The sequence below is a fragment of the Plectropomus leopardus genome, chromosome 13 (assembly GCF_026936395.1).
Source record: "Plectropomus leopardus strain MGB_pleo_1.0 chromosome 13, ASM2693639v1, whole genome shotgun sequence".
Lineage (NCBI taxonomy): Eukaryota > Metazoa > Chordata > Actinopteri > Perciformes > Serranidae > Plectropomus > Plectropomus leopardus.
Window position 1 is genome coordinate 26,704,271 of NC_142188.1, and position 60,948 is coordinate 26,765,218.

The following is a 60,948-nucleotide window of genomic DNA, read 5'->3' on the forward strand; positions in this document are numbered from 1 at the left end:
TGTGATGGATCTTTTCCTTTGATGGTTAGGTATCTTTTGACTCAGTGTCTGCTTGTCTCTCATGTTGGAACAAATCTAGGAGACAGCAGACCTGCTCAAGTGCCACATAGAGGACTCCATGAACACAGAGGAGAGCGCAGAGGTGTATGAGTCAATGTCAGCTGCCTCTCAAGATATCATGATGAAATACTCCGGTTGCTCAGAGGACATATATGAGTCAATGCTGGGGATTAATCCTGAATGTGCAGAGGACCTATGTAAGATTAACATGATTGTATTTATTGATCCTTACGATGATGACAATTATAAAACGTATGGTTCAACTGGTGCTTATGCTGACGATGCTGTTTTGTTTTTTTTTTAGACGAGGTGATGACAGCAGTAGACGAGAACCCAGAGGAAGCTATGCTTAGGAAATTCTTCCAAGGTACACATTTGAATAACTAAAGTAATGACCTAAATTGCAACATTTATAATGTAGTATAGTATATATAATAATATCAGTGTAATGTGTTTACATTGTCCTTCAGCTAAACCACAGGCCAGTGTGAACCTGGACAACAACAACAAGCATCTTAAAAGTGAGGAAGAGGAAAAAGACAGTCATAATGACTTAGATCAAATTGAAGAAGAGGAGGATCCATACAACCTCCTCCCAGAGGATATCTATGATACTGTGGATGCAAACGGAACCTATGACACAGGAATCCGGAACCGTCCGCCAGCCCCCATCCCCAGACCGGAGCCCGACCCTGAGGCTGAAAAACCTATGACTTACATCTCTAGAGGTATTAACCTTTGTCCTGCTCTTTTCTCCTAAAATGTTCTTTTTGCAGATAAGATTTCATAAAACTACACAAACTACACACAAATGAATATCTTTTTTATCTTTTTTTCAGTCTTTTCAGATAAAGATACGTCCCAGAGTAAAACGATGAAAACAGGGTATCCTGCAGGTAAAGCAATGTTTAAATGATTTAAGATAACATTGATTTAAATTTTTTAAATTTTCTTCTGTTGTGTCATCATTTATATTTCAAGCTGATAATACCATTGACCAGAATGCTAATAATCTCATTGGTTGCATTCAATCTTAGTATGAAAGGAACTAAACATATGTCTTTTTGGATTTTGGAAAATGGAAGGTTAATGGAACAGGTACGGTTGTTACTTCACAAGCAATTACAGTGCAGCTGATTTACTGTTCAAGGGGGGCAGTAGGTTATGCACCTGTAACAAAAAGCCACATAACTTCTAAATGGACTCAATAAACATGACCAAACTTTATAAAAAACATGCACATACACAGATAGATAGACATAAACCTATAAACACGTTTTGCCACATCCCCTTTCATAACACATGAGCCGGTTGTCGTAGGGAGGCATCATTAAAGAAGTGACAAATGTTTCTTAGGTTGTGCGTGTGAAAGCATGAATGCGTGGAAGCCTGTGCGTACGTGACTGCAGCTATTGCAAATTCATGCTTGTTAATTGCAACTGAATGAAAATAAAGTTTTGCCCTTTGCATTTCTTGTGCAACTACTGTAACAGAAGAGATAGGCAATATGTCACTCTGGGGAATTACCCTTTAGGTTCTAAGTTTAAACCTGTTTCGCAAGCCCCTACATTATAAACATTACTGCAGTTATTTGGTAGGCTACTTAGGAAAGGAATTTCAATATGCCAGTTTGTTAACTTGTCCTCAGAGACACTACAGACTTTATCAAAAAGATTGAGATACTTTGCTTCACACAGCAGTGCTTCCTTGTCTCTGACTGTTATTTTTATGTATTGTTTTTCCTGCTACCAGGGATGAAATAATGCAAAGTGGAAAAAATTCAAAATATCTACTAGCTGTGTTTTGTTTTAATGTCAACCTTTTCCACCCATCTAGCTCGGCCTGCGTGCGAACCCCCCTTTTCTGTTTATGACCCTTACGCTGGGATGAAGACACCTGGACAGAGACAGCTCATATCTCTGCAGGAGAGGGTAAAAGTCGGGGAAATTACTGTGGATGAGGCAGTCCAAGAGTTCAAGGCCTGGCAATTTGACCATGAGCGGAGGTCCAGCTCAATACGCTATCAGCAGGTACATCAACTGTACAAACTTTATGATCAGGTGCTGATTCATGGTCAAGAAATGGATCTAATATGTGTTGTGTGTGGGGTTTTTTTTTTTTTTTTGTAGGAAAATCTGAAGAGATTACGAGACAGCATCACCAGGCGTCACAAAGAGAGAGAGAAGACAGGAAAGGAGCTTGGTAGAATAATTTGAGAATTTATCATTTGAATATTTATTTTATTAATAATGAATAAAGTGGCTTTTATGCAGCTTTATATCTCCACAATGAACAGACTATAAACATATTTTGCAAATATAAAACAGCCAAAATCACATCCTGTTGTTTTTTTAAAAATTGCTGTTACTTTATGTGATCTCTTCCCTTACAGATTATGAGATAAGTGCTCCGCTGCAGAGGAACTTATATTGGGGCTCCAGCATGACATTAGAGTGTGCCGTGTATGAGTCATCACCCAGAGTGGTGGCACTGCCTCCTCTACCGGCTCAGGTTATCCAGAGAGGCAGCTGGAAGACCGGCAGTACATCCAGCACATCCAGTGAGTCCTAATGCCTTATGTTTGTTTTGCAACACTATGGCTCAGTGGTCAGAACTACAGACTGTATAAAAATAATGGATTAGCCACAGTGATGTCACCCATTGGTTTGTGGACTCCTCTAAGGACTGATTTGAAGCCTCAAGGTTGGCATTTTGCCATCTTGGATTTTTTGGGCCAGAATTGACCGTACTTGGAGAGGGTGAAGCTGACTGAGAGCCCAAGGACACTGTCCTTTGGCCCTTAATTTGGCCTAAGTTTAGGCCTTTAGGGTATACTATGCAGAATTGTTGATCAGTCGCATGCCAACAAAAGTTAAAGGCCAACCCCACTCTCAAGTTCGGTGTTTCACTTCGCTATATTCGTGTTTTGTTGGCATTGTGCCTCTTGCATGCCTGCTGTGTATGGTCTTCCACCTGGTCACTGTCCTTTTAAAAAGCCATGACCTCACCTGTGTGATGTGGGTGCACCATAGACTATATATAATGGATGTCACCCATTGGTTTGTGTGCTCCCATTTTGAAAGTTCTACTTCAGCATTTTGGCTGTGGTTTTCTTGTGTTTTTGGAGCCAGAAGTGACCATATTTGGGCGAGAGGCTGGCACTGGGAGGAGTGAAAGGTGGATCTGACTGGAAGCTGAGGACACTATCAGCAGACAGCCTGTTAGTTAAGAGACCCACCCCTAAATATGCGGAACTTTAAGCCTTCATAAAGTGTAAATATATGAGTTATATAAAATTTCAACCCAGTACAGTTGTCATGAAGGGGGAAATTAGATAGCTATCAAGACAAAACTGTTTTTTGTAGCAGGGTGTAAACATGTTTATTACTGCTGTAATTGCCTTAAGGGGCCCTTTAAGGCACTGCAGTTTTTCGCACTTCCACATTGGCTTCATTTTTTTTAACGCCCGGAGGCTGCCATTAGGTCAGAAATGTATCTGAACCAAAAGGACCAAAGGGCAGATTCTCTGCTCTTGTTTTTATTTTTTTCTGTTTTTAACTTTTATTTTTTGGCTCTCTTAACACTTTTCAAATACATACCTCTCGTGTAGATTCTACACTCATGTGAGTGATTGGTGCTTTGTGATGGACCGTTAACTTGTCCATGGTGTCTGCACCTGTAACCCTAACCCTGTTTGAGTTTTTTCTTCACATATGACCCACACAAGCAGGTAGAGAAAATGGCTGTTTATGATGCAGTCCAAAATGTTGTATGTCATTGGTTTGTGGGTTTCTTTTTGGTTTGTTTTTTTTTTTTTTTAGAAAAAAAAAGAAAGGGGACAGCAAAATATGTGACTAGGGGCTCCCTGAATCCCAATAGTGATTAACAGTCTGTTGTGTCTTTACATCACTTTCAGGTAGTGGCTAAATAGACTTAGCAAGACTCACATAGCGGCACTTGGAGGCAGCAGTGTTAGTGGAGGAACCAACATTCAAAACTGTGGAAACTTTTCACATAAAAGCTTGAATTTTCCCTTTTTTATGATTTTTTTTAACTGGGTGTAACTTTGGCAGCAGGAAGTGAAAGTGCTTGAAGTTAAATCCAATAATCCAAAATTACATTTAGTTGTGGACTGAATGAACTTGACTCAAGAATGTGGCATCTTTTACCATAAACACATTTCTTCTTACTTCAAACTAAAGAAGATATTACCTGTTATCCTCTACACCATCTGGCTGACAGAACCTGAAGCATTAGCCCACCTTTTCCTGAAGGAGATGGTGACAGTCCTGGTGGCCATCTCAGTATGTGAAAGATGAACATTTTAGATTTTCTCCCAAATATTTTTAGCCTCAGACCTTTTCTCAGAGCTTTGTTTCACAACTCTAAAAAGCTATAGCTTCCTCATTTTGTGTCATTAGAGTACAGCTCACAATGTGTCAGGTATTGTCAGCATCCTGTCCCTAAATACAGCTTTTGCTCAGTTGCAAGAAACATGGATTTCCAAAAAAAACCACCTTGAAATCCCTGCTAATTAGAAACTACATCCTTACGAACAATTCTGAATAAAGGCTTCACGGACAAGTCCTGCAATGATGATGCCCTATTTCTATGTATGTCAGTCTTTTAACACTCCTTCTATGAATTCAAATAAGATCAAATTTGAAAAAGAACAGGGAAAAACCCTCTCTGAGGAGATCTGGGTATCAAATCATGAGGAGATTTACTCTTGTTATCTTTATTCTAGACATTGTCTTACATTAAAGTCAAAGTCAAAGACTTAATTATTTAAAGACAAAATGACACAGCAGATTTCCGGAGAACTCTCCCGGGATTAAATATGCTTCAGTGCTTTGCCCTTTGTTAAAAAAATGTGATTTTTTAAAAAATGTAGCTGAACTACTTATATGTGCTGCATTTCAAAAGTACGAATTATCTCAGATTTCACTTTAACACAAATAAAGAGATATATAACAACGCCTTTTTTACAGATCAGCTGAAAAAAAACAAACAAAAAAAATGTGTGTTTTAAAAGAAACAAAAGAAAATCCCCACAGTCAAATCAATGTTTGAGAAACTTGGGTTCTTTGTTAAAGACAGACTTTGGATAAGATTCGGCAGCCTCTTATCAAAGACTTAATTAATCCTCTACAATCACTGTATGTTTAAATTACACTGTTTGTTCTTTTAGGGTTTGTTTCACTCCTACTTGTTTTCACGTGGGCTGGGTTAGAATGATATGGCCATGGAACTGTTCTAAAGTATTAATTCTAATACTTTCTGACATTCTTTTTTGAATGTTGTATGAAGTAACCGCCACTTTAATTTTGTGTACAAGTTCATTAGAAATTGTAAAACATCAGAAAAAGTGTCTTTAAATATCAGAGGAACATCCTGCTTTCAAACTTTTCAGGTTGACAAAAGTATAAAACAATTTGCTGACAGCCTTGTGATTCTCACTCTCACAAATTTAGTCTGTTCTTTGTTTTTTTTCGCTGTGATCTCTCATACCTCTCCCTGCAGACATGTTGTATAACTGTAGCGTCTTTGTTTCAAGACTCAGATAGATACTTTTGACTGCATTTGGTGAAGTGGTCTTACGGCATAATTCACCACAAGCACAAACCTCGGAGATGCATGAACTCACGTGTTGTATTTCCTCTTTAACCTTGTGTTTATTTGCATCAGGTACTGAGAGCAACAGACTCAGCACTCACAGCACCTTTAGCTACAGCAGCGGGACAGAGCCTGAATTTGAGGTGAGACCTAATTAACAACAATGCACATGGACACAACAGTATTCACAGTGACAGGGGACAGTTCAATGCTCCATGACTGGCTTTTATTGCTGCATTATTTTCTGTACACAAATGGTGAGCCGCCATGTAAGACGCCGGCCTGCCCACTGGGAGCAACTTTGAGTTCAACATGCAGAGCAGGGGATCGAACCGCCAACCATGTGATTAAAGGATGACCCGCTTCACCTCTTGAGCAGAAATAATAAACACTTTCTAGTATAGTCTAGTTTCACTCGCTTTTTAATCTTGTGTGACAAAAAACTGAAAATCTTTGGGTATTACACAGTTGGTCAAACAATACAAGCAATATGAAGATTTCACCTTGGGCTGTAGTGACATTGTATAAACATTTTATAGGCTAAATCATTAATCTATTAATGAAAAACAAATTAGAAATCAGTAAAGGAAATAGTTGTTATTTGCCAGTCTATTTACCTTCATTAGGTAAAAGACCTTTAGGATATGAGTAGGGGTTTCAGTAAGAACATCAAAACTTTATCTGCAGAGGGAAAAAAAACCATCTCAGTTCTGATTACACTCTGACAAGTGATTTCTGAGAAACTGTTGAGCAATTCGTGCCAAGGTTAAAAGATTTCACAAGAAAGAAAACCCTGGGTCATGCAGTTTGAATCTTTTAACGACTTTTAAACTGGAAGCATTTTAGGAGGTGAAGAGCTGCAGTACGTAGTGATTATAGAATAAAACTGAGCAGCTTGTCTATCTCACATAGCACATGTAGCTATGCATGTTACTAGTGCAGAGGACAGGGCCAGATGTGCAGCGCCACAAGAGAAAGTGAAGATTTGAGTTTGTTTTATGAATATGTGTGTGAACGGGTGGATGACATACCAATTGCAATGCACTCAAATTTAAAGGCACTGTATAAAATGCAGTCTGTTTACTGTGAAACATAATTTAATTTAATTCGGTTTTGTCAAAATGTCACATAATGTAGTTCATTTTTTTCTTTTTTCTTTTTCAAAAGGATTCAATAGAAAATCTTCCTCCTCCACCACGACCCCCGCGGCGGTCTGATGCTCCTCCCATAACTCCACCCAGGATTCCTCCCCGGATCCCAGAAAGGTCAGACTGAGTTTTCTGATGTTAAAATGCAGAACAATACAGCGTTGAGAAATATTGCTCGATATAATTGTATATAAAACAATACAGTGTAGAGGATGTATGTCGTTGATGTCTTTTTGCAGTGTGGCAATGCCTAAGAGCAACACCAAGTGTGTAATTTGAAGTGTTAGAGCAAGTTGTGTTTACACCATGAATGTATTGTAGGGAAGTCGGGTTTACATGCCGCATAAACAGAGTGAGCAGTGAAGAATCTGCATGCCGCCATTAGTGAGAAGGGACACATGCTGCAGAGGAAATGTTCACCCACCAGTAATTTGCAGCTGTGCATTAGGGAGGAAGCCAGAGTGAGAAAGTGATGAAGGCTCTGGTGTTAGTTCCGTGTAAACATAAATATCCACACAGAGGTGAGAGAGTACACTGAGAACATCTCAAACTGAAAGCTCAGATCAAAGTGACTCTAAAAGGGGTCTGGTCGTTTACTATAACTGCACTGGATTCCTGTAATGTTCTGAAACTCTGATTATCTTAAATGGTAGAGGTCGTATCTCTTTAAAAAGTAACGTGGGTAACAGTACGGTGTGTACTGCAACATACCACGTATAAACTCTGATACACCTTTAGTTTGTTCAGCTGCTAAATACATAATTTTTATTGTCTTATTATATACTGTATACATCATCTTTCTTTCTTGTTCGTGTTACAATTTGGGTGTGAAGAGTCTTACATGTTTATGATCATTAAGTCTTTAAACTCTTCATATTTAGAGATATAATTCTGTCTCTGTGGGTAATACAGCAGATACCTACCAGGCCTTTCACAATGGCGTGATGCTGAAATCCCCACAATGTGTTCAATATCAGTCAAGTTTGCCAAACTTCAATAGTTTAGTTATTCAAAAGAGTTTTTTTGTTGTCAGATAAAGAGGGGACTTATGACTGTTACATAAATAAAAGTAAGAATCATAATAATGAAAAAATGAACAATGAACAAACACCTACACCAGGGGTCATCAGCTACATTTGTATGAGGGCCATATATACAGTATACGATATTGTCTGTTTTGGACCGCTGTACAAACAACATGGTGGACTCCATAGAATAGAACCCACTCCATACACAGATATATGAGGTAACAAAAGCATGATTCTTATTTCCAGCTGATTGTAAACTACTGAAAGCATAGTTATGGATATTATATTCAATTTCTGTATATAACCCCCCCCCCTAAATTCTACAGACTGGAGCTTTAAATATGATAGTGTGAAAAAAAAGCTATGAATCTGTTCCCATTCTTGTATGAAAATATGCCACATGTAGCGTCCTATTTACTGTAAAAAAAAAAAAAAAACAGGTTTCGCTTCACTTATCCAGTCTACACTGCCTGACTGGCGAAATAGGGATTTATTAGCCACCCAAACCCGACCTGCAAACTGCAAACTTTATGCGCCATAGTGGCACAATTTTCTGAAATGAAGACAGAGTCCAAGTGCTGCTGTTGCGTGCGTGTGTGTGTGTTTGTGTGTGTCTGTCTGTCTGAGTGTGAGTGACAGAGAGAGGGGAAGAAAAGGTAGAAGGTGAACTACTGCACGCAGTGTTTCTGTAAGTTGTTAATAACTTCCTCAGGATGCTGTTTTTGACATTTTGACATTTGATATTTTTCTAATAAGTGCACCTGAACCTGCCACTTCACTGCACCTGATAATAAGCAGACAGATGGATTTCTGACATCTTTAGTACCCACGAGTGAGACGCACACATGTCCTTACATTTTCTGAACGAATTATTTTTCTGCGGGCCGCATAGAAAGCTCTGGCGGTGTAGATGTTGCCCGCAGGAGACCAGTTTGTAATTACTGACTTACACCATTGCAAGAAAGTTTAAGGTGCTGCAACTAGTGTGGCAAAACCTGCCTGAGAATGTTTAAGTCTTGCTTATTTAACGGCACTGTGAGATCTTATCAAGGTGTGTGTGCTCTGAGTTTTTTAGTGTCTGGTGAGACTGTATGTGTGAACTTGTGAGTTCGAATGAAAGTGAATGCTAAAGATGATGTGATTAAGGGGATTTTTTTGTGTTTTTGTCTGATTGTCTATTTTCCCAACTGTACAGTTATGAACAGTATCCTAAATGTAACATGACACGATAAAATGCCGTGATGGGATACAATATTGTACACAACAAGCCAATAAATGCAACAGAGAACGACTGATACTGTATGATACCAAACAATTAAAGAAATAAGTTAACCAAAGCGACACAACATAATGTGAAAAACAAGGCAAAACAATGTGATACGATGCCTTTTTGCATCCTAAATGCTCAATTACAGCAACACAGAGCTCAGAACTTAACCACAGCAACTACAATCTGGTTTGCTAATCTGTGAATAAAAGAAGCTTAAACAGTGTAATTCCCCCTAAAGCTAACTAGATTAACAGAGTGGCAGAAACTGCCATCTGAACTTTTACCTCAAGTAGAAATCTTGTGATTTGTTGCAGTTGACATACCTCTACTACTTAATCACACATTTAAATGTGTTTTGAATCAGTTAATTGTATTGATTTCAGTATACAAAAGTTTTTAAAAAACACCCACGTTTTGATTGCAGAGACTGCATGTTCGTCTTTACATAACATGTATACCCAAAGACTGATTATGTGCATTTTAGGTAGGCAGTGACTTTTATCCTATCAACCTATGAAGTCATAAGAAGCTCAACAACCTTTTAATTTGTTACACATTGCTGTCACAGTCATACAGGTTTATTAACCGCTGAATAAATTTGCTTACCAAGGATTTAATGAAGTTTACTCAATTGCATGTCACTTTCAATTCAAATTTTTTGAATTGGCACAGTATGTTGTATGAAACACTAGTTGCCAAATCTGGATGTATATGTTACTATTGTTTTTGCTGCTGATTTTTTAAAATGATAATAAATAATTTGAGGTCATAGTTACCCGCCTTTTACGAGTCATTTACAGCTTCATCTGTTTCTCATAGGGTGCCAGAGAAGATGCTGCATGAGCGCTACATATCCTGCCCGACTCGAGCACTTCCTCAAAGACCAACTCAGAGACACACAAACTCAGCACCCCCTGTACCTCGCCGTCTGCGGTGATCGACGTGTCTACTTTTGCTTGATATAGTTACTAATGTAGTACTTTATGAGGCTTGGAGGAGTTTGAAAGACATTTTGTTTCTCAGTGAACAACCATCAGGATTCAACAAGATACTGTAAATACATGCAGCGAGACAGTTTATTTTCTTTTCTCTTTCTGTTTTAATTTAATATATTGGTGATATATCAGTGTACCTAACAGAGTGATTTAGTTCCATAACATTTTATTGTGTGTGTGTGTGTGTGTGTGTGTTCAAATTAGTTTCTGTTGACATTCCCTGTATGTGTCGTTGTATTTGTTTATTGTGAAAACTTGGGTGACATATTTAATCTGTAATAGGTTAAAGTGGTTTTTTTTCTTACAGGTTTTTAATTTCATGTGTGGAAATATTTGAAAATTATTATTACTGTTATTATTTGTGTTATTTTATATCCCATCGTTTTTAAGTGTGCTTATACTTCATTTTTAGTTGCTTTGAAAATATATTATACTTACTTTACCTCAAATGATGTCACCGTTATGATGTCTTAAATGACTTTCAGTTTGAATGTGATATTTGTGTAATATCTTTCTTAAAGTTGGAGATTTCATACATGGATGATGAAATGAATGAATGTCTTTAGGAAGTCAGTTTTTTTGTACATTAAATTTACAGTGTGTTACTTCTTTTTACAATGAAATATAAAAAAAAAAAAAAGTTTAATGGGTTCTTTCTCTATCTAGTGGCTCATTTAAAGCCTGATTTATTTCTTTTGTGATATGAGGTTTGGTCACTTGATGGCGCTCCACATTCTCTGTTTTTCCTGTGTGTAAAAACGTTTTTTAAGTTTATTTTATCTCCTTAAGCATGCAGTGGTTTAATGAAATTATAAATGACCTCATGGTTATGAATATAAATGCATCTTGACTGCCAAAACTGTCCTCTGTAAAGTTCTGGGATGGGAGCCACATGTACAAAGTGTAAGTGAGTGTCTCCAGACAGGACTTCTGGTCAAAACTTTTAAAGTAAAATCTTAACTAATGAACACACAGAAGCAAAGTGAGGCATCTGTAGAAACACAGTTACAGGCATGTTTTATATTATTACTCACTGAAAATATTTGTGATTTCTATGGAGAATTTTCTGTGTTTGACTGATAAAGTGTGAGACACACCAAGATGAAAAAAATATGAATGAATGAAAAACAAACTCATTTCTATTGACTGTTTTAAGTCAAGGGAGGAAGCTTGCAGACACATCTTATCTGATCATGTCTGTACTTGTTTGCATTCTTTGGAAACCAAAATTAGTGACCAACTGTTTTTTCCTGTGGCCTGTGTCACACAAACAGTGGCTTACATCTTCTCAAATGTGAGAGATGATAAAGAAATACAACCTCAGAGTGGCTGTTAGACTTATTTCATGTTCTGATATGCCGACTGAAACTTATGATGCAAAAATATAAATCTATTAGTGGATATGTTAGTCATAAAAAACTAAAACATGATGAGACCTGCACTGAATGCAATCTCATTTAATGTTAGTCAGGGTCATTAGTATAATTGTACATATGGAATCCTAAAAAAATATTTTAGTTATTATTAAGTCAGTATATTTATCAGTGCATCTATTGAGGACTCACCTGGCAAATGCATTAAAGTTATTTATTTATCTTTTATAATAACCATAGCTGGGATCGTAAGTAGCCAGGGGAAAAAAATAGCTTTTTATATGCACAAATACCTTTAAAGTTGTGCTTGTTTATATTTTTATTGTCAAATCCCGTGGATAAATTACCTTAGCTTTATGGAGCATCTTTCCACCTATTGTTTGAATAATTTGGCCCTTAGCTTTAGTGTTTGGATTCAGTTTCACCTGTTTACCTGCAGCAGGCAGGCAGCTGTTTCAGCTGCACAGCACAAAACCACAGAGGGACGGATAAAGTTAGCAGCTGGCACAGTGGAGCATTTAATGAGCCCGTTTTCAATTATTTTTCAGGGGTGTTGTCAACCAAAACGCCAGAGAGTGAATATTGGACTTCAATCCAAAAACTGGTCTGAAATATGACTTCCAGTGAACGCTTGAAACAATATATCATGTTTAAAGGTAATGGTAAACATTTTGACTTGTCATATCAAGAAAAGCGCAGGAGAAATTGATAACATTAAGGATGGTTCAGTTCCATTTAGTGTGCTGGTAAGTTGTTCAGGTGAGCTGGCATGCACAGTGCAAGGACTTCCCCTAAATGGTATGCAGCTATGTTTAATGTTACTAAATACACCTGAGCTTTTCCTGCCATCACATGTAAAATGTATGCGGTGAAGAAGGCCCTTTTAAGTGTCGGCTAACATGGTAAGTTTTAGCTAACATAGTTTATAGCATTGGCTAACATGTTAATCTTTGGCTAAGTTTTGCCAAGATGGGCATTAAATTTTGGCTAACATGTTAGGTGTTGGCTCTTATGTAAAGTTTTGGCTAACATATTCATCTTTGGCTAACGTCTGAAGTGTTTGCTAACATGTTAAGTGTTGGCTAACAACAGTGTTGTAAATTATTGCCAACATGGGAATTAAGTTTGGGCTAAAATGTTAAGTGTTAGCTAACATGGTAAGTTTGGCTAACGTGGTAAATGTTAGCTAACATGGTAAGAGTTAGCTGACATGGTATGTGTTAGCTAACATGGTAAGTATTTGCTAACATGGTAAGTTTGGACAACGTGGTAAATGTTAGCTAACATGGTAAGAGTCAGCTAATATTGTAAATTGTGGCTAAAATGTTAATGTTAACCTTAGCTATGAACTTAACACAGTATGTCAGTTTTGCTTCCACAGCTTGTTCAGCTGCCGTCGGTGGCTAAACAAATACATTAGTGGGTACTGCTTTTGGTCAAAACCTTTTTAATGTGGCTACAGCTGCAACATTTTTTTCGGCTTTATTATGAAGTGACCGAGTCCATGCTTTTATTGTGAAGGGACGGCGGCCCGGCCCCCGGTGCTCGGTGGTTGTGTTGTGCGGCGGTGTTGACGCAGCTGTGGCCGGTGAGTGTGAAGCGCTGACAGGACGCTGGTGGAGAGCAGCCGTCGGCGCACAGAGCCCAGTGAAGTGTGTCTGCAGCAGCGAGCACAACACTGGATTACCAACACACAGAGGTAAGCATGTTCCTGCTCCAGATCACTGCTGCATGTCGCTGCTGCTACTGCAGCCGCTCTTGAATGTTTTCTGGAGATTTAACCCATCCCTACCTTTTTTTTCTCCACACTTGCACCATAAAAGCTGACTTTGTGTTATTATCGCATTATGCCAAACAAGCACCACGGAATGTATTTCTTATACACCACCCATTGATTTAGTGTGAATTCAGCAGACTTTATAAAACATAAGTGCTTTTTTGAGTGAATCAGTTCAGATTTTGCATCTCAGCAGAGAGGCACTCTGGCTTTGGGACAGTTACTGCAGTACAGACTGATCCATACATTGTGAATGCGACCCGCCATGGGTGCCGCACTCAGGAGCTAAATGCCCAGGAGACAAGCCAGATATGCAAGTGAGGGAATTAAACGCTTCCTTACTTTACAGAATGATAAATACTACGTGCTGTCATTAACAAAAAATACTGATTAATCTTTTCTAGTGCAGTTGTTTCTTTAAGTTGGCAGGTAGTAGCAGTGAGGCAGGCTTATTAGCGGTTGTCATTGTGAGTCATAGGGAGCAGACTACAGGCTACTCCACATGCATACAATAAGGCTTTGACATCAGAACCATTGAATTAATGGAATGCATATTATGCGGCATGTAGGTGTTAGGAATAGTTTATTGAAATTAATTTCTCAGTGATTTTTGTTACAATGTCTTCAGATTAGACTGTAGCCTTTGCCATGTTTGATTGGATGAATTTGAAGGAGAAAATGCATTGCACAGTTGAATATAGGAGAAATAGGAGGTGCATTAGACTCTTAGTGCTGCATTCTTAAGCAGCAAAAGAGGTTATAATTGTATTTTAGAGGAATATTATAGTGCAGTTTGTCATTTTCCACCCCTTATGGCATCTTTGTGAGTATTAAGAGCTGACTGTGCTGACTAGAGTGAGTGTTCTCTGCAGTTATTGACATAGTGGACCTGAATGTTAAACTTCATGTTCTAGTCGACAAACAGGTCTGCCTGAGACCTCATAATGAACAGCATGTGACATGAACAACTGCCTCACAGCACAAGTGTGGACCTATAGACACAAAGACAATCACATAAACTAGCATCTTGTAAATTTGCAGTAATATGGATTAAAAAAAATACTGAATATCACTTGCAATTATGCTGATTTTGCGTTAAACTGCTACTGCAGGTTAAAAAAATGCTCAAAAGGCCTGCTTAAAAACACCAGCAGTAAAAATCCCTTAAATTCCAGCATATTTAGCATATTTCTGAGTGCAGCATGAACTCAGCTTCCACACTAAGTCTACCTCTGTTTATGGATGCCATTAAATCCCTGTAGAAAAAGAAAATAAGTAATCACTCTCATTGCAAAATTAGTTTCTCTGCTGCCAGTGGGCCATGTCATTTTCCTCTGAAACTCAGCAGGTGTATTTGCCTCGATTGCTTGTGTTTTCATTCACAATTTCGCCACAATGTTGGTTTCTTTTTTACACAAAGGGACATGAGTAACATGACGCTAAACAAGCTCAATAAAATATTAACCCCAACACAAATAATTAATCAAACTGCTTCAAGGACAGAGGCAAAGTAGTCAGACTGATTTTCTTAAAAATCCCGCTTTGAGTGCTCTGTTATGTGGAAGGCACTTTTCAGAATATCACACTCGCTCCTGCTTGTCTTATCACATGGACACATTTAGTAAAGATAGTGTATCAGGACAGTGTTTACTCAGGAAGAACAGGACCTCCATTAGGTACATGCTAAAGGACTGAGTGTGTTTAACCAAGCCAAGAGTTGTTGTTAATTTTAAGTGTTTTGTCATTGTGTGAAACAATATTTGAAATCACCCAGAGGGCACAGCTTGTGTCCACTCCGCTCACTGCTACTGGTGAGGATTGACTCAGTCGAACAGAAGTTGAGCAGAGTATGAAGCAGACTCAACAACATGTAAGCAGAGGAGTTGTAGATATTTACACAGAGGCGGTAGTAGGTTTGCGTGAGTAAATGGAACTCACATGTTAGCCGGCGGCTTCACCGTGAGCCATTTGTTCAATCAGTCACTCAAAGGGCAGCCAAACACCTATGACCTTTAACACATATTATTGTGCAGTTAAAGCAAGTTAAACATGAACTACGTGAAGACTTTGTTGTTGAGATTGAAAGGATTTAAACCAGAAAATAAATCTGATCAACATCCGATAATAACATGAAAGGTTTCTTATCATAACACAATATTTTCAATGTTTTTTTTTTTTACAAAATATTTTCATGTTATAAGAAGATATTTTTCATTTTATAACATGAAACATTTATGTGTTCAAACAATATACTTTAATTTATACTATATAATTTACTATTAATTTATCTTGTCATAATGTGAAATGTTTCACATCATTTCGTGATATAGGATCAAGTTACTAAATGAAACGTTTCGTGTTGTACCAAGATAAATAAATGTAGTGTTACAACAAGAAAATTTACAACATGAAAAAATTCTGTTATTACACGGTAATATCTTGTAAAACATGAAAAACAAGAAACTTTTTATGTTATTACCAGATTCTGATCAGTGTTTTTGTTGTTTTTGTTTTGTTTTCTGGCTGGGCAGTTCTGCGCCTCCATAGATTCACTATATGTATGTATCCAGTTTATAATAGGACACTTTTTTATACTTGTTTATTTTAGATTAACTAAGTTTTCAAGGAGGATCTTTTTTTCCTCAAAATTATTCATATTTTGGGGTTTTCAGGTGTTTTTATAAGCATCAATTGGATAATATCAAACAATATTGGAGTTTGGCTCCCACTTTGAAAGCCAGTAACATCTAGTTATTTCCTTTTCAAAGGCACAATAAATCAATGTGGAAGTGTTGCATTTCAGTCTTTTAAGCCTGATTAACAGGAATGATAACTTGTAGTATGTGGACCTGTTGGTATGAACCCAGCACATTTGTTAATATTTTATGAAGCTTGTTCAGAGTCACATTACACAGGCCCCCTAGATTTGAGAGGAGCAACCCTCAGAAACATGAATCTCGAAACTGAATTTCAAAGATTTGCCAACGTCAGCTGGCCTCCAGATCACACAGTCATGTTTTTTGCAAACTGATCTCCATTTGGTTATGGAAATCTGACACAGAGTGTTAGAAAATATGAAGTAGTTACAGTTTGTTTATTCAAGTTAAATCACCACACTTGTCGTTTGAGAATCATGTCAGAATTGTTTACTTTGCCAAATTAGTGTCTTTAACTTGTGACTTTGACAAATACAGTATGATAAGTTATTTTATTGGCATGCAGCCTTGTGCATATGTGTTAACAATGGGTGTAAACTATTTATTTAACATTATTTATCTGTAGATCTGAATGTAATACAATATTTAACAGGACAATAGCAAAATAATATAATGATATTCCTCTCTTTATTAGGGTATATTTCTTAAAATCAGCCTTATTTATTAGTCAGAGTTCATGCATGCCAACTGCTCAGTGAAGCTGAATATTATGGCATGGACAAAAACCTTTGCAGTGACAGTATTTTGTAGAAAGCAGCCTTGCCTTTACTGTGAATAACGGATGGCTCTGGACACCAGGTTTCTGTTTTCACTCCATGTTAATGTTACAACCGGTTACTAAGCAACTCCCTCCTCTCCTCCCCCCTCATCCGCTTTCTCCATCTGCTGCCATTGGCTGAAGTGGATGGTGAAGTGAAGTGTTATGCTTCGGCTTTTCAAGGTTCGTGGCACAAAGAAGCCCCCCCCCGATCATGGACGCATGTAAACAAGGCAGTGAAAAGACAATTTATGCTTTAGTGATAGATGTAAGCAGCACTCTTATCCAACAACACGGCACCTCCGTCCTTCTCCCCTGTGTTTCATGTCAGCAGCTGACGGAAAACAACAGCATCATGGCAGTTGTTGGCAGATATTTTAATAAGAACCGGCATGTGTCCTAGCTCGTCATCACACAGACTAAACCTGACTAATCAAGTGACAGTGACGCATATTGGGTTTATAAATCACTCACTGCAAAATATAATAATGAAAATCTAATATTTGTGCCGCCACCAGTGAAGCCAGGCCATTATTGATGGAGCTGCCTGTTGTGTTTGCGTCTGGGTGTGACGGGTCGGGACGAGTCAGCCTGGGCCGGCATTCCTGAAATAGACAGATGATGGGGGCCCGCTGGAGTCCTGCTGCACGCTCATTTCACATGAGGATACCTTCATAGCACTTAAAATTGCTGGATTATCACATCGCTGTTTATATTCACGTTTAGCCGCCATATCCTATGACTCAATTATCAAGTAGTCCTGCCACATAGGCGCTCGGAGAGATATATTAGGGAACACACTCAGAGCTTCCAATCCACGTCGGAGTCAAAACATCCAGCAGAGATGAGGAAACACTTTCAGCACTCTCGCAGACAATGATTTGAATTTTCATCGCAGCTCACCTAATGTGCGGTACGCCCCATTATGTAAGCCAGGAGGAATCTGTTGTGCACAGCTGAGCTCGTTATCTGGTGATGACATTAAAAGGACATCATGTGTGTCTCTTATTCATATTCTCAAATTAAATGGCTGTATATTATCTCAATGAATTATCCTTTTGTTGCTGTGATTTCTTTCCACTTATGTCACTCACTGCAACCTAGTTGTGATTATCTCCTTATCTTTTCTTGTTTTGAACTTTTCACTTTGCGCCTATAAAAGTAAACTCTCTAAAAGCCTTCTAACGAGACACCTCAGGGCTACTCGAATATTCAGTTTAATGTTTATCCTCACTCCGGGGCCCATGATCCAAGCTTTCTCACTCTTGGAGTGTAGCCTGGAGCCCTTGCTGTGAAGATGTATCACCCAGGGTAAACTGTCAGCTCACTGACATTCTTATTACACGGGCTCGAAAAGCCTAGCAGGCACGTTATAAGCAGGCTGGCTCTCTAACACAGCATCTGTAACAGCCTGTGCGGCCAACTGCAGTCCTCCCCAGGACCCTCACACGTGCCAACCAAGTGTTCCCTGTCCCGGGGATCTGGCCATGGTCACGTCCAATAACTGTCAGGGCTTCTCATGGACACGCTGGCAGGCTGCGAGCCACTCAAAGCGCCAAGGGACACATTTTTCATTGGCTGGTGTGACGGGTGCTTTTGTTTTTTTGCCTCAAAAAGGGCATTTTATCCCTAAAGGTCACATACGTCCTCCGAATACGTCCTCAAATATGACAGCGACACCCTAAGATCACCATAAGTCTCTCCGTGTTACTGTGATATTTCATTAGGTGAGGTTCAAAGAATTAAGGCGTATAAGCAGTGTTCATATAGACTCAGCTTAAGCTCCATCCATTATCAACATGAATGTGTAATCCTTCTCAGAGGCCTATAATGACTCGGTGTGTAAGTTACATACATTTCCTTTTATGCTGCAGTTGTTTGAAATGAACTTCAAATAGCTCGGTGGAGGAATGTGTAGAATCCCAGGCTGCTGTCCAGCGTGGAAGCTGTTTATGGAAGAGAGTTGGGAGGGTGGAGGGGTAGGTGGGGGTCTCTTCTCAATTAGGGGGATAAGCTGCTGCTCCGGAGCGGCCCTTTCGAGCCATGTTTGGAGCTGTTTGGTGGGATCCACGCACAGCGCTGGATAGCTTCTCTCCTCTCTGCCATTTGTTGACAAAGCAGAAGTCAAACTGCGTTACGTAACGGCCCCTTTCTCTTCGTCCATAGTACAGCTGAGCGTGTGATGAGAGCTCTTTTGTGTTAACATAGCTCACTTTTAAGGCGGCCTCTGACTGTGGCACGGAGACCCCCTGCGTAAAATGCATCATAGTTCAACTTGGTACCACCCCACCTTTGTTTAGCTTTCACAGGGGGGAGATGGACAGAATCTTGAGCCTGATTCTGAGAAAGTGATTGTAGCTGCTCTGGTTCACTGGACACTGAACTCATGAAGTAATTCAGGGAAAAATCAATTATGATAAAAAAAAAAAAGCACATTATCTAGGGTCAGAGAAATTTGTTGGATGCCATCCAATTTGTTTTTCCCACATCAGGCAGGATGGAAGTTTCTCCTTGATCAAAGCTGCATAAAAGCAGCTCTTCTTTTAATGTTTTATCTATGACTGTAATTTAAAAGTTTAACATTTTTGTAGAAAATTATTTATTTAAATTAGGTGAAAAACTTTCCCCTTATATTCAGAGGGTTTGTCATTCCCACAGATTTAGTCAGGGCTTTATTTTGGGGAAATATCTGTTGGGAAGAAAATAGCTCTTGGAATGAAAATTGATGAATTTCAAGATAAAGGCACAAATATCAACTTTGTTAGAAAAATATTGGTATCAAAACAACATATATTTTAGCGCTGAAACTAATTTATGGATTTTATATCAATATCGTGATATGAGACTAGATATTGCCTCCAGATTTAGATATCGTTATATCAAGCGTTGTCTTTTCCTAGTTTTAAAGGCTGCATTATAGTGAAGTGATGTGATTTGGCGCTGTATGTGTTCTATTACTCGCCTTTACCCACCCAGTTATTATAGACACATAACTGATGATTATTTATCAAAAATCTCTTTGTGTAAATATTCAGTGACAGTGCTGATTGTTAACTCTACTATGTTGTCAAAACATCGATATCAAAGTATCTATTAAAAATATTGTGATATTTGATTTTCTCCATATATCTCAGCTACTGCTTCAGTAAAATATTAGGTAGGAGGTAGTTTTATTAGTCATTATTATTCCTAACCATTAAGCTATAGTTGAAAATTTTGGGAAATGATCTTATTTGCTCTCTTTCACAGAGTTGGATGGAAAGAATGACACCTGCACTGGAATGGCTGTACACTAAATATGAAGCTTGAGCAAGCAGCGAGTTAGTTTGAACATAAATTTTTTTTAAAAATGGGGCAATTAGCTCTCCGTAGTTCAAAAATACACCAACCAGCACCTCTAAAGCTAACTAACTATCACATTTTATCTTGTTTGTTTAACCTGCACTCATCCCGAAATTGTGTCCTTAAAAAAAGTCAGGCAAACTGTTTCCTCCCACATTTGATCTCCATGCTAGGCTAAGCGAATAGACACCTGGCTCCAGCTCCATCATTAATACACAGATATTGATCCTCTCAAAAGCTATTAATGAGTTGGTCTCATAATTAAGCAGCTGAGTCATTTAATAAGGCAAAAATGACAAACATTCTCTGGAGCTACTTACTCACATATAAATATTTTCTATGATTCTCTTTTTTATGTTGTCAGAATGGAATATCATTGACTTTCAAAGTGATGGTTATCCAAAAAAGGCAGTTTGAAGACATGATGTTGGTTTCTGGGGGCTTCTTTCAGACTAAAGGAAAAAATGATTTATCAATTTGAAGAAGTTGAATTGCCATTAATAGATAAAATATTTCTTTATTGCTGCCAGTATGTTTCAAACTGAATTACCTACATGTTCTTGTTACCATACAATTCTTATCACTTTTTAAAGATTTTGGTATTATTGATCTAATCGCCTATTAACATGCAGTCAGTAGTAGTCATTGCAGTAGTTGATCATGTTGACTCAAGTATTGGGACCTATTAAGACGGCTGAGTCATCCACTACTGAATTCCAGCCGTCGTCCAGTGGTCTGTCTGTCTCTCATCCACTGGCCCTGCAGGAGCATTTGGAGTGGGCAGGAGGATTTTATATGGTGGTCTGCACAGCTGTTGAGTGGGTGCCACATTCCCAGGTGACATGTGCTGACAGGGCCATCTGGACACGCCTGTTGTCAAAAACAAACAGACCCCCTACATAGCGAGGGTCAAGGTCAAAGCCGGGACCGTCCCTCCCAAACGAGACCCTCAAATCTCAGCCAGACGCATCAGGAGGCTTCAGAGGGACCTGATGTACGAGGACTAAGGACTCGCTGTGAACGTTACCGAGTAGGTAATACGTCTCCCTAGATCCACAGGGATGATCATAGTCTTTTGGGAGTTGCTTGTTTTGGAAATACATTTTAGTTCCACTTGAGAGCGTTCGGTTGGAGATTTATGTACTTATGTGTGTGTGAGTGTTATGTAGTAGTGGAGCTGTAAATGGGATGAATCATCGTGCTTTTGCTGCGTATTCCTGCTTTTAGGTTTGAGCTGAGAGGGCGTTTGATTGGCTGTGGTTTCCTGGAATCTTCACTGATAATTTTGGTGCATTAAGAACACCTGCACCATTTCAAACAGTTTTTATAAGGTCTCTCAGGTGTTTGAATTTTGAGTATTAAGAGACAGCTAGAAGATGTCTGAGCTGTGTGGCCGCAATTTTTAAGAGAACTTTTTCTGGTCTAATCTAAGGACATCGGATCACTATGTGTCTGTTCACTGGGAAACCCTGGTAGAAAACATTAGCTTAAAGCTTAAACAACTGTCATGATTTAACTCACTATCTGCTGAACTTTGAGCTACCCACTTTAACTTCTTATCTGTTCGTTTGTGCCGCAGAGATTTGCCATATTGACCCTAATTTTGAATCAAGGACATCTGAAAGCTTCAGAGATTATAAGGAGTGACTGTGCGTTAGGAAATTGCAGTTTTACAGGAGTTCGTCTGATAAAGTCTCCTCTTATTCTCCTGTTTGTCTTGGCCCAGTCGCTGCTGGCCGACCGAGAGCTCCTGCGCTGGTCTCCTCTTTTTCACAGGCTGGATGGATGGTGTTTTTTGCCCAGCTCCGCTCGGAGGCATCACTTCCTAAAAAGGCCAGGGGTGATCTCTGCTCTTGTGTGTTTATAGAGTGAGCTGAGCACTGCAAACTGTCATCTTCCCATTATCTATCATATGTGAAAGGTTCAAGTACTCCCACATCTCTCTTTATACTGTATATTTACCATCTTGGGGTTCATCTGAGGATACAGCTGAAGTTGAGATCAGTGTAAGCACTCCTCAAAGGAATGTCTGTTAATGGTTTTGGAAATGAGATCACGGATGCATTGTCTCCCTGGGATGCAGGGGGTCAGGAAGCAAGTTGATTTTATTAAAGAGAGAGGGGAAATAAATACACAGAGTCTCTGATGCTCAGGGACAGCTCAGCTCCATACTGGAAGATTTTTTAAAAGGTTTTTAGCTTCGTGTCCCTGGGGGACTTTTTTGGAATCATTCCCATTTTCCCCTCATCTATTTAGGACTATTTGTGGAGGTTTCCAGCTGGAACATGAGTCCCCTGCCTGTTCTGCAGGTTGGCTTATTTACTGCCATGAGTAAACAGTGCACACACAGTCCCACACTAACTCAAGAGTGGAGCAAGCAAAGATACAACTTTCAAATATGCTTAAAATTGATATAATAGAAGAAATTCTAACTGGATTTTTGTGCTTTTTTCGTCACCACTATCCATAGCATACAAACAGAAACACTACTGGTGTGCGTCTGTGTGTGTACATTTATGCTTGAGCGACTGTTTGAGTACCTTTGTGTTTGTGTTTGTGTTTTGTGTCTTGACTCAATCAGCCTCTTTCTTGGAATTTTAAATGGGGACGTCTCCTAAATCAGTCGTGCTGGCTGAGCACAATAGGAGGCCCAGCGGAGCAATGGGAAGTGTTCGCAGTGTCGCTGCCACTTTTTTGGTGGCCTTGGTGTTGCTTGTGCATGCTCCACAGATGCAGCTCAGATTAACATATGTTTGTTCTCTCTCACTCCCACGCTGCTCATCCTTAAAGGGGAACACAGATGCAGATGCAAAATTTTGACTCATATCATTGGCCTAAGACACTGCACACTTCCTCCTAAACCAAAATAAGGTCATGTAAAGAGACTCATATGATGTCAAAAAATTACCAGCAGTTATCTTTTTACCCTGTACTGTGTTTTAACTGACAATAAAGTCACCATTGAATTAGAATTGGTTAAAATAGAATCATTAGCTACAGAAAATTCCTTTCCCTAATTCATTTCACATGAAGTACCTGTTTACATCCCAGATGAGATGATTTTGGCTTTGTAATTGTGGATATCACGGTTGAATACAGCATAAGAGTGATACTGGACAGTGCAACAGGTTGTGCTGCTGCCTTTTGTGCTAATTTAAATATCAGTGAGATTAGTGAGATATAGTGAGAGTTTTTATAGCAGTTGTCAGGGTCAGCTAGTAAGAAGAAAACATCATTTTTCTATATTCCATTTTGTAATATGAAACACTGGAGATGAATGCCTTTCTTTAAAACAAAAAATGCTTCTGTTAATGCTGCAGTTCAATGTCAACGATAAGATATGAAGTCTTGCGTGATGACTAGAGGTTCACCGCCTTCCTGTCTGGCTGCATTGTATCTCATTTCAGTGTGTAACCCAACCATTGGAGTAAGACCACAGTTTCATTAGCTCTATGTGGTCCCTCAATTACAGCTATTGGTTGCAGCGACTCCACAATTTCTACAACAGAAGCTGCAGCAGAGCCAGCCCTTTCAAGGAATGCTGTATTACTGTACAATATACAGAGACGAGCAGGTGCAAGGGGATGACATTGTTATGCTACATGAATACACAACATTTGAAAATCACGTGTATTTAAGTAAATGAGAAAAGCTTAAGAACAAACAAAACAGCTAGAAGGCACTGTACTTAATATAACTACTTTAACTGCATTTTACAAACATCAGTGTTTATGACGTGATTACTTCTTGTCTTCTCTGGTCAACCTGTGCAACTGTATCATCTGTAACTGAACATCAGTGGGACTAAAGAAGGTGTGGTAAACTATGAATACCAGATAGTTTTAGAACTACTGGTCATCAGGACAACCTCACCATCGTCCAGAAGGAAGCTCACCAAAGACGTTTCTTTTTAAGACAGCTTATGAAATTTAGAGTGTCAAAGGCTGCATATTACAGTTCTAAAAGGCGGTTATATAAAGTGAGCTAGTGAGCGCTTCATCCACTAATTAGAGTGTCGGCGGTTCAATCCCCTGCTCCTCCAGTCCACATGCTGAAGTATCTTTGGGCAAGATACTGAACACGTCTTTACTCGCAGTGGCTGTTCCATTGATTTTGTATGAATGTTAAAAAACTGAGTAGAAAGTGGCACCTTGTACAGCAGCCTCTGCCATCAGTGTATGAAGGTGTGTGTGAATGGGTGAATGTGGAAAGTAGTGTGAAAAACACAATCAAATGATTAAAAGAGTGCTATACAAGTGCAAGTCCATTTTACCATTTAATAACTGTTTTCCAGTCTTACAACCCATGAGCAAAAAAAAAAATCATGGATAGAGTCATGTGGACAGCTTCGAAATAACTGTCTGTGTACTCCCCACTGTTTCTGAACTATATCACATGCACATTTGTCAGAAAGCTTTTAAAGTTTTAAAAGACTCACTCACGTCCTGGAAACCTTCTGTTCAGTCTTCTCTCTTAGGATAAAGCCTTTGCTGGATTTAGACAAGAAATTTCACTTCTACAGTAGCACTTATCCTAAAGCAGTCTGCATCCTCAATGTTTCATTGGTTTTATGTACAAGCAATTTAACTTTTAGGGACATGAATCATATGGTGGCACTATTGTATATATTGTAATTGTGGCAGTGTGTTTTTGTGGACATTCCTTGTTGTGTGTACTATGTGATTATTTTCTATTTTGCCGTAGTTGAACACACTGAAACAAATTCCAAATCAACTCTAGCTGATGTAGCAAAAAAAAGACAGAAAGATTGAATCTTCTCCGCATCTTCTTGCTTTACCAATCAGCCTCTCTGTGTATCTGCAGGCTGATGTTTAATGATATGTCACATTGATTTATGTGTAGCATCCTTCTCAAAAATCAACCACTTTTCCTTGTCATCGCTGTGTTGAATATTTGCATCTATGTGTTTCTCCTCCAGGGCTCTCCAGAAGAGGGCAGCGTAAGACCAAGCGCAACTCCCAGTAAGTCATCTCACTTTGAGATCAATGAATACTCAGTGGGCCTAAGTCACGGAAGTACCATTAAGATGTAACACTTTTGGTTTTATAATTAGTGCAGAATGGGTCAAAATCTGTCATTGCTTATGTCTGTTTCTACATTTTTCTACATTTACTTGTAGTTAGCGGATGAATATTTTTTGACAACATTTCAACCACACACACAAAAAGGCTCTTTGTTTTTGTGTGCATGTTTGTGTGTGTATATTGAAGTCCCGTCAGGTCCTCGAACGGTCAGCGCTGTCAGGATCACGCCTCTGACAACCATGAAAGGCTCTCCTGACCTGATTCCCTCTGCAGGTGACGTATTCGTCCGCCTCATAAATCTTTAAGTGCTACAACTGTGTGACACCTTACACTCACAAAGACAACTTTAAAGGATACTTTCAAAACTCACTCGTTAACAACTTTAGTAAGTGAGTTTAATAACCTTTGCTGAGACAGGAAGAGCTCCAGCTGCTCTACTTTGAGCTCTGACAGTGTGATTTGTGGCAATTAGTTTTACAGGACAGCATGATATTAATTTGATGGCCTGGTTTTTGATTTTACAGTTCTATTTTGGTCATCTGGGGCATGAGGTAGCAATAACTTGTATTCCCAGCAGTTCTGGAACAGGAGTGCACTCTGAGAATCCAGAATATAAGACCACTATGCCATAAAACGACGAGGAGCAGAGGAGATGATGCTCTCATTTTGAATGTTTTCAGATTTGGACCCCAGCAGAGTGTGCAAAGGGAAAGGAGTCGTCACTCTAAGGGCCACCCTCGTCCACATAGATGATGAGGGCTGCATCAGCGAAGAGCCAAATGTCATCACAGCACCAAGTAAGTCGAAAAGAATGCCACAGCTGCTTCGTAACAACTCTCCACATGATGCAAAAAAATATTTAGAGGACAGTTATAGTTGCATGGGCATGTGAAAACAGGACACGTCACTGTAGAATGTGGCCAGACGATGTGAACGTTGCCTTGTATTTAAAAAAAAAAAAACATTTCATCATACTCTTTGGTGTGAAAATTCCTCACATGCTTTTCAGAGTTCAGATTTGATGTCAGGATTATATAACTGGTCATGTTTTGGAATGCATGCTCAGGCACACTCGGAGCTGTGATAAAGGGCGATTGCTCATATTTTCATGCGAGTGTCAAAGAGCTTTATTGTTGCCCACGCTGCTCTTTGGAGCAGGGCGCCTTGACTGTGGGCTTGTTTGTTACGTCGAGCACATCGGACCCGGACTGGAGGCCGGCCAAGTCTTTTGGGGAGATGCTTTAATTGTTGTAGAGCCTGAGCATAAAGGCCATTGGAACAAACAGCCTTTGCAGCTCGCTGAATGGGCACTTTGTTCTGATGACAAAGTTCAGAGATTGTGGGAGAATCTTTTTTTTTTTTTTCCTTTCCTGACCATATTAACATCTCTGTGCATGAAAACCTCCAAGGAAAGCATTCACGCCCCGCGGACTGAAATGGAGATTTATTTGATCAGCAATTAGCTGTTATGGCTTAACATACCAAAATACTGTGCTTTTTATTGTCATCCTCAGTGTTTGTATTCTTGCTGTGCTGGCTGCCAAACTGAGAGTGTTCTGGACTCTTTTCAGGTGGCTGGACAAGCCAGATTAATGGAGACAGCTCGAAAGCAGGATTGGCTGAGGGAGGCAGCAACATCACAGCTGATTTACCTCCTGTAAACAACACTCAGTGCCAGGTACGTTTACTTCCACCCCATTTAACACAGGATCTTTGTTTGGCTGTTTGTGCTTTTACAATCATGAGAGCTGTGTTATCTCTTTATTTGATTTTAGTGAAATTACTGGTAAAACCTTATTTGAATTTGACTGTTCTTTCTGTTACCTTCAGGCCAATTCACCAGAGAGCATAAAAGAAAATCAGGCTCCATCCACCACGGGCATTCAGAACTGTATAACACCCACCTCCAGCTCTGTTTATCCCTGTACCAGCTCAGTAAACCCCACCATAGTCCTGCTGCAACACAACAGAGGTGAGCACACCAGCCTCCAAAAGCTTTCAAGTTTATCATGAACATGCTTTTACATGTCTGTATGGCATTTTATCAGCCAAGCTTTATAGTCCTCTTAGCTCAGTCTCAGCTGTCTGTGATGCATTAGCCTTGTCTTGCTCTGTGTTACACATAAGCAGTGCTTTCTCACATTTGCTTCATCGCTTATTCACATTTCACGGTCCTGTCCTTGTCTGTCTTTCTCCCACCACAGAGCAGCAAAAGCATCTTTCTCATTTTGAAGGTATGCACTGGGGTCTTGGTGATGTCTATCGTGTATTTTTCATTTCGTAGACTTAGCCAGCAGCAGTCCTGGTCTTATCACAGAGCAATATTTTTTTTGTTCCTCAAATTGAACCATCTGTCACCCTCCCACTGCTATGACACAGCCCGCTAAATGTTTTCACCACAAGCCTCTTAAAGTGAATGAGTCATGTTTGATGCGTCAGTCTGTTAAAAAATATTGAGAATGTTGATTTATTGAACAAGAATGTGCCAGACTATACAAAAACATCATGAAAGGAGGTTTTTTTTTGTAAATTATCAGTTTTTTTCCTCTATTTTGCTAATTCCACCTGCATCAAACCAAATTTACTTTAAAACATAGAGGTTGCAATGAGTTGGATTGAGGCTAATTGTGATTTTACGTCTTCTGTCTTCCACTCACTTGACACCTGACTCATCTCATTCCTGGGGGCCCAAGTGTCACAGGTTGCGTATGTGCTAAAAGTTACTTCATTAGTAGCAGTCAGCAGTTTGTATCATCAAATGCCTTTACTACCATGAAGTGAAGAAACATGACATAAAATTATAAAAGAATATAATAACAGTATTCCATGTTGTAGAAAACTCTCTTTGATAAGCATTTGTGCAAATTCTTTGCACAAGAAATTTAGTTTTTATGGTATTGGTGAGGTATTTAATAGGGGTGAGGGGAAAAAATGTATACAGCATGGTATCATGATATTTTATATATTGTATTGCTACATGGATGCCAAGTATTAATTTTTTATTCAAATCATATATAATATATAATATAATATAATATAATAAATATTGCAAATACAAATTAAACTTTTGGTAGCTTACTATGTAGAATAATAAAAAATCCACATTTAGTCCACTAAATACATTTTGCTGTAATAAAGATTAATGAAGTGAGATGAACAGACTTAAAACTGTATCTTATAAGATAAAAACAGATGTTGACAAAGTTTTTACTTACTTTGCCGTTGAAAAAAAGGTAATAAATCGCAACTTCTGCTATACATGTTATTTCAATCACGAATCATGATATTGTAATATTGCATTCCTCAGGTGTTGATATTATTCATCATCTCACCCACTCTTCTTTATTTTGTGGTACAAAATGGGCACTGTGATATAAAATGGAACAATTCCTGAATAATATGTATAAAATAGTAAATCTTGATGTGTGCAGTGGCACAAAATACAATCTTGGGCAGACAACAATAGGCCTTTAGGGGCGAGGGCTAATATTATTGGCTGATCCGGTGTAACCAGTGGATATCCAAGCCAAGACTTCCTCTTCCATGTACCATCATTTTGGCTTCTCTTTGCCATCAGACGAGACCTGGTGGGTTCAAGGATTGCATTTCTGCCAAAGCGTTCCCCTTTCACATGGGCTGTTTACTTGTCGTTAATACGTGATAGGTCAGTACTACTTGGAATATACAAACAGTCTACAAACAGAAACCAGACAACTCCCAACACCAAAATCGGATCCTATTGCTCTCTTTGTTTATTGAGATTACACAGCATATAGTATTCGGTACACAAAATGAAGCATGTGACATATCCATAGATTCTCATCATAGGTTGATACGCATACTAGGAATTACTCACCAATAATATTTGACAGAGGTCTCACACACACCAACTGTTATTTGTTTTTCATGCTCATCTTGTGTTTATATTAAGCTGCCTGCCATTTACTGTATGCACACCCCTCCATTTGTGTATCTCAATATGTAATATCATGTCATGTCATGATTTTAATGTTTTAATGTAATTTGACTAGAAATGCGTTGTGAACTTTGAGTTTTGTTTGGCTCACAGGGTTTTTCTGCTTTTTTGTAACAGACCCAACTCCAGAAAGGGACAAAAGCCCAGATCCTGGGAGAGACTCGGTCAGTCCAGTCCCTGATATGGACTGGAAGAGGCTGCGGCTATCACTGCACTCCCCTGTCCTCGGTCCTCTCAACAAGCCCATTGTGCCCGTACGGGTGAGCAACAAAACCAACTGTCAAATGAAGACAAATCTACTGACTGCATACGTCTAATGGGTGTTTGTTCTTATGACACGTCTGTCTGTGATGTTACTACAGAAGAGTTAATGTGTCTGTATAGCCCTAAATTATTATACTTTATTGTAAAATAATATGTTGTTAATTTGTGCTGATTTGGGATAGATTTTTGTTTAGGCTGTAACATCACCACAGCTGTTCAGATTCTGCCGAAAAAGCATAATGTTGATATATATTTCCCATCATCCTCACCTGTTCATTAAAAATCTCAATATCTTGATTTCAGAACACTGAAAAGTCCAAAGATTGGTACAAGACGATGTTCAAACAGATACACAGAATACCTGGTAAGAGAATATTTATTTCCACATTTTGTTTGTCTGATCAGTTTTGCCTGTCGTGTTGCTCTGTTGGTGTCTGCACCCTCTGTCTGTGTTTCTGTCTGTGTTTGTATGTAATGTCACGCTGTGCTTTGTCTCTCCATCACTGTGCTCAGAGCCTATTGAGGAAAACCCTTACCGCCCCACGTACATTTTCCCCGAGAACTATGACATTCACATGAAATCAAAAGGTATCCGATGGCCAAGTGACTCCACTTTCGTTGGCTTTACTGACCTGCAGCCATCCTGGGCTCTTTCAAATACTTAAACTGTTATTTAACTGGCCAAGTACAAAACTAATACCTTGTAGTTGCCCAAAGTATTTGAAAGTCCTTTACCTAACATTTTCTAAAGTCTGTTTTATACCATGAAGCTGATATTTCCATACGTTTGACGTACACTGTAGGTTTTGTGCAGATTTCCTGATCTAACTCAGTTTAGCAGTCAAAAAACATCTTTAAGATCAGTAGGCTGTTTTATTAGGCGCTCTGTCACAGAAGACATTTTGACTTGTCAAAATAAGAAAAGCACAGGTGTACATGATAAAATGAATGGTGGCTGAATTCCATTTAGCTGCTTTAGTTTCAGGGTCCTGGTATTCTGCATGTTGGCACACTGTCATGACTCACTTTAATAGAACAGAGACATCGTTAATGTGACACCTGTGCTTTTCCTTCAATGACATTACAAACATCTGCTGTGAAAAAGGCCTGTGGTCTAAGTGCTACCAACACAGTTAAAGGACAATCTGTGATTTAAGCTAAAGGCCAGCCCCAGCTTCAAAAATCAACACTCAAGATTTTACATACACTCTTAATTAACTGAAAGAGTGCAATGCTAAATTGCTGGAATATTCCTGTAATGTTCTGCTGTGATCTGCTATTCTATGATTAAAAAAAATAACAGTAAGCTTTGTATATAATAAAATATATATATTACACCTTCTATTTTTTTTATTGGGACTCAAAAAACCTTATTGAACCCTTTGAAACCTGAGCAAATTGGCTTGATTTCTGGTGTAAACAGGTCGACCTGAACTTTGTTATGTGATATTGACATGTTGATTAGGATGATGCACAAAGCCTTGTAGTGTCATACGTCATTCACTTAACATATTGTAACAATCATTCATGGCCTCTCTCTTTTTTTGCTGTTAACCATTTCATATTAAAGCTTCAGATGGTTGATTTTTTCAATATTTCATCAGTCACTAATGCCTACTCTGACACAATTATCATCATTCGGATGAGCTTAAGTCTTTTGATGTAGTGTGCTTTTGTAGCCACTAGATGCTGCTGCGGTCCTAAATTGAGGCCACAAACTATTTCGCCCCAGTCTCTCAGTCAATGCAACGCTCCCAACAAGCTTCAGCACACAGTGTTATTTTAGATGGTTCAGATTTAGGTTTTATTGCTTTAGTTTTGGGTCTGTCCACTCTGGGAGCCATAATTTGTGTGCAGAGAATGCTTATTTTTCATCTTTAGTTGCACCATATATGTACTTCTCAGATTGAGATATGTGTATTTTGGACTGATTTGATTCATCAGTTGTTATCTCACAGAAAATATATAACTTATTTAGAGATGTGGTCGTCATGGCCTTTTTGCCTCACACTGTATCACTTATTCAGAGCCTTGATGCTCATCGAAGCTTGCTTCCCTTTTTAGCTCAGTAATGCTTCCTGTAAAGTGCTTTGATTTGACACACTTTGATTGTCTAATGGAAGGTGTGAGGAGAGGGGAGGGGGGTAAAGGAAAAGAGTGTTTCTATTTGCCTTATACATTATTTAGTTTTGTGCTATATTCATTACTTTTCAAGTAACAGAATGTAGATCGATAGAGGTTGGAATAATTTTTTTTTTTGGCCCTCTCTCAGATGATGGTCCTTCTCCCTTTGGTTACCACGAAGACGGTGAGTTCTGGAGTCCATCATTCAAATTGCAATTTCATAAGTAGATAAAAACTGTGTATGATCCGTCATGAGTATTTGTTGAGATATATCCAAGAAAACACATTTTACACATCGGTAACATAACAGCATTAATAGCAGTTGAGTATCATGCTGCTGATGTCTGTCGATATTTATGTGCCTGTTTTCAGTGAGAGCAGTCCCACGCTCAAAAAGTGACGCAGAGGTTGATTCAAGAGGCCGGTCGATGCCTGTGCCAACGCGGTCCTCTTCCCTCAAACCTTCTGCCAAAAGGTCAGCGTCCTCCATCTGCTACAAACCCTCCTAATGACATTCACTCTGATATTTAAGCAGAGACACTACGGTTGAAAACTCTTAACTAATAGATGTGATCAGGAAACTTCCTCAGTTGACATCAAGACAAATATTTTGAGACACTTTTTTTTTTTTAAATTTATGTTTAAATATGCAAATGAGCAATGATCTAATTAAATATGCCCTAATTTTCACAAACCTCTAGAACATAAATATAAACACTGGATAAATCTAAGTTTCAAAAAAAAAAAAAACAGCTTCATGTTATTGACAGAGTCAACAAAGTTTTAGGTATGGAATTTATGATCTCTTTCTCACTCCACAATTCAGTAAATACTGCCAACATCCAAAAAAAAAAAGAAATTGCAATATTTTTAGGAATAACAAGTTATATAAATCAGGCTATGAATGATGATGAATGGCTGGAAAGTGTTTTGTATGTAAGCGCTACTGAAGTGGAAGAAAAGAAAAGAGTGTCTGCCACGTCCTTTTCAGTGGCCCAGGTTTGATTCCGGATTGCGGCCCTTTGCTGCATGTCAACCCAATTCTCGCTCCCCCTTTCCTGTTTAAATATGCGGCACTATAATAAAGGCAAGAAAAGCCCAAAAAATAATCTTACGAAGACACTAGTCTGACAGAAGACATGTCATGGAAGCAAAATAGCCCAAAATCTCAGAATTGTCCAGTGCACAAAATTTCATGAAAGTGTCTTTAAACAGACAAGTACAGTGTTGTTCATGTTTGTTAGTGGAAAATGGGGTTATTTAAAACTCAGTATACTTTAAACGCCAAGATTAAAACTAACTCATTTTGAATAAAAATAGTATTTATGTCTGTTTCTTAAATAGACAGTGTTCCTGTAACATAAACCATAGTTTTAATGGTAGATCTGTGACCATAATGTTTTATTCTCAAGTTAACCAGAAAAAAACTTTGTCCTGTGATGAAGATTTTTTTTTGTGTGTCTTTATTATTATTGTCTTTATCAGTAAGCGTGATGGACGTAACTGTGCACAGCAGGGCATAAAAACAATTTGTCATTGCTCAGTCTGATGTTGTTTTGTCCTCAGTGGCTTCCACCACTGTGTCCCCCAGTTTAAACTGGAGGGGTGATTAGTCTCACCCCTCCACACACACACATGTCAGCACTGACACAGGATGATCTGCTCTCAGAGAAATGAGTGATAGAGTGATGAAGGAGGACAGGTGATGGAGGATAAACTGTTGCCCATTAGAGCTGCAGATGACATGCTGAGGACTGACCTTCCTCTTTCCTCAGTGGTTATGTATAACAGGGAACATAACAAAACACGTCTTTGACCATTTATTTTTTTAAAAATGCTGCTCAGAAATAATTTATTTTTGTTTAAAGGTGTAAAAATTGGGTATATCTTACTTAAGAGTTTTGTTTCAGTGCTTCTCTGAGTGGTCATTGTGTCTGTCTTGTACAGTAAGAAATCCTTTCAGGAAATGCTGCGCTCTGTTTTTTGTCACCGGGTCCAATCTTGTTTACCTTATCGAATTACTGATTCGGCTCAACCATGAATTGAATTTTCTGTCATATCATCATGGGGGGGGGGGCAGGAGGAGAGAGCGGGGATAATGAGGGCGGACGTCATGTTTAAATTAAAAAAAAAAAACATCTTAGCCTATGCTGGTTGCCATGGAGACTACTTGATAAGGATTGGCTCTTTTCCATCCCACACCCACCCCTCCCTGACACCCGCCTCTCCTCAGGAACGAGTGGGAGCCCCCGGATAAAAAGGTAGACACCAGGAAGTACCGCGCCGAACCCAAGAGCATCTTTGAATATGAGCCGGGGAAATCATCAGTGCTGAAGCTGGAGAGAACGGTATGTTAGCCGCCCGCCTGTCTGCCTGTTTCTCTCTCTCTCCTTCTCTCCGTGTGCATGTCGCGTAAGCTGTCCCCCACTCCACCCACCATGCACCCCCCCCCACCCACCACCTCTGTATCTAAGCTCCCGGGTGGCAGCTTCACTAACAGCTCGGACCGCGACGTATGTGTAGCCTGAATCGCCATGTGCACCACATTCCTAAACGGTGTCCTGTTGCGGTGACAGATGATCGTGCCTGGCAGCAGGGGAGTATCACTTTCAAGGATAGCCATTGTCTTCCTGTCTGCAATTTAAGGTTGTTGAGCCGAATCAGCTCAGTGTGAGAGGATCCCAGCGCAGACACAAAACATGGATCCTGTGTGTTTTCTTAAGAGGAAGTATAATGCTCTCTACCCTACTTTCATCTTTAGCCTTAGCAGTTTTGTGCTGAATCAAATGGCGTGACATTATTCAGTGTCCTTGAGGGCTGTCTTTTGAGGATGAGCTTTGTTACAGGTAATAGGTAATTGTTAGCTGTTCCCCAGATCTACAGTGCATCATTTACCATAAGGAGAACACGTACAGCACATTTTTAATGTAGAGGTCTCAGGTCTAAAGTCTTTTAGATTTCACTCTTATGTAATGGAGGACATGGAGGTGATCAGTGATGTGATTAGTTAATTGATTATGTAATTACTGTTTGTCTGATGCCCGGTTACATCAAGTTAGTAAATGCCGTTAGCGAAGATGTGGCTCAGTCCCATTGCACTCATTTGAGAGAGTTCGCTCCAGTTCATCCTGGGACCACTGTACAATAACGGACTGTGTTGTTATCATGGGTCAGTGTTCTTGTTGCGTCAGATGGTCATTTTCTATGTCAGGGCCATTCTTTTTATTCTCTGGTGCTCAAAGTAGTGCTGGCACTGACTTACTTTATGATTACGTTACATCTCCAAAAAATGCATGTCTTGTTGGTCGTCATCAGTCCGTGTCTGTTGGTCAGAATAAAATAAAAAACAATACATATGTAGTTAAAATTTAATAACAGCACTTTTTGGGTCAAAGACTTGGTTCATGTTTTTCCAGTCTATTTTAATTCAACACCCACATGCCAAATGTACATTGAAACAGCTTTTGTTTGTTAAAATTGTACATTTTGGCTTCGCTGGCTGAGACAGCTGCAAACCAAATGCAGTGAAAACGATGCAAAGTCGCATTCAAAAGTTCAGCTGAGGCTGATAAGAGGCTCCAGCTGACAAATTGAGTTTTTTAGTGATTTGTATTTAATTGGACATTATATCTTATCAGTGGTGAGTTGAAGAACAGTAGCAGTTTGAATAGGACAAACAATTAGTTTGTAGTTAAACATGTTAGTGCATGTAGTGAATATACTTATTCCAAACACAGAGTAGACTGGAAATAGCGGGAGAGAAAGAGGAATGACATGCAACAAAGGTCCCAAGGCTGGAATCAAACCCAGGATGTTGCAATAATGTGGGATGCAATGTAATCTCAGAGCCCATCAGCATTCAGTCTGGCAATGATAAAGCCTCTGGGGGCAACGGCCATTATTTCCGGAGATCTTGTGTAGCCAGGGAATATCCTGAAAATCCTCCTGTATGGACAGGTCGTTTTGGTTGATCTCTACAAACAGATATCTGCATATAAATGCTTTTTTTTTTTTTTTTTAATGAATAAAACGCTGAATCGTTGTCAGAATATAGCCGATGGGTTCTAAGATTGTATTTCAACATATGCATTCAACCTCTTTTGCTCTCCACATGGACTGCTTACCTGCCCCTCAAACATGGTTGATCAATCCTACGCAGACTACAAACACACTGCAAACACTACAAACGAAACCAGAACGCTTCCACAGATTCTGCGTACATATGCAAACATCGACTTGTAGAGATTGCATTCAATGTAAACACTTGGCTACTAAGGTGCCCTGATATAACTCTAATATTTGTGCATCAAAAACATAGTTAGAGGCGGCAGCCGCTAAACTTAGCATAAATACTGGAAACAGGAGAAAACAGCTGGGTTGTTATCATGATGTAAATTTACATGCTAAATGGGGTTTAACCATTTTGTAGTGTTCAAATTCTCAGCAGTTAGTGTCATCCACAATATAGTGCACTATAAAATACCCACAATGCAACAATGCACAGCAAATTTGAGTGTACATATAATGTACCCTATATTTTACTCCTGTATACCACAATGCAATGCGGTTGTGTTTTTCCAGCGTCGTGTCTGAAATCTCTTTCAGTTATTCCCTATTTAGTTCACAATTTAATACACACTAAATAGAATAGAGTGAGTGAGTGAGTGAGTGGTTTCGAACACAGTTCTTGATTGTTTTATCACAGAAACTATGTAAAAATAGTCATTTCAGTTACGTGGCGGACCATTACTTGGCTGGAACCAGTGATTTCTTTGAGCCTCAGTTGGCTGACTGGCAATGTCACAATGACATCTTTTTTTTTTGCAGGTTAAATAAATGTTTCCCCCTGTTTCCAGTCGTTGTGCTACGCTTAGTTAAGTTGGCATTTGGTTGTAGCTTCACATTTTTGAAACCAAATAGCATTGGTATCAATTTTCTCATCTTACTGTCTCCAAGAAAGCGAATATGAAGTTTTCCAAACTATCAAACCAGAGATTTGTAATGTGAAACTGCTTCAATGAGTGTTTTCTTTACCATTTTAAATTTCTCAATGTCAATTTGTTTTGGAAAGGAGGAGAACTCTGCGGATAACTGTACAATGAACACTGAAGGAATTGTACCCTGGAGAAGTTTCAGCTAGTTGCAACTTACAATTCTCACCACTTGATGCCACTAAATCCCTCTACATCTCAAACACTTCACCCTTAAGATAGACTGGAATAAATGTAAACCTTTACTTGTTGTAAAGAAATCAGTACTTATCATCTCCATCGTAAACACCCATGCTATTACAGATTATTCATGATGTTGGGTACAAACATGGGCTCAATCACCACTATCTAATAGGCTCATTACCTCAGTGTGTTTATTCTGTGCTGTCTGAATTGTCTTCTCTTTGTCTTTCTCCTCCTCTTCTCGTTGCCATGCCCTAGACACAGGATGTAAATCCAGAAGATGTAGATTTAGAGAATGAGCCTTGGTATAAATTCTTTTCAGAGATGGAGTTTGACAAAGCGGTAAGTGGTCGCTGTCTTTAAAGTGACAGTATATTATATGTTATGCATGTGATAACATCCATGTTCAAATAATGCCTAAACAAACTGTGTCTGTCTGTAAAGACTACTCCAGTTTCTACTCCCACTTTCACTTCCAATATTGTACTGAATATCTTTTTAATTGATGCCGCACTTAAAAGGTTATGTGACAGCATGTATAAGAGGAAAATGTGTTTCTTCTTACACTAAATTTACTACCACGTGTCCCATCAACATGGCTTAATGGGACCAACTATTGATTGTTTTTGCATCCCTATTTTTTACATCATAAATTCTTTCGTTTTTTTAAAGTTCACTGTTTTTGGACGTATATCAGCACGCCTATCTGCAGCAAACCTTTTCAAAGCACTTGATATAGCTGCAGTCATTTGTCATTGTCACTTTATACAGTTTAAAAGGATGTCGTCCCCAGTAGTGTCTAAAATAGTTGACTGAGATCTATTTTTGCCCTCTTCAAAAGTGTATCAGCAATTTATCTCCCTCTGTGATGCTGAGTGAGCACCGTCAGCTCAGGCAACAGAAACCTGTCTGACCACTTTGTTAGCGGTGGCTTTTACACTGTGCAGTTTAGTTACTTAATATTTCATAAGGCTGATTATTGATTAGGGTTTGTTATGCTGCAGTAGTAGCACAGGTGTCCGTGATAAAATATCATTTAAATTATCACAAGGCTATCGTGAGTTTATAACCGTCATATTTTCTTTACAACAGCATCTTGTGTTGTTAACTCAACACAGAGGAGGAGCTGTTTGTTTTGTTTATTTTGATCTGCACCTTGCCAACTAGAGTACATATCATAAGCCTGAGGCCTGGAGGATACATCCACAAGTCTCTTTTCACTTGTAGAGGCTGCAGTCCTTACGAGCATTAGGCTCCAGGATAATCCCAGGTCCTTGAAATAATGATTGCTGCCCGTCTGCTCTTATATTCACTCAAGTACTCAAACGGGTGCCGGCATGTTGAAGCAGTATACAATGTCATGACAGATCCATGCCTCGGGCCTCAGTTGGCACCAGACTAGCGTGGCACTGGCCGCCCACAAACAGATGTTGGTTCTCCTCGCTCTCTGTCAGTCAGAAGCCACACCGCCACTCCCTGGATCATATGAGGTGGCACCACTAGCTACGACATGAGGTCATGTCCTAGCATCAGTCAGACGTAGAGGGAGGCTCTACCGTTCCAGGTTAGTGTATATGCGGAGGAGGTTTAGCTGTGGAGGCGGCTGAGTCTGTCTCATAGCAGCCTGGATGTTTGCCAGATGATCTGAGCTTGATGACTGGCTCCTGTTTAATGTCAAAGTCACTTCTAAAGCTGCACCTGGTATGCGTAGTATTTGACCTTAAGGCCCAGCCAGACACTCTGGCTCATTGGAGTTTGACTGACACATCAGTACTTACTCTGTTTTAGGAGAGGAGAGATATGGCTGGAAGTCTGCAAAAACTACAATGCTTCGGGGGTTAAATGGAGAGCTAGGCCTTCATGGCTCTGATTCAGTTTGCTCTTGTTCTTATTAATAACCTTCAAAGTGTTGTGGAGCACCACTTCTACTACAGAAGTAGTACTATACGAAGAGGAAACTTCTTGACAGTGTTAAAAGTTCATGTCTGATTCCTCTGCTTTTAATAACTTCTTGTGGTTTCACACCACTAATTAACCAGTTGTCAACTAAATACCTCTAAAGAGTTGGCTTACTGTGAGTAATACATTAAGTAATCCTACAAGACCAGACTATTTTCTCTTCTTCTTTATCTGGCCCTGTCACCAGTGGCCACTCCTAGTCACCTAATAGCTGCTATGACACCTGTGTATAATCACAGTAATGGTCCTCTTGATTAATATTTACAAGTTCTACATTGAAAACACACCCAGTGACAGTTACAGTCAAACATAGCCTCATCGATATACATGGCTAGCTGTAGCTGGAATTCCACACATAACTATGGTCAGGAAGAGCATTTCGGCCCCCTACAACCGACAGAGTGACTCCATCTGTCGAGCATATGCTGACGAGGGTGCTGCTGCCACACTGTCTCAGCGCTGAGTTACGTAGACCCACCACCCCTCCCCACCACCACCTGACATATTCTAAAGGAGGCAACTCAGTAAGCCCGACAGCTCATTGTGCTTCATATTTAACCTCTGTTACACACTTAGCCTTTACCTTTAAGCATTTAGCAGAGATGAGATGAGGGGCGCTCATGGCTATAACAGGCCGCTCACTCTGGGGGAGCTGTTTGTTTTCATGAGAACACATCAACACAAATAAGGCGCTGGAAAGAATGAGATTCATGTTACCATGACCTACTCATGATCGCTATTTTGAAAATGAAAGCGGCTCTGAGTAGCCCGGGACACCTGTTAGGAAACACGCACATGAAATTCTGCAGAAACGTTGTCATCGGTGTTCCACTGACTCACTGAGGCCTTCATCTATGTCCATATAGAGATGGACATTTTACGCTCCTACTGCTTTCTAGTTTCCTCCGCTGTGTGTGTCTTCAACAAAGTCAAAGCAGTTTAGCGTCTCTTTTATGCTCTCTACGCTTCTTCTATTTGCTCCCTTAATTTCATAATCTGGATTTAAAAAAGTGTCTGAGTAATCTGATGTGAAGTGATATTAGTGTAGGATCAAATCGATCTGAACAGTTTTACCCTCTTATCTTTTTATATAAAGAATACCTCACCCCCAAACAATCATTTATTTATCAAATTACTCACTCTGTGTAACACTGAATTTGTGAAAAAAACTGAAGCCTCCACAGTGAGCGGAGAATACAAAGTGGAGAAAGTTCATAGAAAACTATAACAAAACAAACTTTTAGAAACTCTCACACAACTAGTGCATTATAACCCAAGTCTCATTTATTAAGTCCTATGTTCAGTACTTAATTAATCAACAGCATTTCTGACTGGGAACCAAACATAATGTGAAAATTTACCTTGCTGAACATGGGGGCTGCTGGTCTACAGCTGCCTCTATCAGTTAGTTTGTTTGTGTTATTGCGTGACTATGGTGTTTTAAAGTGTTGGTTCTGACCCCAATGACTTTAACTCATCAAGGATTCTCTTTTTTTTGGATTCATTGTTCACCATGGAGACGTGAGAGAAACAAAGTTTTCTTCACAATTCGATGTAACACAGGTTTAGTAATTGATATACAAATGATCATTTTGGGGGTGAAGTGTTCCTTTAACTGACACTAATCAGGCATCTTGTTAATAACCAGATTAAGATTCCATTCCTTCACTCCAGATAAGCCTTCATGCTTGTTTCCTGTTTACTTTCCACTGATGCTGTGTGTGTATAAGCCCAATTACCCCAGGGTGCAAGAGAACACTATCTTCTCCCTCGATATCAGATTTGAGGGGGGGGGTGTTCAAGACATGGCGGAGCAAGAAAGAGCTGCAGATTATTCAATGACACTGGCGTGTTCTCCGAGTCGACATGGAACATTTGGCTTTATAAATAGCTCAGACTATAGACCTGCCAACCTGATGTTCTGTTCTTATAAAGATAGGCATTTATTCTGAAAGGTTATAAATGATCATCCTGCCCTGGCAACTAAGTGCAAAGGCATGTAGTGGCAAACGAGCTGTTGAGAATGCTCCTTGTCTGGTCATCAGTGTGTGGAAGCGGAGACTTGGCCGCGCCGTGGGGAAGTGGATGTGGTATTAACAGCAGGGCCAGGCTGGCTGGGATGGGGATTGTGCAATCGTATTTGCAAACAACACTTGTGCTCTTATTCATAGTGCCCGTGTCACGTCTGTTATTTTTACCTGCTGTGACGTCTGAAAAGAGGAAAGCAACAGAAACAGTGGGCTAAAATTAGTTGGCTCTAAACCATTCAAAACGCTGGTGGGTGCTACCACACTGAATGACCACCCCTGTGTTTTGGAGATAATATCTGCTTCTGAATACTTTTACTTTTGTAGTCCTTTAAACATTATTCACTCTCTTTGTTTCTTTCTGCCTTTATGTTTCCGCTCTTTGTCTTTATAACATTGTTATAATGATCTTTTTGTACAATAATTATGTGTATTTTTTACTTTCTCAGTGAGCATTTGTGTCTCTTTTTGGCTCTTTAAGTGTGTGAGATAAAGTGTCGAGGGTGTGTGTATGTGTGTGTAATTCGGCCTGCTTGCACCACCAGCTGGTTAATTGTCCCCCGGTCTGGTCCAGTGGTAATGAGAGTGACTCAATACCAGACAAAAGAGACGGCTTCACTGGGAGACAGCAGCCCATTGGCTGAGCCTGTGACAGCCCCCTCCCCGCATGGGCGCCCCCTGACCGATGCACGCCCACCCGCCCACTCCCCCCGCCCTCCACTCTCCTCACTGCCGCTTGTTTTCTCCAACTTGCATGCAGGCCAAAACACACGCTTACTCGTCCATGCCAAGCCCAGTCCAGAGACGCTAAGAACCCCGGGTGCTCGAGACAAAAACCCCGACCCAGCCAGTGAACGACAGAGAGGAAAAGAAGAGAGAATCTGACCATAGCTAATGCTCCTGCCTCTGTTCTAGCTGGAGGAGACCTTCCTGTGGATCTATCAATGACTTCTTTGTTTGGTTTGTTGCAGAGTGCCCCCTCTTTCAGCCCCCTGGAAACAGCCTCCGACCTGCAACAGTAGTAAGTCCATGCCTCCCTCTTATTCTAACTCTTGTGCTTTAAATCTCACTTCCTCCTTCCAGTGTGTTGATGATTATTTAAGGCATGATATGGGAAGAAATGTCAGTGAGAGATTTCTCCACCCTGTAGAGCTCGCCCACCCTCAGCGGGGAGACTCCTGCTTCCTGAGGAGATCCTATTAAAAAGGCAAAAAGATACCAGAACAGTGTGTCCTCTGTCTGTGTTTCATGGTGTTTTTTCGAGGGGGTGGGTGGTTGTAGTGTGGAGACATGGCTGCTATGTGGTGATTTATTTAAAGACACCAACCTGGATGTCACTGGGATAGAGGGAACTCGCCCAGCTGCTGCATAACTCAAAAACCGTTAGCTTCTTCTGAATGGGTGTGTGTACAGAACTATGACCGGCAACTGGATTGTGAAAGAGGATGCTAGCTATTACAGAAACAAAGCCCACCGACAGAGCCCTTGATCTTTTTTGTTTTTGTCCGACGAGGTTGACATCTTCTATTTTTGTTTGTGTAATAAAATGTAAGGAATTTAGGACTGAGCCATGGTAAATGTCTCGCGCTACAGCCAAGGGAAAATAAACTTCCTCCCTCCATTTCTGCTGAGAACTTTCCATCTGCTGCAATCATTATGTCACCATGGCCAAGTATTTGAAAAAAAAAAATCCAACTTTTTAATCCAATGAATTGTTGTTAATTTTTAAAGAAAGAGGCTCCTGGTGAGGGGGTGGTGAAGGTTCACTTACCCAAACTTTTCAAAGGAAACCTCGAGTCATAAACTGACTACCCTCAGAGGCACATATGTTTAGGGCAGGATGTTTTTCCCTTTGGGGTCTCTTTGAAATCTGAGACATTTTGAGAACATAAAATGAAAAACCATATGTTCCAGTGTGGTGTCATTAGCTGAATGAATGACGTAAATTTGCATCTTTTGAGGCATCGCAGATTGATGGAAAAAATCCTAAATTGTTTGTATGGCCTCAAAATAAGAGCTGTCATCATAATGCATCAGTACACACTCAGTAATTGGCATTTAAATGAGCTCCTCGTCATTCCTGGAAAGTAGATAAACATTACAGTTAACCTGCCCCAGGCTCTCTCTCCGGCAGCATACAGACTGTTGATTTTGCCAGAACCATTCCTAAATCTTGGAGGACTCCTGTACGGCAGATTTCCTGTGTAGCATTTATGTGAATTCTTGTAAGTAACCTCGATCCAGCACGATTTTAATGGCTCTCTGCAGTCAGCACTGCACACGGCTATGAAAGAGCTTTTTGTGTCGAGGTTGTGAACAAGGAGAGTAATGTGTCCATACATTTGTGTTAGCGTGTAAATCTCTGACTTGGCAAAACTGCAGATGTAAAATGCGTTTTTGGAAAATACATCTCTCTTTTTCCTAACGCTAGTGAAAAGGGTTTGTATAGGTTTTTTTAGATGACACCAGAGTGTCTGTCAGTTTAATGGCTATGTTTGTCTGCACAAATAGAGGAGCAGAGTGAGTAGCACGTGAGCGCCATGTGAAAGAGAGTAAAACCTGACAGTTGTACAGGTGCACAGCAGGGGCTGAAACACCATGTGGGAATGTTCAGAGAATATTTATAGAGATCCGTCCTGTTGGCCTCTCTGGAATGCCAAGATATGTGTGGTAGCTAATGTCTTCTTTCAGCATCAGCCTCCAAATTCTGCACTTTCTTTCCCAAGTTTTTTCTGTCTCCCACAAGTCTGCGAATCCAGGAATTACCTCAAGATATGCTAAATAGGAACCATATGACAGCTCATTACCCAATTTGTGCGCCTCTGGTTATCATAAAAACATGCAACACAACTCCTCTGAATAAAGTTTGCTGTGTTTAATTAGTCGTCTGCGTTCTTCTCACTGCTGTCTAGCTCATCGAGCAAGTCTGGACACAGCGAGGTGGAGAAGGACGGAGGATCATCCACGAGCGAGCCTGGGGCTCCAGAATGCGACCGCCATGTTTACAAGAGTGTCCTGGAGGGCGGCGACATTCCCTTACAAGGTCTGCGGGCCCTAAACAAGCGCCAAGCCAGCTCCTCCTCCTCTAAAGGTAGGATAAGAGCCGCTTCACTTATGTGGCCAGTCAAATGGCAGGTGTGTGCATGTTAGTGGATGTGGAGGCTAGACAGTACAGAAGGTCATTAATGGCCTTTCCTGCTGAGACAGAACCAATGAGGTACAGACTCTGATGTCGGGCTGTGTCAGACAGGGATACATGTGTTTCCGTTTACCTTTCTGTTGGAATCCACACATTTTCTTTGCTCCCAGACCTCACAGCATTGGCCAATCACCTCGCAGCATTCATTCCCCCAGCAGCTTTTGATTTATTATTGATGCCATGGATGTTTTCATCAAACGTGTACCGGCCATCTGCTTTGGAAAACTCATGGAGGGAGTGAGGTTGTCTTGCTAAGTCGATGGAAGCTAACCTTGGAGAGTTTCCGCCCCCCCCTCCCCAAACCCCCTTACTTGCTCCAGTTGTGAGCCGCCGGTCGTTAGGCAGGCTTAGGGCAGGACTCCAGAGCTATCCAGCGCCAGGGAGCAGAGGGCCAGAGATGGGATGGATGAGGAGGGACGAGCGAGATAAACAGACAGGGGTGAGATAAACAGGAGGGACACAGAGGGTGGGTAGGCATGAGGAAGTCAGCTGTCAGTGTGAGGTCAGGGCCTGGAATGCCTGCGCACATGGCCGAGGACGAGAAGAGACGTAAGGAAGAGAAAGGAAGGGACAGTGTGACCTAGTGTGACATGTCATTACATTACATCTGGGTAGGCATTTTAAAAACTGTCCACTCAGAGTTCAAGTTTTGTATATTTCCACATTAATGACGGATATATTGACTCTTGGAACAAAGATGTATTACGAATGTTGTTTCAGCTTTGTCGAAATTGTGGGCCCTGGCAGTAAATGGATTTGGCACTCCAGTCAAATGACTAGCATGCTCCTTATTAGCCTCCTGCCCAAAGAGAAAGCCCAGTGCGAGAAACCAAACGCTTCATCATGTGTTTCTGTCTTGTGCTCATGAAATAAGAAAATATCTGTATTAATCTTTGTCTTTGTAAGAACTGAGTCTCCTCGGGGGCTTTTTAAGCTGCCAGGACTCTTTAGCTGCCTCATGCCTTGGATAGAATATCTAGTTTACTTCCTCAGTGTGTTTTTCTGGTAGATACAAATGCAACAGATGGGTCTCTCATGCTACAGAAGTGTCTCACAGCACGTCAAAGTGTCATTTCCAGGTTCCATCTGTAGTGCTACCACAAGCAAAAATATAGCTAGGAACAGACAGAGTATTTGTCAGAAGTCCTCTTTGACAGTCATGTTTCACTGTGCAGGTTGAATCAGGATACATTTTTTATTTACAACTGTGTAGGGGAGGAGTGTATTAACGGATGCCATAGAGTATTTATCACTGCAGCCACATGACTAATTGCTAAAAGTAGAGGAGAATATATGACAGAGGTTAAAGCAGGACAGGCAGCAGTCATGTGGAAGACAAAATATAAATACAAAATAGTTAACAGAAAAGTTTAGATTTTCTTTTTTGTTTTGAATTTGAACTGATACTGCAGTCAGTGTGAAGAATTCCTATATGACCTCCAACATCACATAACATTTCATGGCATATTGCTGTTTTGATACTTTCTGTTCCACTTGTTATTTTTCTGTTGACAGTGATATTGGTAACACCAGGATCTGATAGACAGTGAATTTCCCCTTGTTCCCTTTTTTACAAAGCATTATTCTTCACTGCAGTCCCATGCTGTTATTAAAACAGTCATCTATTACTTGATGCACAAAGCATCAAGTCTGCTTCTCATCTACTTTTGATAGAACTTGGTCTTTTCTTGAGAAATGTGCCTGACTCTGTTTTAGTGTGTGTGAACCTGTGACCATTGTAATCTAATATGTTGTTTATTCTGTTGTCCTGCATGCTTGCCAGTGGATTATAAAGGTGGGAATGGCTATATAATTTCACCCTGCTCCTCTGTAAATAGTCGATCGGTTCTTGCCAGTAATGCAATAGGTAACCAGTGTAAGAGTATGAAGCCTCTATCCGCTGCCAAAGCCTGCATACCCCAAATCCTGCCCTCTAAGTTCAAGCCCAAGCTGCTGCCGCCCAGTGGTGACAGTCAGGAGAGCAGGACTAAAGCTGTCAGGCACCCAAAGGCCCACAGCTGCGAGGACCTGTACACAGGGCCCTGTGACACAGAAGAAAGTGAAAACGGGCATCATTCAGACTTTAAATCCAGCTGCGGCACTGAGTGTGTGGACGGCCTCAGGAATGTTTCTCCCGCAATTAGGAGGAGCGCATCCGAGTTTTCCAGCCTGTACAGGACCATGCATCACATCCAGAGGCCCAGCTCGGCCGGCTGCAGCCCCAACGGCAGTGTCCGCAGCCTGGCCTCGCTTTTTGAGAAGTCAAAGGGCGATGGGGGTGAAAGGTCAGAGGCGGATGACGGGGGTAACATTCCACGGGATGCAGTGTCGTCACGGGTCAGCGAGTTTGAAATGATCATCCAGCGGACCAGCTCGGCCCCCAGCCGCTCCTCCTCCTTGCCCACCCTGCACTCCAGCCACAGCCACAGCCCCAACCACAGCCCCGCCCACCTCTACATGGCGTCTGCAGTGTCAGCGGAGTCCCTTTTGGTCGCTGACGCCACCCAGATAGATGCCTGCTCCCCAGCGGAGGCAGAGGGCAAGAGCTGTGAGGAGGAGGCCTTGTCACCAGGCAGTGTGACTGTGGAGGAGGCTGCTTCCTCCTCCGACGACAGACACAGCGTCAGGGCCGAGTCCCCCTCAAACACCGAGACCGAGATCGAGCAGATCTTCAGTAAACGTTCCCCAGAATTAATCCGACAAAATATCAGTGGATCAAAGAGTCCTTCAGCCCTGCTTACAGCATCACCTCCGCAACACAACCACCTCCTCCACCACCACCACCACCACCACCTGCACCACCTGAACCATCAACTCCTCCTCAAACCCAGCAAATGCAAAGGCTCTTGCCCGGCCTCTTACACACGCTTCACCACCATCCTCAGGCATGAGAGGCAGCAGGCCACAACCCAACAGGAGAGGCCGCCTCAAGAGAAGAAGAACACGCTGCCTGGGAACTTCTTTCTCATGGGCCCCGCTCCCTTCAGGTTACGGAAGAACCTGCAGTCCCACCAAACTCGACGGACCCTGTTAGCCACCAAGGTGACAACAGGCACCCAGAGGCCCTGCACTTTGTCCCCCGAACCCAGACCTCTGATCCCTCAGCGCCTGTCCTCCCTGGAGGTCCTTGAGAGGCTGAGTAATGGAGACGGAAGCAACACTGACCACCTGAGTAACGGGCAGGGCTTGGACGCCAACGGGAACCTACTGCAGCCGCTGGCAGCTCACCGCAGAGGTGGCTATCTCCATCCCTTCACCACTGTCACCCTCCTCTCTCCCCCCTCTGTGGTCACTCATTTACCTTGACTCTCTTCTTCACCTTGTGTCCCTTTTCTCCACAAAGCGACGCCGCCACCCTCCATCTCTAGTCTGTGTGATGTGTTTACAAAGTGACAGGGAAGCCTCCATCTCATTCTGAGTGTGCTGTGTTTGGTGCTCTTCCATTTCACTGTGAATGAGTTTGGTCCCACAAACGCATCAAAACACTGCAGTGACTGTAGGAGGTTCAGGCAGCTTTTGGTAATGTATATATCTCCTGGTGACATCAGATTTGAGCTGTATGCAAACGTGCCAGAGCCTGCATAAGCGTTACATCGATACAGACCAGATTCTTTATTTTATTATGTCATTTTAATGTATGAAGATGAAAGTTTTTTCTCAGGTTGAACTACAACCCAAGCATTCCTCTGTAATGTTTAAGCAGGATGTTTCAATATAACACTGCATACGCTCTCTCAAACTGATGTCTCACCATGTCTGTATCTGTTTTTTTGTTTTGTTTTGGGAACAATTTACATCTGCCATCTTTCATTTTCTCACCATGAAAGGTTTGTTTTAGCCAGACAGGATGTTCCCTGCTTTGATGTTTTTTTACGTAACAGCCGGGACCTGAAACATTCATAGTTACTTGTGGCCTTTTCTGGGACACAGAATGAAACATCTATGGTGGTTTAGGGAAGAAATTATGTCATAAAGACATTTAGTTAATATGATGAAAGTGAAACTTCAGTAAATTAATGGATGCTGGCTGGTTGATCAGTAAAACCACGATTTCATATTCATTTTTGTGGCCAAGATACAGTAGGTTTCACATTTTCTTTTCTGCATTTGTTTTTCTCATGAACACACATCGGATCATTCTGTGTTCATTCCTACGTGCATGCAGGAATACATTTGGCTTTTTGGATGTGTGTTTGCTTTTTGTTTTAGTGTTGCAAAATTATGGTGTTCATTTGAAGCATGCGTGGTTGTATTTACTGTATATATTAGTATGATTCTATTCATTGGAATTGAGGAGTTGACTGCAATATCATCATCTTATATATAAAATGTTTTGTTCTTGAGTTGGATTTGTCTTGAGGTTGACAGTGAAAATGCTTCACAGCGTAATCTTCTTTCTGTTTCTTTATTAGACTCGTCCCCAGTTCTCGGGGAGAGCCAGGATGAAGTGTTGCGAAGGCGTCATGGGGACAAAGAGGTGAACTTCCTTTATATTTAAGACAAACTTTCATAAATTACACCTCACTGACTATAAGTTAGATGTGTTTTGAGTAAGGAAATCATGTATTACATACATAACATAATACATAACAAAGAGTGTCCTACATGAATAAAAGAGTAGACAAGACCCATATCTGCAGGGGACAAACAGTTCAGTGTGGTTTCCTGGCAGAAAATCTTGGAGGAGCAGCGGCGGCTGAAGCGGGAACAGGAAGAGGCTGACACAGCATCAAGGCGACACACAGGCATTGTGCCGACGCACCACCAGTTCATCACCAACGAGCGCTTCGGAGACCTGCTCAACATCACAGATAACACAGAGAAGAGGAAATCAGGCATAGAGGTACAATACAGGGCCGTGTCTTATCCTTCTGTAAGCAGGAAAAAAGACGGCAGATGCTTTGTCAGTTCGTGAGTCAGGCTGCAGAGCGGGGTAGGGCGGGGGGATGTCAGCAGGATTTCTGCAGACACAGATGGCTTTCTCTTCTGGGTCAAAAATTTAGAGGGTGAGAGCAGTGACGGAAGGCAAAATGTGAGTTGTTTAGTTTATTGCTGAATATTTCAGACTTTCAAACATCACTTCCAGGTCAACTATGTTATTCTGGAGGCCACATTTTCAGACAGCTAAGAGCTCTGGGGCCGGATATTTCCCTCAGCTATTACTCTCATTATATATGTACACTTGACACAACATACCACCACATTTTCAAAACTTATTTCACTGCATTGCTATAAAACTATAAACATAGACAATGACACAAGCAGTTTCACTGCAATTTTTGCTCCTGTCACATTTTCCTCACTGTGGCCTTTTTCGTGGCGATATATAAATCCTGCACCTCTGTGGATACAGCACAACGAGCTCTAGAAGTGGACTCAAAAGTGTCTTTTGTGCACAGTTATAATGCCACAAGTCATAAAAACAACAAATGTAAGATGGATTTCTTAGACATTTTATTTTCCAAAAAAATAAAATGGAATCCATGTATACAGCATTTTCCAACTGTCCACAGTACTGGAGTAGGGGGTGCATACTAAACATACTAAACATATTGAATTATTTACATTTTTACAACATCCACTTACGACCTCTCTTCTCCTCTCCTGTCTGCTATGTGTAAACAGCCTGCAGTTCACGCGTGGTTTCACTGATGTTTTTTGACATGACGATTTCTCTCACCTGAGCCAATTATAATTTCTCACAGGAGCACAGAATGAAATCATTTTTCAGAGGATCTGGTTAGAACAAACAGTGCTTTTTTTAATGTGAAATTTTGAGCGAGACGTAGAATAAAGTGGCTTTGATGAAATATCACTATTCTAAGATTCGATTTAGCTATTTTTCCTGACCAAAGCATTTGTAACACAAAATCAGTTCAAGGACTGTCGGATATGTGAAAATTCTACAATATTAATGTTGAACAGTTTCTGTTTATAATCAACTGTGTAGTTTTGGCAAACATTTAGAGAAAGCATGCCTTTCAAACCCGTCGTCGGGTGTGGGGTTCAGATGAAACAATCAGGATAAGTTTTATTGTGGCAACATATTTGTTATGACAGGATTTATTTTTTTCTTCTTTTTCAAGTTTCAAGTTTGATTTATTAGTAAACAGTACTGATTAGTGGGTCGCTCTGGCTTGATCTGCTATAGTTGGCCTGCGTTCCAGAGGTGGAAAAGGCCCGGTGTGACCTGTTTACCAGCTATATGTATGTCACTAGTAGTAGCTGCACCCTTGTTGTGTTACCTAAGGTGTGCCTGCTCCCTTGGCAGGTCACTCTCACAGTAAACAACCCCCTGCTGTTTGTCACTGGGCAGAGGACAAGTAACTCAGTCACAAGCACCTCATTACTGTCATTGCGAGAATATTTATGTTCAAACGGGACAGTGGAAGGACGACTCGAGCAGATTTACAGCTCACAACAAATTCCAGAAGATGTCTTTTCTCAGGACACATATATGGCAAAGCTCAGAGAACACAGCGACCAAAAAGTGACAAAGGTGTAGGTATTTAAGGGTGTTTAGGTGTTTGGAGAACTTTCGCTGGCTCAGTAACATATCAAATATAATATTTATATAGTTGTAGTTATGAATTAAGAGTGACCCCAGTATCTTGTTCATGTCTTAACAGAGAACTCCAGCCATGGCTCGCTTCGACTTCAGAGCAGAAACTCTAAAGTGAGTTTATCTACAATATCTATTCTGACTCTCACAGCAGCTGGTCTTTGTTGGAGTGATGTTTGGTTTGATTGCATGAGATTCCCGAGGTGTTACTGATGCTTTTATATTATGTCCATAATTGAGGTAATTTATATATGAGCAAGTTATAATCCGCATTTGTTTTAGCTTTTATTTCAAATTCCTGACTAAATGTCAAGTCATACAATGGCTTATTTACTTGAATGTAAATAAATCCCACCCATCTGATACAAACTAGCTATAAAGGTCTTTTTCATAATTGTTTGTTACTTCTTTCATTTCATGTAAATAACTCATCTCTTTCCAGGGAACTGCCGTTTCAGAAGGGAGACATTGTCTACATTATTCGACAGGTGGATCAAAACTGGTATGAAGGGGAGCATCATGGAAGAGTCGGCATTTTCCCTCAAAGTTACGTTGAGGTGTGTGAGCAACTTGGACAAGTTATTTTTTTTTTGTCACTTTATCACTTTGTATAAATGGTTATTTTATTTAACTCTCAATTGCAGTTTTAGAGTTGTTTTGCATAATCCCTCTGCTGCACAGTGTGATTTCACTTTTCTTTCTCAATCACTTTTGTCATTTGTTGCCCTCTTCAGCTCCTTCCCCCGACAGAGAAAGCCCAGCCAAAGAAAAGTGCCCCAGTGCAGGTGCTGGAATATGGAGAGGCTATCGCTCGCTTCAACTTCAACGGGGACACAGTGGTGGAAATGTCCTTCAGAAAGGTACGGAGTGTGACTCATTACAAACTGGCGAACACTAAGCAACACTTAAACAGATGTTTGAGTACATAGAGATGCTTTTATCATTTATTACTCGTGCTTTATTTTTCCACAGTATTTGTCAGCTATATTTGTTAACAGTGTTTTGAACCTACAAAACGTGTTTCTGCAGGGAGAGAGGATCACGCTGATTCGTCGAGTTGATGAAAACTGGTATGAAGGCAAAATCTCAGGCACCAACCGCCAAGGCATCTTCCCCGTCACCTACGTAGAAGTGAACAAACGACCCCGCGTCAAAAACGGGGTGGAGTATCTCGACCCTCCTGTCAGCCACTCGCCACAGCGCAGCACCAACGCCTCTCCTCAGGTAAGGAGGCCAAACTGGTCGATCAGTCGCTGGATACATTTTTGGATGTTGTAAAGAGCTGACAAGATTTTTATTACCACTGCATCTCTGAATTCTAACGAAGCCCTGAGAGGTAAGGTGAGAAGTTTTTTTTGCAGGCAATGATGTCCAAAACCTAAATTCATCTCCTTCCTATAAGATAACTTTCCAGACATCGGAGATAATACCTCGTAAGAAGGAGATCAACTTTTGGCCAACATTGGCAGCAGTCATTTTTTTCACCTTGTCTCTCAGGACTTTTGGAGAATCCTTCTTTGTTCCTCTTGACAGATACCATTAATGATTTTTGAATTTGACTCATCTTTCATTTGCCTTCTTTTCTTTCTCTCATCCCCTCTTCCTTTCTTTACTTCTTCTTTCCACGTTCCTGTTGCTCTTAAAAGCTGTATCGTAATCGTCTGACCACCTCGCCCCTGCCCCTCCCTCGCTCCCCCCGCCGCTCCGTGTCCCCCGAGGTCCACGCGATCTCCTCTGAGTGGATCTCCCTGACTGTGGGAGGAGGGAGCCCTCCTGCCGCCCCCACCCCTCCCCTGCCACCACTGCCCACCGTGTCCTACCGCTGCGGCGAGTACCTGCCCCCGCCCTACTCTGCCAGCCCCGTGCCTCCCATCACCGGCAGCCCGTACTGCATCTCCCCCATGGCATCACCATCAGCCTCCCCTCTTCCCCCACCTTACCCGCCCAGACCCAACTCAACCACTCCCTTCCTCACATTCACCCCACCTCAGGGGGAGGACTTCCTGCTCTCCCCTCCCTCCTCACATCTGTCAAACAACGTGAGCCCCTGTGGAGGGCCAGTTCTGGAGGGATGGGTGAGGGGGGAGAAGGAGTTGACAGAGGGGGAAGGCGCAGAGGGGGATAGGGGCTACGCAGCCCCGAGCAGCAGGCGAAATGGCCCTGCAGAGGTATCTTCTGCATGGTGTGCAGTGTTGCATCTCAGGCTCACTCAGGAACATGGGCTTTTAGCCACAGTTTGATCCCCTAAAACAGATGTTTGATGAAGTACTGAAGCAGCATTTGTGTGTGGAAGATGACTAACTTGTATATTTGTCCCGAAGTTGAATTTAGTCTCGTGAATATATCTGCAGGTTAAGTGGAGGCAGAATTGGTTAATACTGGTCACACTGCTTAAAGCTGCAAGTCTGCATGTTGTTGTGTGTGCGCCACTAACACGCAAGTGTTTTTCAGTGTCTTTCAGTGTTTATATAGTGAGGCTCAGATTTCCTAACTGTAAAGGACAGCAAGGGGAGCTATTGTGCTTGCATATCCAGGATTGATTTGAGAGCTCAAGTTTCTGTCTCTTCATGAAATTCAGCATTTGGTTGCATGTTGTTGTTCTGTGCAGAGGTGTGATAGCTTGGATGCCGCTGGGGTTTGGAAGTTTATTTAAGACAGTGACATATGTATTACGAAGTATTTATAGATTTCACATGTTGGCTCCTGTTTTAAAAGCTGCTGTGAGGTTGAAATTTCCTCCTACAGAAAAACACAGCCTGACTGTGGCTGAAGTATGACACCATTTACAGCAGGTGGATACGTGGTACAAGCTGTAGAGAAAAGCTTTTATTTTGAAATGTCCTTGTTGATATGCCATTTTTGTGTTGCAGTTTGTGAAGAATGAGGCTGACCATCATGGACGGAGCTCCAGAAGCCCTGTGATGCTGTTTGACATCCAAGATAACAACAATGTTAACTCATTCGCGGTAAGTCGGAGCAGAGTTTTCTTTGACCTCCACTGTCGAGTTACAAAAGTAAAGTGCTGTTTGTCACATGACTTCATCATCTGTTTAACTTTTAACTCATCACCTCCAAAGATCCATTTGACTCACATCATCTTTAACTTCCATTACGTCTTCCATATTTGCTCTACATGTTAAATGTGTGAGATATTAGAAGACTAGTCTTTCATTAAAAGACAAGTTGGACATTTTGGGAAAAAATGTATTCACTTTCTCCACCTTTCAGCATCTCTAAAGCTCATTAATTATCATGTTACATCTTGTTTGCTTAATCTCTGTAAAAACCAAGAGAAATTGGGCGTTTATGTGCCATGTGATTTCTTGTTTGGGCACTCTTTTTTAGTGGTGTTTTCAGTTCCCAGCTAATTTAAATGTAAAGTAGCTAAAATCTGCTAAAAGGGTTGCCATTTTCATAGTACATAAACAACTTTGAAGTTTAAAGAAACTGAGGAAAAGCTAAACTGACTCTAACTAGCTTAACCATAACTTATTATTATTTTTCAAGCTGCTGTCATCTCATTATTATGCATCTAAATCTATCTCTAATTTCAAAGACTTTTTATGCAGGCTGTTGAACAGACTAAAGTTTCGTGAATTGAGAGGATCCTGGAAAAACTCACCTCTGTGAAGTCTGTGTAATTTAAGAAAAAATCATTTAGAACAAACACAAAGGAGAAGGAATTCCCAGGACTCTGGTCTTTAGGTACACATATTCAAAGTTCAAATTTCTTTTTAGCGAATCTGCTTTCCTCCAATCACTGAGCAGAGTCGGTACAGAGTCACAGCCATACAAGAGACCATTCAATAAGAAATTTTCAGGACTCTCTTACAGGGAAGAGTTACGTTTGAACAAAAAGTCAGTAGATTTGTTGATAGATGCTCTGTTTGAAAAAAAAGGTCGCCAGAGAGGTCTTAAAAGTAGACAAATCTAGCGAGAAATACCCTTATTTGTTAACTTTAGTCTTTATCGTTTCATTGCCAGGCAGCCAGCAGACACACCAGGAAGTGTCACCGCTCCTGGGCAGAATATAGTGCAGCACATAACAAACTTTTTTTCATTCCACAGTGTTTTCATGTTTTGAGTCCTCATGCTAAGCTAAATTAATTAACCCTCTCATCTAACATCATGTGAGGGATTACCTAAGAGTGCATTTACCCAAAGTGTTGAACATGTACATGTCAGCTTCCATGTAATACTGCATGTTCATACCGAATAGTATCCTGTAAAAAAAACTAATATTTCACGTTTCCTGTCTACATGCTCTCACTCCGGTGTCTTTTCATTCCTCTCCTCCTGGGCTCCACCAACGTCTCTTCTGCTTTTTCTCCTGGCTTTTAATGGATCACTTCCTTTTCTGCCTTGCTACTTACCGGACCCACCTTCCTGTCTCGTCCCTTCGCGCCCCCTCCTCCTGTCTAACTCTTCACCTCCTCCCCTCAACTTCACCTTCGGCCTTTTCTGGGACTCTCGGTGGGGCCGCTGTCTGTCTTTCTATGACGACTTCACCTACTACTACTACTACTAGGAGGCAGTGTGTAATGAGATCTTGAATATAGCTGAGACCTCGGTGAGGTACTGCAGCACCCTGTCCCACCACCCTCATGACTCTGTCCATAGACTGCACCCCCACCCCAGTAAACAATCTCTCATCATTTCCCAGCAACCCCTGTCCCACAGCAGCAGCCCGGAGCCGAACCGTCTCAACTGTGGAGTGTGAGTAAGATCTTCACTTTTAACTTTTTTTTTTGTAGTTTAGTATTTTCATTTTTACTTCTCAGCTTTGAAATTTTACCTTTATCTCCTCTGTATCCCGCTCCAGTTTCCAGGCTCTGTACAGTTACGTGCCGCAAAATGAAGATGAGCTGGAGCTGCAGGAGGGAGATCTCGTCAGCGTCATGGAGAAGTGCGATGACGGCTGGTTTGTCGGTATGTGCCTGAAGGCCTAGGGAAACATTCCTGACAGACGCAGTCACACTCGCTGTGTCACATAAATCCATATAGGGTTTCTGCAGAGTGACAGCTAAGGTCTGTACGCGTGCAATGTGCATGCTCAGGGCAGAAGTAGAGTCATTTTCACTGTGTCACATCCCTCCATATATAGGGTTTCTAAAAAATGACAGCAGAGGAATGAGTTCAATGTGCAGGCACAGGACTGATTTCAAATACATCTTAGATATGTAATTTTTGTAACATGATATGATAATGATAATTTCTATTTAAATGACTCAACGTTTCCTTGGATTTGTGAATAAATCTTTGTTTTTCTTGCATGCCTCAAGTAAAGGAGGAATCAACAAAATGTGAAAATCTTGATGAATTGAAGTCATAGGGGGCCGTGTTTAACAGCAGCAAAACTAAATCAAAACATCCGTTTATAAATTGTCACACAACTCATGCAGTATAATCTTCAGTAAAGTCTTGATTATTATTTTGTATGCTCAGTAATTCCCTAACAGACCACCCTTTCCAACAGGGAACTGAAGAGAAATTGAAACTTGTCAGTGCTCTCTTCAAAGCCAAGCTCGCTTGACTAAAACAGTTCATTTTACATTGCTATTAATTTTTTTTTAGAATTGTTATTATTGCTGTTTTTTTCCTCTTGATTAAGGGGTTATTTTGTGTTGTTTTTCCTTATCCACTGTGAGGGACAGAGGGATGCTGTATGCTGTAAGGCTCTCTGAGGAAAATTGTTATCTGTGATATTGGACTTAATAAATAGAATTAAACTGAAGTTTCACTTTCAGTTCAATACCCCAATGGACTGGGAAGTACTGAGCGTCCGACTGGATAAATGAGACTTAGATTATACTGCATGAATCGTGAGAGTTTGTAAACAGATGTTTTAATAAAGTTTTGCTGTTTTTAAATGCAGCCCTGTTTTACCCAAATTCCTCAAGAGTTGTATAAATTTTGGATTTTTCCTCGCCTGAGGCATGCGAGAAAAATATTTTCTTTACAAATTCAACGTAACATGTTGTCAGTAACTTAAATACAAATGGTCATTTGGAGGGAGAAGTCTTGCTATAAAATTAAGGTCATTTTAGCCTTTTAATCTGAGAAAGAAACCTTTCACTTTTGCCTGATCACTTTTTCTCTTTCATTTTCTCTCCAGGTACCTCAAAGAGGACAAAACAGTTTGGGACTTTCCCTGGGAATTACGTGAAGGAGGTGAAACTGTAAAGATATCTAATCCGGCTGTAACACGTGGTTGCCTGTCAAGCTTGGGAAGTCATTACTATCGCGCATGGCTGTTGGTTAGCATAGTCATTTAGCCAGGCGAATCCATTTTGTCTGGGAAAGTGATCGGTTCGGCCTGAGGTATGTCAAACTGCACGAGACGGAGACAGAGACAGCTCACTGCCCAAACCTCAGTATGGTGTACACCTTGGCCACATTTTACACACTTCTTGACAGAAATCGTCCGTCTCCACGTGTGGGATTTCTTCCACCACAAACTAGCTGTTATTGCACAGATAATAGCTTCCATCTTGCCCATGTAATTTACACAAGTGTTTACGTAGCACCTCGGTGTGGAGGCCGGCAGCAGAGCAGTGTATGGATTAAAGAGTGGATCTTATTACCTGAACTGGACTTTGGGGGGATTCAGAATGTATTTTTATGGGACGTGTGGTCGGAGCTGTTTGTCATGTGCTACCTTTCAGGGCCGGAGGTGTTTTATCATGATTAGATAAATACGACACAAATCACGCATCTCGTGATTCAGAGACATTAGACGCTGCTTCCTAAAGAAAACCTGTGGTGTTTGGATCAACATACCAGACATGTATGAAATTTAATGAGGTGGTTTATTTTTGGACTCGATTTAATTCAGTGCCCTCCAGAGTTTTCTTACATTTTATGTTTGAATCCCCTTTAGAAACTGGTCTGACAAACTGGTTTTCCTTTCTTCTTTTTTTTTTACATTCTCTCAGTCATCATAAGTCAGTATTTGGAAAAATGAACAGCATTCACAACACAGTGTAACCCGAAAGCTTTAGGAACCGGTTCAGTATTGCCTTTATTTTCTATCCAAAGGCTGTTATACAATAATTATTACAAAGTCATGTGCATGACGGGAAACACTCAAATGTTGAAGTGTGCTCTTAGCTTCTCTTTTTCACAGTTACCACAGCAAATACAGGACACGTGGACTGTGTTGCATGTCTGAAACTGTGTATATGCACATCCTTTATTTTCAGAATCTATTTATTTGTCCTTTTATATCTTTTCCATCTAAATAGAATCGTGTTTTTGCTGATGGACGACGCCTGTAAGGTAGCTGGTGGTAGACACCTGGCTCCAGCGCAACCACAGCACAGGCGTGGTAGCACTTAACTTCCTGTTTGGTCATGTAGGGAGATCCCACCTAACAAAATAATAGTAGATTAATCACCAAAAAAAACAAACTGTTTAACGTTTTGAGCAAAGCCAACAAGGTGTCTTAGAAAATAATCATACTGACCTTAAGCGCATATTGAGATTTTAACCACGCCCTCGCTCACAAGATTATATGTTTTAGCCATGTAAATGTGTACAGAAAACTTTTAAGAGGCCTTCCAAATATGGCTACATATTTTCATATGTAATGACTACGACTTGGTAATAGAGTTAGTGGAATGATTTAAACAATGAGGTCAGCATTAGTACAGCATGTAATATCAGTCAGAGATTGACAAGTCAAATCGGAGCATGAGACACTATCAGCCTCAATATTTGCCACCCTTAGCTTAAAGAAAACAGAAGTGATGACAGGGTTAACAGTCAGCTCTTTGAGCTTCAATAGCTCCCTGACGGAGGATTCCTTTGAATTCTGCTATCAAAGCATCGCAGCCGTCTCCCCCACGAGAACAGAGCTCCCACATCTCCGGCACCATCAGATCCTGCAACAGACACCACATGTCAGAATAGATCCTCCACACGCACACAATGAAAGATGATAGCTATTGTTTTTCTCTGCTTGTGTTTTCATCAAATTCCTTGTTGGCACCAGCCGCTGCACCGTGCTCATCAGTCCTGAGCAGAGGTGTGATATAGTGCTTGCAAATCCTTCTTAGAGCTTGTTGTGACCTGCTGGGACTCGCAGATTGATGCAGTTTGAAGAGTAATTGCTAAACAAGTATTTTAAAGGGATAGTTGAGATTTTTTTTGAAGTATTACCTCCAGCAGATGTCAGTTTGGTGATGCTTAGCAATGTCCTGATGTGGACGGGGGTCAGCAGCGGAATGTATTTTAGCCTCCTAAAAAAAAAAGTAAACACCTAAAAATCTGTATGCTATATGGAGAGTATTTTCACTGCTTTACCTCTCTGATGGGGATGTGACTTCAGTTTCACGTCTAAGCTCCTATCAAAGCCACCAGACTCCATCCAGAAAAACTGTAATTGTGATTCACTGACCACAGGAGCTGCTGGTCTTCTGCTGCTTCGATCAGTTAGACTTTTTGTGTTACTGTGTGATTTTGGTGAATCTGAACTAACCCTTTCATACACCAAAGTCGCACGTTAACAGGAACTGACTTTTCGAGGCAGCAGTGAGCCAGCAGCTCATGTGTTCAGCAACGGTAAATCTCAGTTTTTCTCTGTGGAGTTTGGCTTCTAAGAGAGCGAGATAACTGCTTCATTTTCTCGTTAGAAATTGTTGTTTGACATTAAGGTAAAGCAGTGAAAATATGTTTTGTTGCTGAGCCCACCACAGCAGTTGATTCCTTAGCTTTCACTTCAGACTCTATCCTGCTTCTCCAAACTGGGGGCGTGCTGACTGACATCCACTGCACATAGCATACCGTCTTTGGATAAGTGCCCCATAAAAACCCAACTCAAAGAGTCTGAAGTCTCACTTTAAAGTCAGTTTAGTTTATAGCACGTGGATCTGATGCTCCAAGACAGAACCTTTTCCCATAAATCAACATATTTCTATCAAACGATGCTAGACTATCAGCGGGCCTACATTTTAGACTCGCTATGATCATGTGAGTACACAAAATTAAAAAAACATAATGTGAAGTGTTGAAAGATAAAACAGTCGCTCCTCGATAGATCTAAAAGTGTATGTTTACTATATCATTGTTTCTGTTTTTTGGTTTTTTTTTGAATGCGTTAGCTGCGGTTGTGCAGTGATGATGAACATTGACCTGGTTGGATCATGGTTTGAAGCTTGCGACCACATGTATGAAGTTCAATAATCAATGAAGTGCATTAATTTAACAAAATTCAGTAGCAATCAGTGTTTCATCCTCTCTGATGTTTGCTGTTGAGGCATAATCAGGTGTCTTGCACGGACAGTTTTGCCAACTTCAGCAAAGGGAATGTTTTGTCAAGATAATACACCGCATTGTGTGTTTGCCTGTATAGCACTGATATAATATTCAGGTATTTTGTTACACCACAAAAGCATGTTTTTCCCTCCACTGCTGGCTAAACATTTCTGTTCCTGTGTAACTCCAGCTGCGCTTAAATGTGCTGATTGGTTGGGAGTCTGTTTCTTCCCTGACAACACAATTAGGGAGGTTCGCTCCACCTCAAACACGCCACATGATGGACAAATCACTCACTTAGCCATAACGCAACTCACTCTAGATTGTTTCTGTGATATACTGTGCTCCAGAAAACATCACAGGATGTATGAATGTATGAATATATGAATGTGGCGCACATAATATGTATAAAAAAAATTTAAAAAGTCTGTATTTTCATCTTGAATGAACATGCAGATTACTGATCAGCATGGCACAAGAAGGACTGTAAATATGTATAATAAAAAAATAAGACTGCGAGCGATGGGAGCGTCAGATGGAGCTCCATTGTTTGCAGCAGTTTATTTACCTGAAGGATTTTTGGCAAAGCACAGAGTGGAGCGTTACTGAGCACAGGGAGTTTGACGCATATGAACATTACGCTGCCATTTGTGACATTCATAATGCCTTATGTTAGCAAAATTGTGCCTCATTTTCATTTAATTATTTTAATTATTGTTGGGATTATCACTGAAATGTATCCATGACATATTTAATGTAACCATGGTTTTCCCGTCAGTCCTAGTCTCTGTGATGGGAGAACATTTACTAAGAACTTGTCAGTTACTGTGCAAGTACCTAAAAGTGTGACACGATGCTTTAACTTAATGATTAATAATCATAAGAACGGGCTAGTTTGATGAGACGCACAACCTGCAACAGGTTTTGGTTTGTTTGCTTCAATTTGCAGTGCTGTTACATTGACAATATTAAAAATAAAGATACTATACACTGCTGTGACTTCGGTATTATGCAATATTTAATAAACCATTTAAACTATTTGTTGTGCTATCAGTTTTGATTTATGGCAATGATCTGAATAAGAAATTTTATAACATTTAAGATCCTTTGACATGTAAATGGAGTAAAGTCTAGGTTAATGGTATATAGGCATGTATTTTTGAAATGCACGTCTCTTTGTGTAATGTTGCAAATTCATGTGAGCTAAAGGTGGAGCTGTTGCTGAGCTTAAACTTTTTTTTTTAAGTAGCACACCATTTAAGCTACACCCAAATTAATGT

The 60,948-nt window shown here is 40.6% G+C and overlaps 2 protein-coding genes across 4 annotated transcripts in view; both read left to right on the forward strand.

Annotated features, from left to right (window-relative positions):
• The window catches only part of pik3ap1 (phosphoinositide-3-kinase adaptor protein 1), a 15,172-nt gene extending 3,732 nt beyond the window's left edge, over positions 1-11,440 (forward strand). Inside the window, exons 8-17 of the mRNA XM_042502299.2 lie at positions 80-257; positions 365-427; positions 531-788; positions 900-956; positions 1,897-2,090; positions 2,190-2,262; positions 2,453-2,620; positions 5,749-5,819; positions 6,844-6,941; positions 9,942-11,440. Of these exons, the coding sequence (XP_042358233.2) occupies positions 80-257; positions 365-427; positions 531-788; positions 900-956; positions 1,897-2,090; positions 2,190-2,262; positions 2,453-2,620; positions 5,749-5,819; positions 6,844-6,941; positions 9,942-10,059 (1,278 nt within the window). The 3' untranslated portion in view covers positions 10,060-11,440. The remainder of the gene's footprint in view (positions 1-79; positions 258-364; positions 428-530; positions 789-899; positions 957-1,896; positions 2,091-2,189; positions 2,263-2,452; positions 2,621-5,748; positions 5,820-6,843; positions 6,942-9,941) is intronic.
• A 9,549-nt stretch (positions 11,441-20,989) lies between these two features.
• sorbs1 (sorbin and SH3 domain containing 1) lies at positions 20,990-60,706 on the forward strand. Of its 3 annotated transcripts, none has more exons than XM_042502428.2 (28): positions 20,990-21,113; positions 25,023-25,065; positions 25,315-25,401; positions 25,809-25,925; positions 26,700-26,806; positions 26,959-27,100; positions 27,333-27,362; positions 29,222-29,364; positions 29,672-29,732; positions 29,882-29,956; positions 31,641-31,676; positions 31,865-31,967; positions 33,726-33,840; positions 36,925-37,008; positions 41,624-41,673; positions 43,565-43,743; positions 45,635-47,086; positions 48,264-48,328; positions 48,524-48,694; positions 50,481-50,527; positions 50,856-50,970; positions 51,148-51,273; positions 51,443-51,637; positions 52,060-52,581; positions 53,284-53,379; positions 54,942-55,129; positions 55,236-55,342; positions 56,529-60,706. In XM_042502428.2, the coding sequence occupies exons 3-28, from the start codon at positions 25,368-25,370 to the stop codon at positions 56,594-56,596; spliced, it is 4,428 nt and encodes a 1,475-aa protein (XP_042358362.1). In that variant the 5' UTR covers positions 20,990-21,113; positions 25,023-25,065; positions 25,315-25,367; the 3' UTR covers positions 56,597-60,706. The 3 variants fall into 3 exon arrangements, with proteins under 3 accessions (XP_042358362.1, XP_042358361.1, XP_087942271.1); XM_088086145.1 differs by lacking the exon at positions 20,990-21,113 and having other exon boundaries at positions 54,942-54,983; positions 55,077-55,129; XM_042502427.2 differs by lacking the exon at positions 45,635-47,086 and having other exon boundaries at positions 20,998-21,113; positions 55,077-55,129.
• The last annotated feature ends 242 nt before the right edge of the window (positions 60,707-60,948 follow it).

What these genes read in the sequence shown, in the direction of transcription:
- sorbs1 (XM_042502428.2), top strand. Translation starts at nt 25,368, where the DNA reads ATGAAAGGCTCTCCTGACCTGATTCCCTCTGCAG. An exon ending in TGACCTGATTCCCTCTGCAG is followed by an intron (nt 25,402 to 25,808) that starts GTGACGTATTCG and finishes GAATGTTTTCAG; the next exon opens with ATTTGGACCCCAGCAGAGTG. An exon ending in TCCCTCAAAGTTACGTTGAG is followed by an intron (nt 50,971 to 51,147) that starts GTGTGTGAGCAA and finishes TGCCCTCTTCAG; the next exon opens with CTCCTTCCCCCGACAGAGAA.